Source organism: Zingiber officinale, chromosome 1B (assembly GCF_018446385.1).
Source record: "Zingiber officinale cultivar Zhangliang chromosome 1B, Zo_v1.1, whole genome shotgun sequence".
Lineage (NCBI taxonomy): Eukaryota > Viridiplantae > Streptophyta > Magnoliopsida > Zingiberales > Zingiberaceae > Zingiber > Zingiber officinale.
The window spans coordinates 26982919-27055007 of NC_055986.1; the positions used below are offsets into that span (position 1 = coordinate 26982919).

At 38.9% G+C, this 72089-nt stretch overlaps 1 protein-coding gene across 1 annotated transcript; it reads right to left on the reverse strand.

The window, feature by feature from the left end:
* Window positions 1–47576: 47576 nt before the first annotated feature.
* LOC122034954 (histone-lysine N-methyltransferase 2D-like) lies at window positions 47577–49715 on the reverse strand. The gene has a single exon (XM_042594345.1). It carries the CDS (start codon window positions 49713–49715, stop codon window positions 47577–47579), a length of 2139 nt encoding a protein of 712 aa, XP_042450279.1.
* Window positions 49716–72089: the final 22374 nt, after the last annotated feature.

The following is a 72089-nucleotide window of genomic DNA, read 5'->3' on the forward strand; positions in this document are numbered from 1 at the left end:
TTATTCCATGCGAAAAAAGTAAATAAATAATTTAATGTCATTTTGAGGACGTCTAATTTCAGTAAGATGTAGTTTGTTGCATAGAGATGCTGAAGGTTTTAATAATTTTAAATTTATTTATATTGATTTTAGTTAGTTATTCAAGTTAGCTCGATTAATTCTGGTGCTCGTTCAATTTCATAAAAAATTTTTATCGATCATCTGAATAAATAAAAAATTATACTTAATTTTAAATTTATTTTTTTTATAAGAGGGATATTATTTTATTAATTATTGTCGGTGTCAATCAAATTAAAGAATATCTTTATTTTTTTAAAAATAATAAAAATTTAATAGTAAAATAATCTTTGCTCAAAATATAATTGCAAGATTTTGATAGATTTAAATTTATATATAGTTTATTTTAACTAATTATTTTTATGATGACCTTTCAATTAAATTAAATATCTTTTAGATTCACTTAAAAATAAATCAAAAAATATTTTTATTAACTATAAGATATGCATAAAAAGATGTTTTATTTTAGAAATAATTATATTTATCGCAAAATGTAATTATGTGTGATTGAATGCTTTCGTAGTTTTAAATTTATCTATTCTCCTTTTTATATATAGATTATTTTAATTAATTATTTTAGTGATGCCCATCTTGTTAAATTAAATAAAATACATTTTAAAATTTAGTTAATTCACTTTAAATAATAAAACATTAAATCTAATAAGTAAAACAGATATTTTATTTTATTTTGTTAACAGTAAAGACGCATAAAAAAGATATTTATTTTATTTTAAAAATAATTATATTTTACTCAAAAATTTACTTATTCTTCATTTATATAAAAATTATTTAATTAAGTATTTTCAATGATGTTCTTTTAAATTAAATAAATAAAATTTGATAAGTTCACCTAAAATAAATAAATTTAATAAGTAAAAAGTATATTTTATTTATTTTTGTTAATTATAAGATATCAACAAAAATATTTTATTTTAAAACTAATTATATCAAATCAAAAATATTTGAACAAGATTTAATTTGATATATTATGCTTCCCGTGATTTAATCTGTCATAAGTTATGATCTTTTAAATATCAATAGTAAAATTAGCAAGATAATGTATTGTGTTGCTGATTTTCAAAAGATCATAACTTTTGATATATTAAATCAAAGCCTGTTCATAAATCATTTGATATATTATATGTTTCGTGGTTCAATCCGAATCAAAAGTTATGATCTTTCAAAGTTTAAGTCAGCAACAATGTTGTTGTTGGCCTTTTGAAGATCATGAACATGTTGTAACAACTACAAAAGCGTATTTGCTACAACTATAATTTATAACTTTTGATTCGGATTTAATTACAGGATGCATAATATATTAAATGAAAACTTATTCAAAGATATCTAATTATTGCTATAACTTTTTTTGAATACCAAATTATTTTATATTATTAGTTGTTGGTTTGTTTAGATTAATGTGCTCTTCTAGTGTATTATTATTGTAAAACTCAATAAAACTATTAGTGTAATTTTATAGTATGACTGTAAAACACCATTTCAAATTATTTAGAGATCTTCGATTTGATATATTATGTCTCTAATGGTTAAGTCAACAATAATGTGTTGCTGATCTTTAGAAAACTAAATTCTTCGTGTTGTTGATCTTTAGAAGACCAACAACACATTATAGCACCTATGAAATCATAACTACTATAATTACAAGTTATAATTTTGAGAGGTTATTGTTGGATCGCTGGGGTCGGTTAGAAGGGGAGTTGAATAACACGCACAATTAAAAAGACAACCCTTCTTGACTTTTCAATAGAATAACACTTGCATAAAATAATTGAACAAATAAAACAGAAAAGAAAGAGGCGCACAGAGATTTACTTGGTTAAAACTGGGGAGGTTGTTAATCCAAGGAAAGTGTCACACTAACTATGTCCTTCAGACGGAGAAGCCTCTTACAGCAATGAAGCGCACAAAGAAAGAAGCTAAACTCTTAATGAAAGCTTACAAGTGTTGGAAATGAATTGCTTGAGTTGTTGAAAAGCTTCTGGGCCAAGGCTGTATTTATAGCCTTGGTCGGGGCGCTCCGAAGGGGTTCCGGGCACCCTGGGAGGATAAAACATTATCCCCTACGCAACGGATCGCGCTTGACGCGATCTGGTCAAAAATCAACCTCCGGGTGCCTGGAATGGATCCGGGCGCCCGGACCACTAAGTCAACCAAGTTGACTTTCTGGTCCGGGCCTTCTGCTCCGGTGCTACTCGCCTTGGTCCGGGTCTTCTGCTCCGACCCTGCTTGCTTGGGTGATCTCTGCCATCCGGAATAGGGCTCACTCAAACCCAACTTTCGGTCTTCTCGAGTAGGCCTCCGCTTTGACTTCTCATCCCTCGGAATCGTCGCGTGCTTCCTTCTCGTTCGCCAGTGTACTCATCCGCAGTCTTTGTCTCTCGGTCGCACCCCATGCCGACCTTCTCACTAGCTATATCTGTCGAGCAAAGAATTGCACGGTAGAACGAAAGGAGGAAGATACAAGGGGATTAAAGGAGCAGAGATCTCTCTTTCCTTTGCTCTCTTTACAAAAATATAGAAGTAAGCTTGTGAAGCTTTCTTCATATAGAAGAGAAAAAAGCAAGAGAGAGCAAAGGAAAGAGATATCTCTTATCCTTAATCCTCTCCTTTTGTTCTGTCGTGCAATTCTTCGCATCACCCGTTGTTTTGTTGTTTTATCCTGGGAAACAGACGTCCAAGCATGACATCTTAGCAGTACTATCGGAGGGGACGAATATGTTTTAAGAAGGTTGTCTCACTGCAAGCCTCGGTGTCTTTGATTTTACGAACGAGGCTCCTCACGCAACCCACTCTGACTCATAGACTCTGGTATGTTCAGCATCAGTCACGAGCCTTCGGCATCAGCTTCATCAACTCGGCGCTCGGTAAACTCCCTCCCACTCAGACTTGGGCATCTGTAGGGGAGGTTGCTGATCAGCTAGACTGATGACTTAAAATGATTAGTTCAAGCCATGTTGACAGATAAGTAAGTACTATGCCTCATTGTGGATAGAGATCCAAAATTGGCCCATAAGCTTGCAAGATAAAGAAGGATGAACATGAAGAGGATTGATACGGTGCATGTTCGTGGGGTCTGTAAGATGATGTGGTCAGAAGTCAAGTCTCCATGGCTGGTTAGAAGTCAAGCTGACGTGGAGGTCAGAAGTCAGGTTCACGTGGAGGTCAGAAGTCCAGTCTCCGTGGTTGGTCAGAAGTCAAACTTACGCGGCCTGGGTCAAAGTCTCAGCGGACGGGGCGGTCAAAGGATAGGATTATAAGTCGGACAAGTGCCAGCCCTGATAGCGGTCAATGGCAGGGCCCATGGGTCAGGTATAGGTCAAGGACAGAGCCCACGGGCCAGATACCACTGAGGACTGAGCCCACAAGCCACGTAAAGGTAAAGGGAAGAAGACCCTTGGCGCAGAACAAATTGGGTGTACAGGTTGGGACGTACAAGCGATGGATAACAGTAAACAGAAGTAGGTCGGGATACAGACCTGACGTACAGGTCGGGACGTACAAGTCATGGATAACGGTAGGCAGAAGTAGGTCGGGACACAGACCTAGCGTACAGGTCGGGACGTACAAGCCATGGATAACAGTAAACAGAAGTAGGTCGGGACACAGACCTAGCGTACAGGTTGAGACATACAAGCCATGGATAACAGTAAACAGAAGCAGGTCGGGATACAGAATTGGCGTATAGGTCAGGATGTACAAGCCATGGATAACGGTAGGCGGAAGCAGGTCGTGACACAGACCTAGCGTACAGGTCGGGACGTACAAGTCATGGATAACAGTAAACAGAAGCAGGTCGGGACACAGACCTTGCGTACAGGTTAGGACGTACAAGCTATGGATAACAGTAAACAGAAGCAGGTCGGGACACAGACCTAGCGTATATGTCAGGATGTACAAGCCATGGATAACAGTAAACAGAAGCAGGTCGGGACACAGACCTAGCGTATAAGTTAGGATGTACAAGCCATGGATAACAGTAAACAGAAGCAGGTCGGGGCACAACTCTAGTGTACAGGTCGAGACGTACAAGCCATGGATAACAGCTGACAAAAGCAGGTCGGGATATAAGCCTAACGCACAGATCGGGACATACGAGTCGCGGATAATAGCATATAGAAGCAGGTTGGGGTATAGATCTCGGAATACAGACTCAGCGTCCGGGCACTACAGGACAAACAAGCCAAGGAATCATAACCACTTGTCAGAGAGTGTCAGAGAACAATCAATATGTCAGGGAATATGCTAATAGTCGGGGCTCGCTACGCCTTTGGTTTTGCCGCCAGCCTATTAAGAAGAGTCACGTGTCAATCACCGCTAGACAAAACCTGACAACCGACATTCCCTGACACTAGCCAGGTTCCATAAACATCCGTTGCAGTATAAAAAGGGATGCTTTGTCCCTTACGCAGGTACGCTCACTCCTCATTTTCACCAGTCTTTACTTTTCGTCTTTTCTCTGTGTTTTTTGGGAAAAAAGTACCTGACTTGAGCGTCGGAGGGCTTAACCCGGGGACTTTTTCCCTGGTTTCTGGTCTCTAATGACTCGTGGGCTCGTCTGAGTGTGCGCAGGGCAGCAGTGTCATCGTTCGGGTCATCTTCCTTCGTCAACCGCCCGTGCGAACCTTTCAGGGGGGTGTCAGGTAGATCCGACGCTTCGACGACTTTCCGTCAACTTTCAGTCCATCAAGGCCCGCCTCCATCCGACTCAGCTTCCGGACGGGATCAAATTTGGCGCCGGAGAATACGAACTCTTCAAGGAGGCCAAGAGGCGAGCAGCCTCCAAGAAGCAAGAGACTATCTCTCGACCACGCCAAGCTCCTGCTGAAGCTTCTAAGGAGCCCCTCCCTGTCTCGGATCGGGGCTCTAAGAGAAAATAGCCTGAGGCATTTCCTCAGGTTCCTTATCGTGAGCCCGGCGTGGGGTATTATCAGCCAGAACCCCAGGGCCATAGTCTTAAGAAAGAACAACCGCAAGTCTCCATGGATGAAAGTTCCTTACCTCGAGACTCGAAGAAAGGGAAGGCTTTCATAATACCAGAAGTATTCCCGGAAGATCCGGACGAGAAAGTACCTTTCTCGGCCAGGATTTTAAATGAAAGATTGCCCAAGGGTTATAGGGCCTCGTCGATCGGAGAGTATGACGGGAGCAAAGACCCGGAAGAGCATTTACGAAAGTTTAAAAATGCAGCCATGCTGCAACAATACAGTGATGCTGTCAAATGTCGAGTTTTCTTGAACACTTTAGCTGGCTCGGCGTTAAAGTGGTTTGATGGGCTACCCCAAGTGTCTATCACCTATTTCTTGGACTTCAAGACGGCCTTCCTGCGCCGCTTTGCTAGCAGTAAGAAGTATCAGAAGACGGATCACTGTCTTTTTGTTGGTTAATCCTAGGAAAACGTACCGGTTCCACTGTACAAAATTTTTTTGTACAAGTGTCGAACCTTTCCTTAAATAACCTATTGTGTTCTTTAGAAGTTAAATTAGGAATCGCAGACGGAACTTAACATATTGATTCCAAATTTAACTTATCTGTTCTTAATGATTTAGATTTGAATCGCAAGCGGAACTTAACACTATTGATTCAAATTCACCTATGTTATTAATTCCATTAAATATTAATTTCCAAAATTGGCTTCCAGGACTGCATGGCGAGGCACATGACCTTCTTGGATATGGAAGCAACCACCACCGCCTAGACAAAGCCTTTTAAGGAAAGATAATATTTAATTTCCTTAAATAACTCTAGGTTAACTAAAAAGAACAATCGAATCATAAATTCAAAAAAGAAGAAAACACAAACTCGAAAATAAATTTGATAAACTAGATCTAATTGCCTCTTATATTTAGAATTCTTACAAAGAAAATAACTAGTATGATGTGGAAGAAAATTACTAGTTATACCTTCTCTTTGTAAGCTAATGACCTCGAGATCTTCTACTGTATTCGTGCGGGCGACGATCCTCCAAGATGAATACCACCCAAAAGCTTCTTCCTCTTCTTCTAAAATCCGGCCACCACCACTACCAAGGAGAAGAGAGCAAAAGGGAAAAGAGAAGGGAGAGGGCCGGCCACACCAAGAGAGTCTCCAAGCAAGAGAATAAGAGTTGTGTCTCATGAAACCTCCCCACTCCTTCTTTTATATTAGTTGCCCAAGGCAAATAAGGGAAGAATTTTTACAAAAATTAAAATCTTCCTCTAGCTTTTCCTTTTCCCTTTTAATTTTCCTTTTCTTTCCTCTTGATTGAATCAATCACCAAAATTAATTGATGATGATTTTATTTTTTAAACATGGCCGGCCACCTTTGTTGGGCACCAAGCAAGGGTGGCCGGCCCCCATAAGAGGAAAAGAATTTTTATTTTTTTAATAAAATTTTATAAGAAAAATTTTTATAAAATTTTACAAGCTCTCTTTCCTAAAGAAGAAGTTAAAAAAGGAAAGTTCTAAAAATTAAAACCATGTTTTAAAATTTAAAACTTCTCTTATAAAATTTTCTTTTTTAACACGGTGATAGAAAATTTTAATTTTAAAACCTATCTTCCTTTTTTTCTTAAACCATGAGGATGGTTAAAAAAAAGGAAAGTTTTAAAACTTTTAAAACTCTCTATTAAAACATGTGACCTAATTCAAATAAGGAAAGTTTTAAAAATTAAAATCTCTCTTTTAAAACTTATAGTTTTCTACAAAGAGAAGATTTTAAAAATTCAAAACAACCCTCTTATTTGAATTAATCTTGGCCGGCCCCCTACAAGCTTGGTCACCAAGCAATAGGGTCGGCCCCTATAAAGAGGATGTGGCCGGCCCTTGCTTGGTCACCAAGCATTGGGCTGACCCCCTTCTTGGACACCAAGATGTGCCTTTCTTTGGATGGACTTGAGGCTTTAATGAGGCTACGATAGGGACCTAGAGGAGAAATTGGTTTTGACCTTCCGATGAACTTGAGTATCCCGTGCTCACCTCGAACACACAACTCAAGTTCATCGATAATAACTCATTCCACTAGAGAGTTATTATCGTACTACCGCACCAATCCCAAATTACATTATGGGCTCCTTCTTATCATGAGTGTGTTAGTCTCCCTGTGTTTAAGATAACAAATGCCCACTAATTAAATAAGTTACTAACAACTCACTTAATTAATATCTAGCTCCAAGAGTAGTACCACTCAACTTCATTGTCATGTCGGACTAAGTCCACCTGCAGGGTTTAACATGACAATCCTTATGAGATTCTCTTGGGGACATTTTCAACCTAGATAACTAGGACACATATTCCTTCTATAATCAACAACACACACTATAAGTAATATCATTTTCCAACTTATCCGGCATATTAATTTATCGAGCTAAACCTCATCCTTTGATAAGTCAAAGAAATAAATATTAAATATATATGCTTGTTATTATATTAGGATTAAGAGCACACACTTTCATAATAACTAAGGTTTAGTTCTTTTATTAAGTCAGTAAAAAAGAACTTACCTAAATGGTTCTACTCAATACACTTTAGAGTGTATCAGTGTAATTTATTAATCAAGACAAACTAATACTTAATTACACTACGACTATTCCGATGGCTTGTTCCTTTCCATCTTAGTCGTGAGCAACTGTTTATAATTTATAAAGAACTGTCAACATGATCTTCTGTGTGTGACACCACACACCATGCTGTCTACTATATAAATTAATTGAACAATTACATTTAACAAATAAATATAGATATTGACCAATGTGATTCTTTTATTTCAAAAATAAATGTTTACAAAAGCTAAGCTTTTAGTATACACTCCAACACTTTTCGCTCTTAAGCAAGGGCCGACCGAGCCCTTAAGAAGTTATATCAACCGTTTCAATCAAGTGGTCCAAGATGTCCCCACCGCCACTTCGGAGATTCTGATGAGCGCCTTCTCTCATGGGTTAGGAGAAGGAGAATTCTTCAGATATCTCATCAAAAATTCCGCTCGAAATTTTGATGAGATGGTGGAAGAAGCTGCCTGCTACATCAAAGTAGAAGAAGCACAGGCTGCTCGGAGAAAAACCGAAAGACCACCTCCCTCTACCAATAAGCCGGAAAGAAGGGTACCTCAACCACCTCCTCAACCTCTGCCTCGCGCCCGGGAAGCCAGACCTGCTTTCCATCCCGGGCCGAAGATTAGACCCGCTCCCCGAGTCGCAGCTGTGCATGCTCCCTGACCTGGACAATGGAACACTCGGTATTGCACTTATCATCGGTCTCGTACAAATGATACTAATCATTGTTTCCAGTTCGCTCGGGATTCCAAACGAGCTGCCGACTTAGGCTTACCACCGCTCGAGCTAGCCCCTCAAGTGCTTAAGATGATGGAAGAGCAACGAACCGCGGCTGGACAGGTCGGGCAATCCCGCCCCGACCTAGCAGGACCCAGTGCTCATCAACCTGCTCGGGGGAAAGAGCCAGAGGGATCGCGGGAAGTCGAGAACAGAGGCAATGCTGTCGTAAGGGAGATTGTCATGATCTCTGGTGGGCCAACTGATGGAGATTCGGGAAGAGCGCGCAAGTCCCATGTGCATCGCCTGGAAGTTCACACTGTAGGATGCAGCCAGGAGAAGGCTTCTGGCCATGTTATTAGCTTCGGGCCTGCAGACCTGGAAGGTCTGGAGCTACCTCATGATGATGCCCTTATCATCAAAGCCATCATTGCCAATAGCCGAGTGGCTCAGGTTTTTGTTGACACTGGGAGCTCAGTCAATATTCTGTTCAGGACTGCATTCGAGGAGATGCAGATTGATGCTACTGAACTCCAGCCTGTGGCCACGTCTCTATATGGATTTACAGGCAATGAAGTGAAGCCAATGGGTCAGATTAAGATGGCCATATCTTTGGGCACCGAGCCGTTGGTGCGCACAAGGAGGAGCACTTTTATAGTGGTGGACTCCCCTTCCTCTTATAACGTCATTTTGGGAAGGCCCGCTCTGCATGAATTTAGGACCGCTGTTTCAACCTTTCATCAGAAAATCAAATTTCCTGTTGGCGAGCAGGTCGGGGAAGTTAAAGGAGAACAGAGGGTTTCTTGCCGATGCTATATTGATATGGTCCAGGTGGAGGCTCGGAAAAATCAAAGGATGCAAGATGGGGGTGTCCACGCTGTTCAAGAAGAGCCTTTGCCTATGGCTGAAGAACCCATCCCCTGGGAGGAGGTGCAACTATACGTTGATCGTCCTGAGAGTCTAACTCACTTGGCAAGCGACCTTCCTTCTCCCCTCAAGGAAGAGTTAGTTCAATGCTTGATTCGTAATTGGGACGTCTTCGCCTGGTCTACAGAAGAGTTACCCGGGGTCAAGCCAGAAGTAGCTGAGCATAAGTTACATTTATTACCAAACTCCCGACCTGTCAAGTAAAAGAAAAGAAACTTTTCAGCCGATCAGAACAAAATAATTAGAGCTGAGGTGGATCAGCTCAGGATGGCAGGCCACGTTCGAGAAATGCAGTTTCCGTCCTGGCTCTCTAATGTGATTTTAATAAAGAAGCCGAACAATAAGTGGAAGGTGTGTATAGACTTCAGATACCTCAACCGAGCTAGTCCCAATGACTGCTATCCTCTGCCCCGAATCGATCAGATGGTGGATTCCACGGCCGGCTGCGAGAGGATTTGCATGCTGGATGCATACCAGGGGTATCATCAGATACCTTTGGCAGTGGAGGGCCAAGAAAAGGTTAGCTTCATTACGGCTGATGGTACCTTCTGTTACATTGTCATGCCCTTTGGTCTTAGGAACGCTGGAGCCACATACCAAAGAATGATGGACAAAATCTTCCGGAAGTAGATCGGGCGCAATGTGGAGGTTTATGTGGATGATATACTCATCAAGTCCCCATTAGCCGTGAACCTGATCAAGGATGTAGAAGAAACATGCAGGACTCTCCGGCAATATGGGCTGAAGCTGAACCCCTTGAAATGTCTGTTTGGGGCTAAAGGAGGAAAATTCTTGGGCTACTTGGTGACCGAGCGGGGAATAGAAGCTAATCCAGAAAAAGTTCGGACGCTACGTGATATGCAGCCTCCCCAAAATTTGAAGGAAACTCAGAAGCTGGTCAGCAGAATAACAGTCCTGTCCAGATTCATTTCCAGATCTGCAGACCGAGCTGCTCCTTTCTTTAAAGTGCTCAGGAAGGCCTCCAAATTCCAATGGGATGAAGACTGTACCCGAGCTTTTGAGGAGCTGAAGAAGTATTTGGAGGCTTTGCCATCTTTATTCAAGCCAGTTGTTGGGGAGCCCCTATGGGTCTACTTATCCTCCACCCCCGAAGCCGTAGGGGCTGTGCTTGTTAAGGAACATGACAATGTACAATGGCCAGTGTATTTCTTCAGTCATCTATTAAAAGGGGCTGAGGCTCGATACACAACCCTCGAAAAGTTGATTTATGGATTGGTCCTTATGGCTCGGCGATTAAGACCTTACTTCTTAGCACATCCTATCACAGTTTTGACCAATAACACCATGGGGAGAGCTTTGACTAATGTAGAAGTGGCAGGTCGGTTTATCAAGTGGGCAACGGAGTTGGGGGAATACGATATACAATATCAGCCCCGCACAACCATTAAGGCGCAGACCTTAGCAGATTTCTTAACAGAAATTCATCAGACCAACTCTGAAGAAACTTGGCAGGTCTATGTGGATGGATCGACGAATCACCAAGGAAGCGGGGTCGGGATCTTATTGATATCTCCCCAAGGGGATATACTCCAATTGGCGGTTCGATTGAATTTCTGAGCCACCAACAATGAGGCAGAATACAAGGCTTTGCTAGCTGGACTACAAGCAGCCCGGCACGTAGGGGCAGTCCGGGTAATCATTTATTCAAATTCCCAGCTGGTAACTCAACAAGTGACTGACAACTTTATGATAAATTATGATAAATTATAAGTATACCGGGAAGCTTATGAGAAGATGAAAGAGGAATTTGCAGAGATCACAGTGACTAAGATCCCCAGGTCGGAGAATGAGAAGGCAGATGAGCTAGCAAAGATGGCCAATTCCTTAACCACTTGGGTGTTGGACCGGTCAATGACACAAACTTTTCTTATAGCTCAGATAGATCTACAAAATAATAGGGAAGCAATTATTGATTGGCGGGCGCCCATGATCAACTACCTTAGGTAGGGTATTTTACCGACCGACCCAGAAGAATCACGGCTGGTCAGGAAGCAAGCCCATGCTTATGTCATGATCGGGGATCAGCTCTACAAGAGGTCCTTCTCTAGACCCTTACTCAAATGCTTGGATATGGAGGAGGCCGACCAGGCCTTGCGAGAAATATATCTGGGGTGTTGTGGCAGTCATGTAGGTGGTCGGACATTGTCTCGCAAGGTACTCCTGGCCGGGTATTTCTGGCCTACTTTACAGAGGGATGCTCACAAGTCGGTAAATACCTGCCTGTCCTGCTGAAGACATCAAAATTTAACACATCGACCAACAGCTCTACTGAGAACTGTTGGAACGGCAAGGTTGTTTTGGTGTGATCAACAAGTTAAGTTAGGTCATGTGTGTTTTAACCTTGTGTCTAAGTGTGCAGGAGCTTAGGAGCACAGGTACTCGAGCGGAAGACGCAGCTAGCGAGAAGGACGACAGTCCGAGGGACGAGGTGCTGCGGAAGAGTACATCGGCGGATGAGAAGGAAGCGTGCGGTGGTTCCGAGGGACGAAAGCCAGAGCGGAAGATTGCTCGGGAGCAAGAGACGCAGCTAGCGAGAAGGACGACACGCGGTGCGTCAGAGGGACGAAGATTGCGGATGAGTACGCCGGCGGACGAGAAGGAAACACGTGGCAATTCCGAGGGACGAGAAGCCGGAGGGAAGCCCGCTTGAGAAGACCGGAACTTGGGTTCGGGTGAGCCCTTTTCCGGATGGCAGAGATCACCCAAGCGAGCGGATCCGGAGGAGAAGAACCGGACCGAGGCGGGACTGAACTAGAGAAGAGGTCCCGGATGAAAAAGTCAACATCTGTTGACTTTGGGCTCCGGGGCTCCCGGAGCAGTCCGGGGCGCCCGGAACCCCTCCGGGTGCCCGGACCGTGAAGTTTGACCAGATTGAGTCAATCTCGATCTGGACATTGGAGGATAAAGTTTTATCCCCCCAGGGCGCCCGGAACCCTTCCAGGCGCCCCGACCAAGGCTATAAATATAGCCTTGGTCCAGAAGCTTTTTTAAAACGAACTCTGAATTGTAATTCCAACGCTTGTAAGCTTTAGTCTAGAGTTGAGCTTCTGTTTTCTGCACTTCAACGCTGTACGAGGCTTCTCCGCCAGAAGGAGTTTTTAAGTGAGCTTAATCTTCCTTGGATTAACAACCACATCGGTTGTAACCAAGTAAACCTTTTGTCTCTCGTCTTTTTAATGCTTTATTTATTTGCTCTGCTTTATTTATCCAAGTGTTAGCTTAAAGAGTTCGAGAAGGGTTATTTTTTTTTTACAGGACTATCCAACAACCCCTTCTAGCTGGCCGCAACGGTCCTACAAGTGGTATCAGAGCCGAGACGCCTCAGAAGGACTGACCGTCGTCTGAAGCAACAAAACGATGGCCGGAGCTAGCGACTACCCACCAGCATTCGAGGGGGAGTTTTCTTCCTAGAAACAAAGAATGGAGGTATACCTAAACTCAGATATTGGTATTTTTCTAATAATGAAAATAGGTTATGAAGCACCAAAGAACACGAACGGAGAAAAAATCGACATACGCCTCTGGAACGAGAAGCAACGTGACGAGTCCATGGCAAATGCTCGGGCAGAGTTTCACATTCTAAGCGCAATACCAACTAAAGATTTCGACAGAGTCGGAGAGTACAAAAGCGCGAAAGAACCTTGGGAAAAGTTCTTAAAGCTCTACGAAGAACCGGTTGAAGCCGTCTCCTCAATAGACATCGAGCCGTCATCAGAAGAATCCGAGATGGAAGAAATTACCGAGACAACCCCAACAAACTCAATGGTCGAATTCCATCCCGAAGCCACAGAAAGCCCATCCCGGATGAGCAACGATGAAGGGGGAGAGACTTCGGAAGAAAGTAACTCGACAGGGGGAGAATCAACTATCGAAAAGGTAAGTCAGGTATGGACTCGAACTTCTGATCAATTGGTTCAATCAATTGAAAAATTGCCTGAAGACTTTTTAGAATCAGAAATTGAATCTTCAAAAAAGTTTTTAGATTAAGAAATCTATTATTAATAGACTCCTGCAAATTAGAATTTTTGTTAAAAAATTCCTGCACACTACAAAATATTTTTTCGAACGAATCTTGCACATTGCCGAAAGAATTTTTTATATCGTCGGAAAAATTTTTCGGATTAAAAAATCTTTTGTCAAACGAATCTTGTAAAATAGAAAAATTGCCGAAAGATTTTTTACCTATTATTTTGCTGAAAGAATGTTGCCAAATAAAAGTATTGTTAAAAGAATCTTGCAAACTTGAAACATGTTTGAAAGACCTTTTACCAAATATTTCGTCAAAAGAATTTTCTACATGTTTAATATTTGTTGCTTTAAATCTGAATAAGTGTGACTTAAGAAATTATGATAAATTAAAATGGAAATTTAAAACTCTTTGATAAAAGCATTAGAATAAAATATATAAATAAATAAATGCATAGAAAATTTCTTAATGTTATCAACTTTTCTTAAATTTTCTTGCATAAAGTTTTGGACTTAGAAAGTTTTTCTTGATGGCGAAAACTTGGAAATATTTTTTTTTAAAATCATTGAAATAGATTTTTATAATTTTTCTAAGTGTCAACTCTCAGATTTCTCTTTCAACCCCATTTTTTTATGTGATCAAAGGGGGAGAAGAAGAAGTATAAGTCTAGGGGGAGGTAAAAATTGAGTAAAAATTAAAAATTGAAAAATTTAATTTTTTCTATCTTTTTGAACTGAACTACAAATCAGTTAGTTTATTTTTTTTATCTATGTTAACCCTAGCTTAACTTGGGTTGATCACACCAAAAAGGGAGAGATTGTTGGAACCCCAAGGTTATTTTGGTGTGATCAACAAGTTAAGTTAGGTCCTGTGTGTTTTAACCTTGTGTCTAAGTGTGCAGGAGCTTAGGAGCATAGGTACTCGAGCGGAAGACGCAGCTAGCGAGAAGGACGGTAGTCCGAGGGATGAGGTGCTGCGGAAGAGTACACCGACGGACGAGAAGGAAGCGTGCGGTGGTTCCGAGGGACGAAAGTCGGAGCAGAAGATTGCTCGGGGAGCAAGAGACACAGCTAGCGAGAAGGACGACACGCGGTGCGTCCGAGGGACGAGCCAAGGACATCTGACGGACAAGAAGGAAACACCGATTCCGAGGCGAAAGCGGAGGAAGCCCGCTCGAGAAGACCGAAACTTGGGTTCGTGAGCCCTTTTCCGGATGGCGGAGATCACCCAAGCGAGCGGATCGGAGGAGAAGAACCGGACCGAGGCTGAACTGAAGCGAAGAAGAGGTCAACTATTGACTTTGGGTCCGGGCGCTGAGCGATCGGCGCCAAACCCCCCTGGTGCCCGACTGAAGTTTGACCAGATTGAGTCAATCTCGATCGACGTTGGGGATAAAGTTTTATCCCCCGAGGTCCAGCGCCCCGACCAAGGCTATAAATATAGCCTTGGTCCAGAAGCTTTTTTAAAACGAACTCTGAATTGTAATTCCAACGCTTGTAAGCTTTAGTCTAGAGTTGAGCTTCTGTTTTCTGCACTTCAACGCTGTACGAGGCTTCTCCGCCAGAATGAGTTTTTAAGTGAGCTTAATCTTCCTTGGATTAACAACCACATCGGTTGTAACCAAGTAAACCTTTTGTCTCTCGTCTTTTTAATACTTTATTTATTTACTCTGCTTTATTTATGCAAGTGTTAGCTTAAAGAGTTCAAGAAGGGTTGTTTTGTTTTTTTTACAGGACTATCCAACAACCCCTTCTAGCCGACCGCAATGGTCCTACAAGAACATCTATAGTCTCATGTCCTTTTGATCAATGGGGCATGGATATTGTGGTACCATTTCTGATGGCTCCGGGTCAGAGATGTTTCTTGTTGGTAGCGGTAGATTATTTTTCTAAATGGGTGGAAGCAGAGGCCTTGGCCAGGATCACAGAAGATGTCGTCATCCAATTTCTATTGAAGAACATTCTTTGCAGATTTGGTATTCCTCACAAATTGGTGTCAGACAATGGGAGGCAATTTCAAGGGCAAAAAATTCAGGCCTGGTGCAAGGGATTTGGTATAACGCAAGCCTTCACTTCAGTGGCATACCCGCAAAGCAATGGTCAGACCGAGGTGGTTAATCAAGAAATAGTACGAGGTCTGAAGGTTAAGCTGGATCATGTGGGAGGTAACTGGGTGGAGGAGTTGTCAAGCATCCTATGGGCTTATCGTACAACACCTCGAGAAAGTACAGGTCTGACACCATTCCATCTGGTTTATGGTAATGAAGCGGTCGTACCCATAGAAATCGGAGTGTCATCAGTCAGGAGGACATTATACGATGAAGGAAACGCAGAGCGACGGTTGGCTGAACTGGACCTCATTAGTGAAACCCGTGATAGGACAGCAACTCGGCTAGAGGCCTATCAACAGAGAATGAGACAAAATTATAACAGAAGAGTGATTCCTCGATTCTTTGGGGAAGGAGATCTGGTCTGGAAGCAAATTAAGCCTGTAGGAGATGTAGCCAAGTTATCATCGCAGTGGGATGAACCTTACAAAGTTATTAAGAAATTATCGTCCGGAGCTTATTACTTACAAGATGACCGGGGCAAGAAGTTAGATCGACCATGGAGCGCTAACTACCTGTGACCTTACAGAGTCTAAAGGAGCATATAAAGAAGAATAAGCCGGGCTATGAGCCGAGTTGTCACCTAATTGACAGACCGGGGAAAAGAAGATCAGATAGAGCAGTGAGGGGATATGCGAGCGAAAATTGTATGTCCTAATACTTCTTTTGGCAAAACTAAGCAATTTTAGCAAAAGTAAACCTTAGAATGCAAACGGAAAAATAGTGAAGTAATTCACAAGGAATTGTTAAGTCATTATACACAAGTAGTCAAGAAGAATCATTTGAAAGGAGCAAAAATCTCATCCAGGATCTCCTTAAGGATCTGGTTGTGATCTAAAAATTCAGGAGGAGGAGCTGATTTCAAATAGTCTTGTTCATAAAGTTGTCGTAGAGCCCCGACCACACCATATATAACAGAGGTGGAGAAATGCTGCCCCTGCTTGTGTACAGAATTCTGGAGAACGCAGGTACAAAGCGTGGCTCTGTTGACAGCGGTCATTCTCTCCTTCTTTATAAATGGCCAGGGCTGTTGATATTCCTTCTGCAGTAGCCCGAGCCTGAGCCAGTTCAGTTCGGGCAACCAACAGTTCTACTGCTTGAAATGTTAATTGGGCCACTTGGGATTTTAGTTTCTTGTCTTGCTCCTGTGCTAAAGTTTTGGCAACACGCAGCTTCTGGGTCAATTGGTCAATAGATCGCTGATGCTCCAAAGTTTGTTGATCCATGCGTTGCTGGTGCACAACATCAACCTAGTTTTTTTCTTCTTGAAGAACCTTAAGCCTGTGGTTAGTATGAGCCAAGGATACTTCCGGATGGTTCTTCCTTTTGGTCAGATCCTATATCTCGGCCCTCAGGGCATGGCTAGCTTGTGCAGGGTCATTCAATTGTAGCTCCAGTTCGGCAACCCTGTCCCGTAGCACCTTATTTTGATGGTGAACAGAATGAAAGGATTGGTTTACTATCAGGGACTCTGCACAAGCCTGAGACATAAAGGAAACCTCTGATAAGAATGGGGAGGATAATAGTGTGGTAATTAATCATGGAAGCTTACCTTGATATACAACTAAGAGAATCTCTCCATCTGGGCAAGGGGTGGCAAAAGTTCCATCTGATGCATGCTTTCTCCCCATAAGGTGGTCAAACGACCTTTCATTATTAAGAAGCTGGTGGGAACATCGTGCCGTGACTGTAGCCCAACCTCAGAAGGAGCAGTGATACGATAAAAGTGAGGAACAGGTGGTGGAGGCTGTGAGGGCCCTGCAGTTGACCTAGAAGGCCCGGTAGCTGACCCAAAAGGAGCTGAAGGGGGCATATGAGAAGGCTCTGGCCGCGGGGTAGCTGGGGAAGGGTGATGCGAAGGGCCGGCCTCCGTGCTCTGATGCTATTGTGAAGTGAAAGGTTGAGCTAGTGGAGGCTCGACATGAACCTCAGGCGGAGTAGGGGGGACATCTGCCTAGCTCGGGACAGGAGTCGGGGTCGCAATAGGAGGTGAAGGAGGAGAGGCGGTTGCAACAGGAGGTGAAGGAGAAGGGATAGCGGAAGGGTCCGAGTCTGGCACAGGTTGAGGGGCTCGGCGGCGAAGTCTCTGAGCCAACGGCTGGTCATCCGAACCAGAATCATCGGAAGGTGGCCGAACCCTACGTTTCGACCGAGGCCACGACCAGGGATATAAGTAGCTCAGGGAGGATTAATCGATTGAAGAGGAGTCGGGGTGAGGGGCTGGGCTGTACGTGCAGCCCGGGGACGAACAGGGGCGGCAGGCCGGGATGGACATGCAGTCTGGGGATGAGTGGGGCGAGCAAAGGAGGCAGGTCGGACACTAGAAGAACCTCTGCGAGGGGGACGGAGTCGAGGATTTACAGGGGAAGCCACGTCGACAGAGGTCGAAGACGAGTAGGGGAGTGATCTTCTTTGTAAAATAACTCGACTACGCCTCATTATTTCCATGTCACTTAGAGGAAGAGGCTGAACCTCTGAGGCATGGGTTAAAACTTCAGCTGCGCAAGATAAAGTAGGAGGTAAGCTACAATAGGAGAAACAAAATACTTATGAAGTGGTAACAGAACTGAAAAGGAAGCTTACGCAGGGAATGAGGCGTATCAGGAGTAAGATGGCTCAGGCGGAAGTAAGATAGCAACTCCTCAGATAATAGGCGGGTTAAGTTTAGTTGCCATCTCGCTAAGCGAGAGGAAGCCTCTATATAGGATGTATCAAGATGAAAATCCTCCAGCGGCGGGCTCAGGGGAAGTGAAGATTGCCATCGCAAGGGCCACTCTACCTCATGGGGAAATCGGATGAAGAAGAATTTGCTCCTCCAGCTTGGTTCAGAAGGTTGTAAGGGCGAGAAAAAAGCAGTGCGAAGACGAGGCTGGAAGCGGAACGTGCCTTCTTCCTGTTGCCGGAGGGTGAAAAAGCAGTGGAATAAAGGGGCGGACCAGGACAGCTCGCATACGTCGCAGAGTATCACGAAGCCACAGAGGATCCTTATAGAATTCAGCATCAGTTGTCCTAGGGGAATCTTGAAATGGCGGCACACTTCAGAAAAGAAGGGGTGTAGAGGAAGACGAAGGCCAGCCACAAATTGTTCTTTAAAGAAGGTGCAATATCCCTTGGGAGGAGCAAAAAATTGGTGTATTCCGGTGGGGATGATCACATGCGCGTTATCCCCGACTCCATAGGTATATCGCAGGTCATCCCGATCCAGTTCGTCAAAAGTGGATGAGCTAGGATAATACACCGCCGCTAAAGAAGACAAAAAAGAGGGGGATGCCGTGAGAAAAGAAACAGAAGGAGGAGAGATCTGTTGGTTGCTACTCGGAAAACCTAGAGGCTCCACTGTACAAAAATTTTGTACTAAGGTCTGAACCTTTTCCTAGCTACCATGTGTTCTTTTAAATTAAATTTTGGATTGCCTGCGGAACTTAACACGTTTGATCCAAAACTTAATTTATTTGTTCTTTTAGGTTTTGACTTGGATCTCCTGCGGAACTTAACACGTTCGACCCAAGTCACCTTAAGTTATTAATTCCATTAAATATTAATTTCCATAATTGGTTCCCAGTACTGACGTGGCGAGGCACATGACCTTCTTGGATATGGGAGCAACCACCACCGACTAGACAAAACCTTTTATGGAAAGCTAATATTTAATTTCCTAAAATAACTTTAGGTTAACCGAAAAGAACAATCAAATCACAAAGAAAAGAAAAACAAAAGAACACTATATCGAAAACAAATTCGAAACTCTAGAATCATATGCCTCTTGTATTTGATATTATTTCCATAAATAACTAGCATGATGCGGAAAGGAAAAATTACTAGTTATACCTTCTAGAAAGACCTCTTGATCTTCTACCGTATTCCTCTTCTAACCTCGGACGTTGTGTGGGCAACGATCTTCCGAGATGAGAAACCACCAATCACCTTCTTCTTCCTTGCAAGTTTCGGCCATCAAAACTTCTTCTAGGATGAAGAGGTTCGGCCACCACCACCATGCTCCAAGGGATGCTAGAAACGAGGCTTGCTTTCTCTCCTTCTTCTCCTTCCTTGATCCGGCCACTAACAAAAGCTCCACCAAGAGATAAGTTTCGGCCAACAAGAGGAGAGGAGAGAAGTAGGGCCGGCCACACCACCAAGGAAAAGAGGAAGAAAAATAGAATATAGTCGTTAGCCTTGAAGCCTCCTCTACCCCCTCTTTTATAATCCTTGATCCTGGCAAATAAGGAAAATTTAATAAAAATTTCCTTAATTATTTTTCCATTGAAAAGGAAAAATTATTTAATTAAAATAATTTTCTTTCTCAATTTTATTTGGCCGGCCACATAAAAGCTACAAACAAGGAGAATTTTAATTAATTAAAACTTCCTAATTTGTCTCCAGAAATTTATAAAATTTCTCCAATAATTTAATCCCTTCATGATTGGTTTATAAAAAGGGAATTTAATAAATTAAAATCTTTCTTTTAAACATGTGGATAAAAAGAAAGTTATCTCTAAAAATTAAAATCTCTTTTAATCTACAAATAAGGAAAGATATCAAATCTTTTCTCAATCTTTTGTAGAAACTAATAAAAGAGAATTATTAATTTTTAAACTTTTCTTTTAAATCATGAACATGGTTAAAAAGGAAAGTTTTCTTAAAATTTAAAATCCACCTTTAATCAACAAATAAGGAAAGATTTCAAATTTTAAACTCTCTTTTAAACATGTAGATGATTTACAAATAAGGAAAGTTTTTACCAAAAAGTAAAACCATCCTTTTATACTACAAATAAGGAAAGAGATTAATCTCTTCTCTTAATCTTTTGTAGAAAATTATAAAAGGAAATTTTAATTTTAAACTCTCTTTAAAATCATGATATCCACATAAGAAATAATTTTAATAAAATCCTTTTTAATATTCTAGTTGTCGGCCACCTAAGCTTGGGACCCAAGCTTTGGCCACCTACATGGCTCATCCACTTGGTCTGGCCGGCCTAGCTTGGGTTCCAAGCTAGCTTGGCCATTGGATGGGTAAGAAGGTGGTATGTGGGTATAAATCTCTATATACTAGAGGCTACGATAGGGACCGAGAGGAGGAATTGATTTTGGTCTCCCGATGAAATTAAGCATCCCGTGTTCGCCCCGAACACACAACTTAATTTCATCAATAATAATTCATTCCACTAAAGAACTATTATTGAACTACTGCACCAATCCCAAATTACATTTTGGGCTCCTTCTTATTATGAGTGTGTTAGTCTCCCTGTGTTTAAGATAACAAATGTCCACTAATTAAGTAAGTTACTGACAACTCACTTAATTAATATCTAGCTCCAAGAGTAGTACCACTCAACTTCATCATCATGTCGGACTAAGTCCACCTGCAGGGTTTAACATGACAATCCTTATGAGCTCCTCTTGGGGACATTCTCAACCTAGATTATTAGGACACAGTTTCCTTCTAAAATCAACAACACACACTATAAGTGATATCATTTCCCAACTTATCGGGCTTATTGATTCATCGAACTAAATCTCACCCATTGATAAATTAAAGAAATAAATATCAAATATATGTGCTTGCTATTATATTAGGATTAAGAGCACACACTTCCATAATAACTGAGGTCTTTGTTCCTTCATAAAGTCAGTATAAAAGGAACGACCTCAAATGGTCCTACTCAATACACTCTAAGTGTACTAGTGTAATTATATAGTTAAGATAAACTAATACCTAATTACACTACGACCTTCCAATGGTTTGTTCCTTTCCATCTTGGTTGTGAGCTACTGTTTATAATTTATAAGGAACCAATAACATGATCTTCTGTGTGTGACACCACACACCATGTTATCTACAATATAAATTAATTGAGCAACTACATTTATCATAAATGTAGACATTTGACCAATGTGATTCTTATTTCTAGATAAATATTTATACCAAAAGCTAGGCTTTTAGTATACACTCTAACAAGATCAAGCCGGGGGATATCGACGCAAAAGCAAAGATTCAGGAGTGATAGTGGATTCACTCGGAAGGAAGCGGAAGACGTGCAAAGTCGGAAAGCAAAAGCTAAAGGAGAGTATTTATAGACGCGGGGTAGAGGGGTAATTTTGTCAGACATCATCCACCGGTGCCCAATAACTGGCGGGAACAAAGAGGGCCGACGGATCTTCTTTGAAAATAACGCCCAAGGGTATATCTGGAAAAGTGTTGGCGTGGAATACGAGGAGGTGAGTTTCAGGAAAAGGCGCAACTGTCTTAAAGCGTTCTTTGATTCCTGGTCCGGTATTAACTCTTGATTTCTCGCTCTGGAAATTATCCTGACCTGGATTACGGAGGAAAGAGCAGACCGAGGGGCATGGCTGAGCCATGATGGTCAACGGAAAAAGACAAGTTAAATAGGTCGGGATATAAACGCAAACCAGGGTGATTTGCTAAGCTAAGATGAGCGATCAGCAGAAAAAGGGCAAGGAAAATAGGTCGGAGTAAAAAATGGAATCCCGACCGGGGTCAAATAGAACTTAAATCAGAAGGCCAAAGCACACGCTCATATGGCCATGACTCATATCGGTCGGGAAACATACGAGGCAACTGATAAGAAGCTAATGATCTAAGGAAAAATCGAGAACCAGCAGTCATGTCATATCATAAGAGGGTTAGCATATTATAAGAAGGTTCAACAGTTCACAGTTCAAGGTAACGACAAATCCTAAATTATAAAGCGATTAGGTTGAGCAAATGTTTGGAAGCTTCATTTTTACAATAAAGTCTAGCATACAGTACTGCTTCAAGGCTCCGCATCAGCAGGAGGATCAGGGAGAAGAAATAAGTCGTCATCATCTTTGAAAGAGGGAAGTGACCTAGGCGGAATCTCGTTTATCAGGCGAGAGGTATCCAGGAAGTCTTCAGAAGGGGCAAAGCTAAGCAGGTTCTGCTCGAACATTTGACGAGCCCCGCCGACCGCGCCGCAACATAGCATGAGATTTATCAGACCCCCAATCTTCCTCAAGAAGAAGGGAGAGGCGACGTAGGCTCGCCTGCATGCTCTTAGACGACCAACTTCTCCCGCCTGATAATATGTCAACTCTGCCCGGGCCTTCTCCGCATCAGCTCGGGCCAAAGTCAAATCTTGTTGAGCTTGGGAAGCACTCTCCTCAGTTTTCAAAAGGTCGGCCTGCACTAATTGAAGGGTTGCTTGGCTAGCTTCCCAGCTACTTTGGAGGATCTTCACCCGGTCGGTACTGGAGGCCAGTTGACCCTGAACATCTGTTAAATTCTTCTGAAGAGTCTCCCGGGTTTCTTGCAGACTCTTCAGATCGGAGGACAGGGTAGTCAACCGACCATTTGGACTCGCTTGTCTGTAGAGCCGCTTCCAAGGTCTTTATTTTGTCAAAAGCCGCATGGGAAATATTGCGGGCGGACTCTGCAGACTCCCCAATCAATCGGAGATAACTCGCTAAATCCCCAGGGGTCGGGTTGAGGGGATCACGGGGAGTTAGCGGCAACTCCAACTCCTGAAGACGAGTCTTTAACGCTTCATTCTCCCTCTATAAGTGAGAGGCATATTGAATGGCACTCAGGGTGGCGGAACAGGCTTGTGTTAGATACAGGAAGAAGGATTATAAGAAATTCCAGCAGAAGAGCCTTGATAAAAGAAAACTTACGGAAATTATCTGGCGAGAAGCTTGATCCAGCCCTTCCATCGGTGGATTATTCCAAAATTTTCGATTGCCTGATCGCCAGGACGCGGCTAAATCGCCCTGCAGCTAAACCAGGGCAACCGGGGGACGAGCCTCTTCAGCAGTTTCTTCGGCGGCGTCGGACTCGGTGGAGGAAGGCAGGCGCCAAGAGTCGGTAAAGACATACTTCTTGTGAATTTTCCCCCAAGATCAAGAAGTAGAGGCCGGAGCGGTCACTAGAAGGGAGGCGGATAGAGTTGCAGAACTCCCGGGCTGATCCATTATGGGAAGCGGTAGCTGCCCGGAGAGGAGACCTGAGCGGGAAGAATAGCCTGTGCGGGAGATAAATCCCGACCGGGTGTTGGGGCTGATGCTCATGGCGACAGAATGGGAACTTCTGGCCCCAAGGCCGTCTCCCGATTGGGAGTAACAGTCTTGGCCTCCGAAGATTGAGAGGCGGCGGATGAGCGACGACCAGAAGGAAGCGGTGGAGGTGACGCCTGAGTCGCTGGAGTAACCTTCTTCCTCTTGCGCTGGAGCCGTAGACGTTTGGCTGGAGGGGGAGATGCGGCTCGTTCTTCCTCGACCTGCTCAACAGTGGCCAGGTCTTCTACAGGAGCCACATCTAGGGGAAGAGCTTCCTGTGCCGGTGGAGCAAATTGTGAGGCGGATGGGACAGACTACGAGGCAGAAGGGGCAGACTGGGAGGAAGCCACTAATCCCTGCTTAAGTTCCGCACTTATAGCTTGTAAAACGGCGAAAGATTGGCGTTTTGTATCTGAGGAGTAAGCCCGGAGCATGGCAGCCTCTGCAAAGTGAAAGAGAGATACCTCAGTTAGCGAAGAATAGCAAAGAGGAAAACGGGAGCTTACCTAATGGAGCCCCTATCTCCGCCTGAACTGGGCTGAGCCCGAAAGAATACAAAAAGCCTTCCAACAATAATATAGATAAGAGAACACTCACTCCTTGAAGATTTTCGGAAGCGGTGTCGCAAGAAGGCTGATGATGATGTACAGGGAGGTTGGAAGGGATATCAGAGCACCATTGGTTCGGCTCGACCAGGGGTTCAGGTGATCTAACAAAAAAGAAGCGAGATTTCCATCCCTTGTTGGAAGAGGGCATGTCAGAAAAGAACTTGTAACCAGGCCTAGCTTGTACCATGAATACTCCCGGTTCTGAGCATTCGAAAGAATAAAAATAATGGAAGAGCTGAATGGTCAGGGGAATTTGGTATATGCGACATAGAATGACAGTGCCGCAAACCGCTCTGAAAAAATTGGGAGCAAATTGAGAAGGGCAGATACCAAAGTAGCGGCTCAGGGAAGAGATAAAGGGAGGTATAGGAAACCGAAGGCCTCCGAAAAGCTAGTCTCTAAAAACGGTCATGAAGCCTTCAGGAGGGTTCGCGGGGTGTTCACGGGGTGTAGGAACTCTAAGTTCATAAGCATCACTAAGTCGCAAGTCAGATCGAATCACAGCCAGGTCATGATCAACTATGTCAGAAATGAAGCACAAATACCAAAGGGTGGCCTTACTGTCAGCCATTATCAAGGTGAGGGAGGTTGGAGAAGAGGTCATTCGAGAAGAGGAAGAGTACCAGGCATGAAGAGTCTAGAAGGGGAAGGGCAGATACACCAGAGACAGCGAAGCGACAAGGAGACGGGGGTAGTCGAAACGCCCAAGGCAGCGACGGCGAACTGCCTTCAGGGCTTATAAAGGAAGTTTTCCTAGAGAATATCGAAAAGATGAGTCGAGTATATTTTTGGGTAAAACGTCCAAGGCCGTCCGATCACAGAGTGACATGCTCTTATGGGAAGTCGTGTATAAAAAGGAGTGAAGTCGGCGGCGTCATACGGCGTAAGCAATAAAGGCGTGGGACAGATGTCAATCCCCTAGGAATCGTATTAATGATGGACGTGATAAGGAAATCATGAGATAAAGTGGGTGTACGGAAATGCTTACCACGCGATCTTCTCGGGAAGCGACAAAGAAAATTGTCGGGAAGTACATTCAAATGTTACAAGGCCATAAGACATCCTTTGCTTGAGGACTGAGTAAGATTTTAATATCTTTGCCCTCACAATACATCTGATATGGTATATTTCTTGATTGCAGACGAAGTCGAAGCAATCTCTTCAAGTGATCCCTGGTCGAGAATACACCCCCAGGTCGGCACCATCTATCCAGGTCGGGAAATTACCCCCAGGTCGGCAACATCTATCCTGGTCGGGAAATCACCCCCAGGTCGGCAGCATCTATCTCTGAACGGGTTTTCATAAGAATTCCCGGTCGGCTATCCCAGACTCTCACCCCAGTGCGAGTTATAAGTGAGCAAGGCTCTCACGCCCAACGACCTTCCCGGTGGACTATCCCAGACTCTCGTCCCAGTACGAGTTATAAGTGAGCAAGGCTCTCACGCCCAACGACCGTCCAGGTCGGGTCCCAGACTCTCGCCCCAGTGCGAGTTATAAGTGAGCAAGGCTCTCACGCCCAACGACCTTCCCGGTCGGTCCACTGCAAGTTATAAGTGAGCAAGACTCATGCCCAACGACCTTCCCGGTTAGCTGTCCTCTCGCCCCAAGGCGAGTTATAAGTGAGCAAGACTCACGCCCAACGACCATCCAGGTCGGGTCCCCGCCCCAGTGTGAGTTGTAAGTGAGCAAGGCTCACGACCAACCCTGTGTCCCGACTCTCACCCCAGTACGAGTTATAAGTGAGCAAGGCTCACGCCCAACCCGTCGGGTCCCGCACTCTCCCCGGCGAGAGTTACAAGTGAGCAAGGCTCACGCCCAACGACCTCCCGGTCGGCTATCCCAAACTCTCGTGTGAGTTATAAGTGAACAAGGCTCACGCCCAACGACCTTCCCGGCCGGGTCCCTGACTCTCACCCCAGCGAGCGAGTTATAAGTGAGCAAGGCTCTCACGCCCAACCACCCCGCGAGTTATAAGTGAGCAAGGCTCACACGCCCAACGACCTTTTCTCGCCCCAGTGCGAGTTATAAGTGAGCAAGGCTCTCACGCCTAACGACCGTCCAGGTTGGGTCCCAGACTCTCGCCCGAGTGCGAGTTATAAGTGAGAAAGGCTCTCACGCCCAACGACCTTCCCGGTCGGCTATCCCAGACTCTCGCCCCAGTGCGAGTTATAAGTGAGCAAGACTCTCACGCCCAATGACCGTCCAAGTCGTGTCCTAGACTCTCGCCCCAGTGCGAGTTATAAGTGAGCATGCTCTTGCGCCCAACGACCTTCTTGGTCGGTGCAATGAGTTATAAGTCGGTACTCCTTATAGTCGCCGACGCAAAATGCAGCAAGTCAAGTTATTGTGCCGGATTGGTCAGTAAGTCATATTTCAAGGTTTCTTGCCAAATATGAAATTTTGTAGGCACATTCTCAAACGTCTCATTCGCTTCAGCCAAAGGCTCATGTGTTAGGAGGTAAAAGGAAGATGGGGTAAGCAAGTTATCTTTATTATTTTTGCTATTCTTGCTAGAAATATTAGAGAAACGTAGGTGTTCTATAAAAACATAATGATACCCGAGCAATAGGGTGTGGAGCTACACCATGAGTGGAACGCAGAAAACAGGGGTTATTTTGTTAAATCAGAGGTACACTTTTTAAGGGTTTACATGGCTACATGACTACCAGAGCCAGAGGCTTGATCCTTTCTAGCCAGATGAGCTTGAGCTTTAGTTAAATCTTCTTTAATAAGATTGAGGGCGCACTTCAGTTGCCCAATAGTCTCATCTTTGATCCGTCCTTCCTCTCTCAAAAGAGTCACCTCATCCTCATGCTTCATCTTCAGATAAATAATATAGTGCACCTGGCTCTAGAAGTCCGATTGAGCTTTAACCTTGAGGGTGATTTCGGCTCGGGTTCTGGATTTGGCGGCCAGCCACAGGCTTTCCATTTCATGAGTAAGGGACACTTGAAGATCTCTGCTCGCAGTCATTTCCAGCAAGATTTCTTCTTTTTGCGCAAGTAATTCCGTCAGAGCGGCAATTTGCTGAAGCAAGGCTTTCTCTTTTTGAGCCAATAACTCCAGCAGATGGGAAGTTTACCGAAGTAAAGAAGCAAGTTCGCTAGGTTCTGTCGGAGGTTCCATGAAGGCAAGATACTGTGTGGGCAAGCGGATAGCTTGAGGTAGGAGATGCTCAGACCTTTTATAAGGAAGGAGAAGGTGAAGGGATTTCCTCGGAATTTGAGTTGATTCTTGGAGAACCGTGTGACATTTATGAGAAAAGAGTATGCTCAGAAGTTGAGGAGTTAGCAACGCTCGGAAGTTGAGGAGTCAGCATACGCATAGAAGGATCCCGTTCATCTCCCAGGATGGAGGGAAACTTTGCAGAATACAGATGAAAGACAGGTCGGCGGAGGACGCGGAAGCCAGGTCAGGTAATACAAAGACTTGGGTCTAGTCAGTCGGACTAGAGCCTCCTTTGACTAGACTTGAGGGGGAGGCTTGTGATACAGTGCATGTTCGTGGGGTCTGTAAGATGATGTGGTCAGAAGTCAAGCTTCCATGGCTGGTCAGAAATCAAGCTTACGTGGAGGTCAGAAGTCAGGCTCACGTGGAGGTCAGAAGTCTAGCCTCCGTGGCTGGTCAGAAGTCAAACTTACGTGGCCTGGGTCAAAGTCTCAGCTGACGGGGCGGTCAAAGGATAGGATTGTAAGTCGAACAAGTGCCAGCCCTGATAGCGGTGAAGGACAGGGCCCATGGACCAGGTATAGGTCAAGGACAGAGCCCACAAGCCAGATACCACTGAGGACTGAGCCCACAAGCCACGTAAAGGTAAAGGGAAGAAGGCCCTTGGCGCAGAACAAACTGGGTGTACAGGTCGGGACGTACAAGCCATGGATAACAGTAAACAGAAGTAGGTCGGGATATAGACCTGGCGTACAGGTCGGGACGTACAAGCCATGGATAACGGTAGGCGGAAGCAGGTCGGGACACAGACCTAGCGTACAGGTCGGGACGTACAAGCCATGGATAACGGTAGGCAGAAGTAGGTTGGGACACAGACCTAACGTACAGGTCGGGACGTACAAGCCATGGATGACAGTAAACAGAAGCAGGTCGGGACACAGACCTGACGTACAGGTCGAGACGTACAAGCTATGGATAATAGTAAACAGAAGCAGGTCGGGATATAGACCTAGCGTACAGGTCGAGACGTACAAGCCATGGATAACAGTAAACAGAAGTAGGTCGGGATACAAGCCTAACGCACAGATCGGGACATACGAGTCACGGATAATAGCATATAGAAGCAGGTTGGGGTATAGATCTCGGAATACAGACTCAGCGTCCGGGCACTACAGGACAAACAAGCCAAGGAATCGTAACCACTTGTCAGAAAGTGTCAGAGAACAATCAATATGTCAGGGAATATGCTAACAGTCGGGGCTCGCTACGCCTTTGATTTTGCCACCAGCCTATTAAGAAGAGCCACGTGTCAATCACTGCCAGACAAAACCAGACAGCCGACATTTTTTAGTTTTCGTCCTTTCTTTGTGTTTTCTGGGGAAAAAGTACCTGACTTGAGCGTCGGAGGGCCTGACCCGGGGACTTTTTCCCTGGTTTCTAGTCTCTAATGACTTGTGGGCTCGTCTGAGTGTGCGCAGGGCAGCAGTGTCATCGTCCGGTGTTGGTTAGTCCTAGGAAAATCGTATCGGTTCCACTGTACAAAAATTTTGTACAAGTCTCGAACCTTTCCTTAAATAACGTATTGTGTTCTTTAGAAGTTAAATTAGGAATCGCAGACGAAACTTAACATCATTGATTCCAAATTTAACTTATCTGTTCTTAATGGTTTAGATTTGAATCACAAGCGGAACTTAACACTATTGATTCAAATCCACCTATGTTATTAATTCCATTAAATATTAATTTCCAAAATTAGCTTCCAGGACTGCATGGCGAGGCACATGACCTTCTTAGATATGGAAGCAACCACCATTGCCTAGACAAAGCCTTTTAAGGAAAGCTAATATTTAATTTCCTTAAATAACTCTAGCTTAACCAAAAAGAACAATTGAATCACAAATTCGAAAAAGAAGAAAACACAAACTCGAAAAACTAATTCGAAAAACTAGATCAAATGCCTCTTGTGTTTGGAATTCTTACAAAGAAAAATAACTAGCATGATGCGGAAAACAATTGCTAATTATACCTTCTCTTTGTATGCTAATGACCTCGAGATCTTCTGCCATATTCCTCGCCTCACCTTGGACGTCATGTGGGCGACAAACATCCAAGATGATCACCACCCAAAAGCTTCCTTCCTCTTCCTCTAAAAATCGGCCACCACCACCACCAAGGAGAAGAGAGCAAAAGGGAAAAGAGAGGGGAGAGGGAGGGCCGACCACTTGAGGTTCTCCAAGCAAGAGAATAAGAATTGTTGTGTCTCATGAAGCCTTCCCATCCCTTCTTTTATATTAGTTGCCCAAGGCAAATAAGGGAAGATTTTTTACAAAAATTAAAATCTTCCTCTAGCTTTTCCTTTTCTCTTTTATTTTTCCTTTTCTTTCCTCTTGATTGAATCAATCACCAAATCAATTAGATGATGATTTTTTTTTTATAATTGGCCGGCCCCTTGCTTCAGATCCAAGCAAGGTGGCCGACCACCACATCAAGAATAAGGAAATATATTTTTTAAAAATTTTACAAGAAGAAATCCTCTTATAAAATCTACAAGCTCTCTTTCCTAAAGTAGGAGTTAAAAAAGGAAAGTTCTAAAAATTAAAACCATGTTTTAAAATTTAAACTTCTCTTATAAAATTTCTTTTTTTAACATGGTGATAGAAAATTTAAATTTTAAAACTTATCCTCCTTTTTTCTTAAACCACGAGGATGATTAAAAAAGGAAAGTTTTAAAAACTTTTAAACTTTCTTTTAAAAGATGTGACCTAATTCAAATAAGGAAAGTTTTAAAAATTAAAATCTCTCTTTTAAAACTTATAGTTTTCTACAAAAAGAAGATTTTAAAAATTCAAAACAACCCTCCTTGTATGAATTATTGTGGCCGACCCCTACTAGCTTGGTCACCAAGCAATAAGGTCGACCCCTATAGAAGAGGATATGGTCGGCCCTTGCTTGGTCACCAAGCATTGGACCGGCCCACTTCTTGGACACCAAGAAGAGCCTTACATTTGGATGGACTTGAGGCTATAATGAGGCTACGACAGGGACCTAGAGGAGAAATTAGTTTTGGCCTTCCGATGAGCTTGAGTATCCTGTGCTCGCCCCGAACACACAACTCAAGTTCATCGATAATAACTCATTCCACTAGAGAATTATTATCGTACTACCACACCAATCCTAAATTACATTATGGGCTCCTTCTTATCATGAGTGTGTTAGTCTCCCTATGTTTAAGATTACAAATGTCCACTAATTAAGTAAGTTACTGACAACTCACTTAATTAATATCTAACTCCAAGCGTAGTACCACTCAACTTCTTTGTCATGTCGGACTAAGTCCACCTGCAGGGTTTAACATGACAATCTTTATGAGCTCCTCTTGAGGACATTCTCAACCTAGATAACTAGGACACAAATTCCTTCTATTATCAACAACACACACTATAAGTAATATCATTTCTCAACTTATCGGGCATATTGATTTATCGAGCTAAACCTCACCCTTTGATAAGTCAAAGAAATAAATATTAAATATATGTGCTTGTTATTATATTAGGATTAAGAGCACACACTTCCATAATAACTAAGGTCTAGTTCTTTTATTAAGTCAGTACAAAAAGAACTTACCTAAATGGTCCTACTCAATACACTTAGAGTGTACCAGTGTAATTTATTAATCAAGATAAACTAATACTTAATTACACTATGACTATTCTGATGGTTTGTTCCTTTCCATCTTAGTCGTGAGCAACTGTTTATAATTTATAAAGAACCGATAACATGATCTTCTGAGTGTGACACCACACTCCATGTTATCTACTATATAAATTAATTGAACAATTATATTTAACAAATAAATGTAGATATTGACCAAATATGATTCTTTTATTTCAAAATAAATGTTTACAAAAGCTAAGATTTTAGTATACATTACAACAATCTCCCACTTATACAAAAAGACTAAGCTGCCATATCTGTTGCCATACATCTGATTCCCATCCTCTCCACATGCCGATCAAACCATCCTCTCCACATGCCGATCAAAAGCTTTCGCCGGAAGGATCTTAGTGAAAGGATTTGCCAGGTTATCTGCTGATATAATCTTGGTGACGGCAACTTCTCCTCGCTTGATATTGTCTCGTATCAGGTGGTACTTGCGCTCTATATGTTTACTTGCTTTATGGGCTCGTGGTTCCTTCGAGTTTACAAATGTACCACTATTATCATAATAAATTGTGATGATCTTGGACAAACCTGCAGGAATCACATCTAAGTCCATTAGAAAATTCCTGAGCCATACAGCTTCTTTGGCTGCCTCAGAGGCTGCCACATACTCAGCTTTCATGGTTGAGTCCGAGACGCATTTCTACTTAACACTCCTCCATGCAATGGCTCCACCTCCTAGAGTAAACACATAGCCTAACGTAGACTTACTATTGTCCCTATCTGATTGGAAATCCGAATCCGTGTAACCCACAGGGAGCAAATCGTCTGCTTGGTAGACTAGCATATAATCTCTAGTCCTTCTTAGGTACTTTAATATATGCTTCACAGCAGTCCAATGTCCTTGTCCAGGGTTACTCTGATATCTGCTAACCATGCCTACGACAAAATAGATATCAGGTCTCGTACACAGCATTTCATATATAAGACTTTCTACAGCCGAAACATAAGGAACTGCCTTCATATCCTCTATCTCCTTTGATGTCTTCGGAGACATCTCTTTAGATAAGGTTACTCCATGCCTAAAAGGTAAGAAACCTTTCTTGGAGTTTTGCATGCTAAAACGAGCAAGGATTGTATCTACATATAAAACTTGGGATATGCACAACATTCTTTTCTTACGATCCATTATAACTTTGATCCCAAGAATGTGTGCACATTCTCCTAAGTCCTTCATATCAAATTGTTTGGACAATCATACCCTTACGTCTGATAATACCTTGACATTGTTGCCAATTAACAAAATATCATCTACGTATAGTACAAAAAATACCACCACGTTTTCGTTACACTTCTTGTATACACAAGACTCATTCGGACACTGAATAAATCCATATGATTGGATTACTTCATTAAACCGGATGTTCCAAGATCTTGAAACTTGCTTCAGTCCATAAATGGACCGATTGAGCTTGCACACTAGATGCTCTTTGCCTTTTTCAATGAATCCCTCTGGTTGCTTCATATGGATGTTTTCTTCAAAACTTTCGTTAAGGAATGCTGTCTTGACATACATTTGCCAAATCTCATAATCCATATGAGCGGCAATAGATAAGAGTATCCGGATAGACTTAAGCATGGCTACCGGCGAAAAAGTCTCCTCATAATCGATTCCCTCTTTCTGAGTATACCCTTTTGCAACAAGCCTTGCTTTGAAGATTTCTACCTTTCCGTCTGCCCCTCTTTTCCTTTTATAGATCCACTTGCATCCAACGACTTTTACACCATCAGGTGGCTCTACAAGCTCCCAGACCTTATTAGAACACATAGACTCTATTTCAGAATTTATTGTCTTTTGCCAAGATACTGCATCTATATCTTGGAGTATTTCGTCATATGTCCGGGGATCAGGTTCATGTTTACCCGGGATCAAGTCCGAAGACTCTCCCAAAAACATGAATCTCTCAGGTTGCCTCACAACCCTCCCACTACGACGAGGCACTGTCTTTGGTTGTGTATCATGTGTGACACGTGTTGTAGTTTATTGTGGTACTTCATCTTCTACTATTGGTATTAAAGTAGGCGTGTTCTCTCTTATTTTTTCTAGAACTATTTCACTCATGGGCTTATGGTTCATTACATAATCTTCTTCTAAAAATCGAGTATTGGTGCTAACAATGATCTTCTGATTTTTAGGATTATAAAATAAACCACCTTTCGTTCCCTTAGGATATCCTACAACCAGACAAACTTCTGTATGTGATTCCAACTTATCAGTATCTCCCTTCAGCACATGTGTTGGACTACCCCATATCCGGATATGATTCAGACTAGGCTTACACCCATTCCATAATTCCATGGGAGTAGAAGGAACTATTTTAGAAGGTGACATATTCAGAATGTATACTGTTGTTTCTAAAGCATATCCCCAAAATGAATTTGGTAATTCTGAATAACTCATCATCTATCTAACTATTTCCATAAGAGTCCTATTCCTTCGTTCTGCTACACCATTCTGTTGGGGTGTACCAGGTGCAGACAATTGGGATTGAATCCCGACTTATGATAAGTAATTCCTAAACTCTCCAAAGAGATATTCGCCACTACGGTCAAACTGTAGTGTCTTGATACTTTTACCAAGACGTTTCTCCACATCAGCCCTATATTCTTTGAACTTGTCAAAGCATTCAGACTTGCGGCGCATCAGGTAAATGTATCTGTATCTTGAATAATCATCTATAAAAGAGATGAAGTATTCATAACCACCTCTTGTCTGGATAGACATAGGACCACACAAATCAGAATGAACAAGTTCTAATGCATCTTTGGCTCATACCCCTTGGCCTTAAAAGGTCTCTTGGTCATTTTACCTTCCAAGCAGGATTCACATGTTGGAAAGTTTTCCAACTCTAATGAACCCAAGAGTCCATCGACTACAAGCCTTTGAATCCTACTTAAGTTAATATGACCAAGCCTTAGATGCCAAATATACATTTGGTTCATTTCCGAAGGTTCTTTTCTCTTATTAGAGTTAGAAGATGTGTTATTAATTTCCATATTTTGCTTTGTGGGAGAAATTAGATTTAAAGTATATAAATTGCCAACCAATGCACCAGAATAGATAATCACCTTATTTCTCTTTATAACCACATTGTTACTAAAGGAAACTGAATATTCATCCAAATACAGTTTAGAAACTGAAATTAAATTCTTTCTAAAACTGGATACATAAAGACAATTTCTTAAAACCAAATTTCTATTCCTATCAAAAGATAAGTAGATGTCTCCCATTGCAACAGCCGCCACCTTAGTAGCATTGCCCATGTAGACGGTTATCTCTCCATCAAATAGTCGTCGGGTTTCTTGGAACCCCTGCAAAGAATTGCAGACATGATTAGTGGCTCCCGTATCTACACACTAGGTGCTGGTAGATAACACCACTAAACATGTTTCAACTACTAGAGCATGAGATATACCTTTATTGTTCTTATTCCTACAAGGACAGTCCGCCTTCCAATGTCCTGACTGCTTGCAGATGAAGCACTTGCCCTTCGGCTTCTTCATTCCAGCTCTTTGTCCCTGAGGTTTATTCACTCTCTTTGCTGAAAAGACCTGTTTCTTCTTCTTCTTGCCTTTCGGTTTAGAAGTAGAACCATTTTCAGCATAGTGAATCTGAGAACTTTGACAAAATATACCTTCTGCTGCCTGTAGTTTTGTTCATGTTATAGTTCAGGCGGAACTGCTCAAAACTTCTGGGTAGCGTTTGGAGAATTATATCGACCTGGGTTTCCCCATCGATTTCTCCTCCAAAAACTTGTATTTCGTTTAGATAGACCATCATTTTGAGGATATGATCCATTACGGGTGTTCCCTCAAACATGGTGGTCGTCATTAACTTTCTCATTGCCTCTTGCCTAGCAGTCCGACTCTGGTGCCCAAAGAGTTCTTTGAGATTGTTCATTATATCATAAGCTGTTGGTAAATCTTAAGGCTGATGTTGCAATACATTTGATATTGATGCCAAAATGTAACACCGCGCCATCTCATCAGCTTTTACCCATTTCTTATGATACTCAATCTCCTCTGGGGTAGAGTCACCGTCAGGTGCATCAGGGCAAGCCTCAGTCAGTACAAACTTATAGCTTTCAGCAGTAAGAACAATGTCCAGGTTTCTTTTCCAATCAATATAGTTGGGACCAGTAAGTTTGTTCTCTTTCAGTATAATGGCCAGTGGGTTGAAAGTCATCCTAAGAATCACAAAAATAAACCTTGGTCAAGACTCTAAATTTAGAATAATATTAATTCCTCAAATAATACTATTTTAAATTAACCAACACCTCAAATCACCGTGAATATTGCATGCCACATTAGTGTGGACGTATATAAATTCAACATTTGTAAGAGGAGGGTGTGACCCATTAATTTTATTATCTTATCATCCTAACTTTATGACAAATAAAATTAATAGTTGGTTTCACTTTGGTCACACAAAACAATAGCAGTGACTCCGTTGGGGAGGATACTATTGAATGCGTCTAAGTGTATACCATTACTTGATACTTAGTCCATTAAATAGGATTGTGCCCCTTCAGTAGGAGAAGATCACACGCTCCTAAATAATTTCCTATAACCATCCATAAAGGAAGTTTGATCTAGTGATCCGCAACAAACCCATCCGTTGTGGAGGGAGGCACTCAGAGCCAACACGCAAGCTTGTTGCATCACTTACAAACCAGTAATGGAGACCATGAGATTTATTAAAATCCCTCTCCCACTTAGTTATTTAAAAATGAGGATTTTAACTTATGCTAGCATACATCACATGCACATAAACATCACAGTAAATAAAAACAATAAATTTGGAAATTAATTTTCCAACTATTATGACCTTTTCCATCGTTGTCTTCAGTATGCTCCAACCCTAGCTGCTGTCATCTTTAGCCACCGCCATCGAGTTGAGTTGTCGCATCTATCTTGCCTCTTATTCCGCTGCGCCTCTGGTCCTCCAATAGCACCACGCCTTGCAAAGATACGATCCGCGAAAAATATAGAATTTTACATATATCGATCCTATATTTCATAAAGGAATGTACATGTATTCTAGATCGAAAAAATAAAATTCCAAAAATAATACAGCTCCTGCTGTATTTGATGCATACAATCATGCACACAAAATAATGCCCTTGACATGTCCAAGGGTGCAATCACACACAATATCTAAATGTCATAATAGTTGGAGCCTGCAACCACAAAGTTAGCACATCCTACTATTATCCTGCCTAAATTATATATGACATGTGCATAATTAATTTGAAAACCAAAACACACAGAGGCAAACCCTAGCTCTGATACTAATTGTTGGTTAGTCCTAGGAAAATCGTACCGGTTCCATTGTACAAAAATTTTATACAAGTGTCGAACATTTCCTTAAATAATCTATTGTGTTCTTTAAAAGTTAAATTAGGAATCGCAGACGGAACTTAATATCATTGATTCCAAATTTAACTTATCTGTTTTTAATGGTTTAGATTTGAATCGCAAGCGGAACTTAACACTATTGATTCAAATTCACCTATGCTATTAATTCCATTAAATATTAATTTCCAAAATTGGGTTTCAGGACTGCATGGCGAGGCACATGACCTTCTTGGATATCAGAGCAACCACCACCGCCTAGACAAAGCCTTTTAAGGAAAGCTATTATTTAATTTCCTTAAATAACTCTAGGTTAACCAAAAAGAACAATCGAATCACAAATTCGTAAAAGAAGAAAACACAAATTCGAAAAATTAATTCGAAAAACTAGATATAATGTCTCTTGTGTTTGGAATTCTTACTAAGAAAAATAACTAGCATGATGTGGAAAACAATTGCTAATTATACCTTCTCTTTGTATGCTAATGACCTCTAGATCTTTTGTTGTATTCCTCGCCTCGCCTTGGACATCTTGTGGGAGACGAACCTCCAAGATGATCACCACCCAAAAGCTTCCTTCTTCTTCCTCTAAAAATCGGCCACCACCACCACCAAGGAGAAGAGAGCAAAAGGGAAAAGAGAGGGGAGAGGGAGGGTCGACCACTTGAGGTTCTCCAAGCAAGAGAATAAGAATTGTTGTGTCTCATGAAGCCTCCCCACCCCTTCTTTTATATTAGTTGCCCAAGGCAAATAAGGGAAGAATTTTTACAAAAATTAAAATCTTCCTCTAGTTTTTCTTTTTCCCTTTTATTTTTCCTTTTCTTTCCTCTGGATTGAATCAATCACCAAATCAATTAGATGATGATTTTTTTTTATAATTGGCCGGCCCCTTGCTTGGGCTCCAAGCAAGGTGGCCAGCCACCACATCAAGAATAAGGAAATATATTTTTTAAAAATTTTACAAGAAGAAATCCTCTTATAAAATTTACAAGCTCTCTTTCCTAAAGTAGGAGTTAAAAAAGGAAAGTTCTAAAAATTAAAACCATGTTTTAAAATTTAAAACTTCTCTTATAAAATTTTCTTTTTTAACATGGTAATAGAAAATTTAAATTTTAAAACTTATCCTTCTTTTTTCTTAAACCATGAGGATGGCTAAAAAGGGAAAGTTTTAAAAACTTTTAAACTTTCTTTTAAAAGATGTGACCTAATTCAAATAAGGAAAGTTTTAAAAATTAAAATCTCTCTTTTAAAACTTATAGTTTTCTACAAAGAGAAGATTTTAAAAATTCAAAACAACCCTCCTTGTATGAATTATTGTGGCCGGCCCCTACTAGTTTGGTCACCAAGCAATAGGGCCGGCCCCTATAGAAGAGGATGTGGCCGACCCTTACTTGGTCATCAAGCATTGGACCGACCCACTTCTTGGACACCAAGAAGAGCCTTACATTTGGATGGACTTGAGGCTATAATGAGGCTACGACAGAGACCTAGAGGAGAAATTGGTTTTGGCCTTCCGATGAGCTTGAGTATTCCGTGCTCGCCTCGAACACACAACTCAAGTTCATCGATAATAACTCATTCCACTAGAGAGTTATTATCGTACTACCGCACCAATCCCAAATTACATTATGGGCTCTTTCTTATCATGAGTGTGTTAGTCTCCCTGTGTTTAAGATTACGAATGCCCACTAATTAAGTAAGTTACTGACAACTCAATTAATATCTAACTCCAAGAGTAGTACCACTCAACTTCATTGTCATGTCGGACTAAGTCCACCTGCAGGGTTTAACATGACAATCTTTATGAGCTCCTCTTGAGGACATTCTCAACCTAGATAACTAGGATACAGATTCCTTCTATAATCAACAACACACACTATAAGTAATATCATTTCCCAACTTATCGGACATATTGATTTATCGAGCTAAACCTCACCCTTTGATAAGTCAAAGAAATAAATATTAAATATATGTGCTTGTTATTATATTAGGATTAAGAGCACACACTTCCATAATAACTAAGGTCTAGTTCTTTTATTAAGTCAGTACAAAAAAAACTTACCTAAATGGTCCTACTCAATACATTTAGAGTGTACCAGTGTAATTTATTAATCAAGATAAACTAATACTTAATTACACTACGACTATTTCGATGGTTTGTTCCTTTCCATCTTAGTCGTGAGCAACTGTTTATAATTTATAAAGAACCGATAACATGATCTTCTGAGTGTGTCACCACACTTCATGTTATCTACTATATAAATTAATTGAACAATTATATTTAACAAATAAATGTAGATATTGACCAAATATGATTCTTTTATTTCAAAATAAATGTTTACAAAAGGTAGGCTTTTAGTATGCATTCCAACATCCGGATCATCTTCCTTCGTCAGCCGCCCGTGCGAACCTTTCAAGGGAGTGTCAGGTAGATCCGACCCTTCGACGACTTTTCGTCAACTTCCAGTCGATCAAGGCTCACCTCCATCCGACTCAGCTTCCGGACGGGATCAAGGATAATGGGAAACAAACTAAGAAGTTATAGTTGCATTATACTAAAGGAGAATAAATGTAACAAACTGGGGCAATGTTGAGAAATTATTCTTTAAGGAAACATTTGGAAAGAGTTGGATTAGACTCTTACGGTCAAAATGTTGGGGGCACTAATAATGCAGTTCCTATGATGTTGCATAAAATGAAGAGATGCGCTTGTCTCACATTGTGGCCAATTAATCAGAGAACACATCTCACATTTCCACGACCAATTGACCACAGAACACAATCTTTTACTATCATAATTTTATGGTGAGTTCCTGATGTTTATCATAGTTCAACTTTTCTTGATTGTTCTCCTCTAACTTTCATTTGCTGAGCATATTTTCTGCATTTGAAACTGCTGCTAATGCAGCTCGTCTTTCTTTAATTATTTGGTTATAGACTAGTCTAATGCTTCGAAATTTAACATGAATGAAAAATTACATGAGAACATTTTTAAAATCATATATATTCTATTCGGTCAGCTGGCCTCAGACCTTTGACTCAATAAGTGATACAAATTATACTTGATCAATCGAGCACTTAATTAGCAAATGAGATTCATTAGCTGAGCACTTCATTGATAAGTTGTGTTGGATTGATGATGAGATGGTTCAATCAATACAATGGACCGTTATGTAATTTAGTTCCCTTGTGAACATCAATTCAAAATGCTTTGCTTTGGCCTTTCAACTGCGCACAAATATTCTCACCTTCTGATTATCTAAGATGACCTGAGATTTGGTTGTTCTATCCATTTATTCTGGATTAAGTGCATATTTTTGTACAAGCAAAGGCTGGTTAGGCGTTGGATTCCTTCCTTGGCCAAAGTACTAAGCAAAAGCTGCATTTGAATACAGGTTGGTGCTGTGCCGGGGCTGACCATTATGAGCCTTTGATAGCAAGTCCTCTTCCTTTTATTTCTCAAGACAAGGCTGCTCTTGTACTGTGAGATGTATTGATCTCCCAATTTTGTTGATTCAGAAAACTGGGAGTTTATTTTTTCCTTTAAACTTAGGATTTTCTAGTTCTAGGGAAATTTTTATTTTGGCTCATTTTTCCCATCAAGATCCTGTTCGCAGGATCACAACTTAACCGAACCTCAACTTAGTATGCCCCCTACCCTACCCCTGGTCTATGTTCATTCTAGCGAGATTGCTAGCTTCAAGTGATGAGTTTCTTTAGGGCCTTTTACCCCTTTGTTTTCCAAATCATTGTTTCTGTTGTAACTCATTTGAAGATTTGTATTGCCTTCATCTTAGTCATTAAAGTTGTTTTGCGGCAAATCCATGAAGATATTGTTTAGAGAAGAGAGTCATTATGACTAATCAATGATTTTATTGTCCAACTAATTGGATCAGGTTTACATCAACTAATGGAATTTTATGGCGTAATATTGTTTGTCTGCAATGTAGATTATCAAAGATAAGATTGGTGGAAGCATCCATGATTGCCCTTATTGATGGCTACAATTAGTGGAAGCAGGGTGACACAACAAACAAAGATAAGATTCTCATAAGAATAAATTTCCACAGAATATTAATATTTAATAGTAAATACGATAATATTAATAATGATTGTAATTTAATTTTTTATTATTAAATTTTAAAATAAAATGATTAATTAAATAGCGGATAGATTAAAATTTTAATTTATTTTAGCTATTTTGATCTTAAATATTTTTTTAGTTTATTTTTTTTATTGCGGAAGTGGTAATTTAAAAAAAAATCTTTAATCTTTTATAAATCAATTCAGCGATAAAATAAAAATAAAAATATAATATTTTTAATAGCAATTATAAATTCTCATGCAAATGAATTATCTTCAATTTATTTTTTCAATCGTTACTAATTTATTTTCTTGCTTGCGTGGGGATTTCTTTATATTGGATCAGGTGGAATTTGATGCAAGATTTAATTAATATTATTGATAACTGAAGATGGTGGATCTAGGGATTCTTCTATATTTGAATCGGATGTAACTAAATTTAAAATTCAATCTCATTGATGGCTGAAAGAGCTGGAAGCGGAGATTCCTTTGGATCTGGTTCAGAGAGAACTTGATGTAGATTGACTGTGGAACTTGTTGAAGGTGGGGATTGTAGGGTCCGATCAATCTTATCGACAGCTGAAATTGGTGAATCAGGCCATTCCTCCGGATTTGGATCAGTTGGAACTTGATGTAGGATCTGATCAACCTCATTGACGTATGAAATTGGAGAATCCTCTTGACGTAGGATCTGACCAATCTCATTGATGGTTGAAATTAATGGCTCATTTGGATTTGGACCAAATGGAACTTGAGGTAGAATCCGATTAATCTCATTGGCGTTTGAAATTGGAGAATCCGGTGACTCCTCCGGATTTGGACCAGTTGGAACTTGACGTAGGATTCGACCAATCTCATGGATGGTTGAAATAGGTTGATCCGACGGCTCATCTGGATTTGGATCAAATGGAACGTCATGTAAGATCTGACCAATTTCACTAGCCACCGAAATTGGTGGATTTGGCGACTCTTCTGGATTTGGTCCATATGGAACTCGACGTAGGATCCAACCAATCTCATTACTAGAAATCCTGGATTTGGACGATTGGAACTTGACGAGGATTCGACCAATCTCATCAGATGGCGCTAAAATAGGTTGATCCAGCGGCTCTATGATTTCAAGTTAAATGGAACATGTATGAATTTGACCAATCTCACTAGCGATCGAAATTAGTGGTTGGCGACTCTTACGGATTTGGTCCATGGAACTTGGCGTGAGATCGACCAATCTCATTGGCGATAAAGAGGTGGAGAGTCGGGTGACTCCTCAAGTTTGGACGATTGGAACTTGGCCATTGATTCGATCCAATGTCATGGATGGTTGAAAAGTTGATCGGTGACTCATACGGATTTGGACCAAATGGAGCGTCATGTAGATCGACCAATCTCACTAGTAGCACGAGGTGGTTAGCTGTTCTTCTGGTTGAATCCCATATGGAACTTCAGCGTAGGATCGAAGACCAATCTCATTGGCGTACTAGTGGAGTCTGGTGACTCCTCGGGATTTGGACAGTTGGAGCGTGGATTGACCAATCTGGATGGTTGAAATAGGTTGATCCGGCTCATCTGGTTTGGATCAATGGGCGTCATGTAAGAATCTGACCAATCTCATTAGCGGCGGGGTGGTGAATTTGGCGACTCTTTTGGTTGGTCATATGGAACTGACGTAGGATCGTGTCTCATGGCGTGCGAGAATTGGAGAATCGGTGACTCCTCGGTTGGACCGATTAGAACAGCGTGAGATTCGGCAATCTACATGGATGGTTGAAATAGGTTGATTCGGTATTTCGTATGGATTTGGACCAAATGGGCGTGTATAAGATGTTAATCTCACTAGCGGTAGAATTGTGATTGGATTTGGCGACTCTTAGTTGGTCCATATGGAAGTTGACGTGAGTTGACCAATCTATTTAGCGTAAATTGAGAGAATACGGGTGACTCACCGGTTGGACGGTTGGAACTTGGTTGATTCGACCAATCTCATGGATGGTTGAAATTGGTGGATTTGACAACTCTTTTGTGGATTTGGTCCATATGGAACGTGGGATCCAACCCACAATCTCATTGGCATACGAAGTGGAAATCCGGGGTGTTTGGACCAGTTGGAACTTAACGTAGGATTCGACCAATCTCATGGATGGTTGAAATAGGTTGATCCTGTGGCTCATCTGGATTTGGACCAAATGGAACGTCATGTAAGATCTGACCAATCTCACTAGCAGCCGAAATTGGTGGATTTGGCGACTCTTCTGGATTTGGTCCATATGGAACTTGACGTAGGATCCGACCAATCTCACTGGCAGCTGAAATTGGTGGATCCGATGGCTCATCCGGATTTACTTCATATAACATCCGATCAAGCTCACTAGCAGCTGAAATAGGTGGATCCGATGGCTCATCCGGATTTTGACCAAATGGAACTTCATGTAAGATCCGACCAACCTCACTAGCGGCTGAAATTGTTGGATTTGGCGGCTCCGAATTTGGACTAGTTGGAACTTGACGTAAAATTTGATGCAACTCATTCAAATTCATGACACTAGCTGGTAGACCCTCGCCCTTGAGAAGTCGAGCATTGATACGAGTAGGATGGCCAGTAGATGCAATAAACGCAATGGTCATCACAACCCAAAACCTAACTTGCCTCTCCATCTCTTCAAGCCTACGGATGAGATCAAAACAAAGAAAACCTCCTCCTTTTATTTATGGGATTTATCAGTGTAAGTATGATTTTAAAATTCTAATCCTATCTTTCACTATTTATTCCATGCGAAAACAATAAACAAATAATTTAATGCCATTTTGAGATGTCAAGTTTGGTAAGATGTAGTTTGCTATAGATATGCTGAAGTTTTAATAATTTTAAATTTATTTATATTATTTTTAGTTAGTATTAGATATTCAAATATTTGACTATTATTTTTATGATGACCATTCAATTAAATTAAATTAAATATCTTTTAGATTCACTTAAAAATTAATTAAAAAACATTTTTATTAACTATAAGATATGCATAAAAAGATGTTTTATTTTAGAAATAATTATATTTATATTAATTTAATGCCATTTTGAGGATGTCAAGTTTAGTAAGATGTAGTTTGTTGCATAGATATGATGAAGGTTTTAATAATTTAAATTTTTTAATATTATTTTTAGTTAGTACCAGGTATTCAAGTATTTGGCTCGACTAATCTTGGTGGCTGATTCGATTTCATAAAAATTTTTCACTGATCATATGAATAAATAAAAAAAATACACCTAATTTTAAATTTATTCTTTTTATAGGAGAGATATTATTTTATTAATTATTGTGCCAACCAAATTAAAGAATATCTTTTAATTTTTTTAAAAAATAAAACTTTTATAGTAAAATAATCATTGCTCAAAATATAATTGCAAGATTTTGGTAGATTTAAATTTATATATAGTTTATTTTAACTAATTATTTTTATGATGACCATTCAATTAAATTAAATATCTTTTAGATTCACTTAAAAATAAATTAAAAAATATTTTTTATTAACTATAAGATATGCATAAAAAGATGTTTTATTTTAGAAATAATTATATTTATCTCAAAATGTAATTATGTGTGATTGAATGTTTTCGTAGTTTTAAATTTATCTATTCTCCTTTTTTATATATAGATTATTTTAATTAATTATTTTAATGCCAATCAAATTAAATAAATAATTTAATGTCATTTTAAGGATGCCAAAATGTAATTATGATTTCAAAATTCTAATCCTATCTTTCACTATTTATTCCATGCGAAAAACGTAAATAAATAATTTAATGCCATTTTGAGGATGTCTAATTTTAGTAAGATGTAGTTTGTTGCATAGAGATGCTGAAGGTTTTAATTATTAAAAATTTATTTATATTGTTTTTACTTAGTATTAGGTATTCAAGTTAGCTTGATTAATCCTGGTGGCTCGTTCAATTTCATAAAAATTTTCTATCGACGATTGAATAAATAACAAAATACACTTAATATTAAATTTATTTTTTATAAGAGAGATATTATTTTATTAATTATTGGCGGGGTCAATCAAATTAAAGAATATCTTTATTTTTTTAAAAAAATAAAAATTTAATAGTAAAATAATCATTGCTCAAAATATAATTGTAAGATTCTGATAGATTTAAATTTATATATAGTTTATTTTAACTAATTATTTTTATGATGACTTTTCAATTAAATTAAATTAAATATCTTTTAGATTCGCTTAATAATAAATTAAAAAAATAATTTTATTAACTATAAGATATGCATAAAAAGATGTTTTATTTTAGAAATAATTATATTTATCTCAAAATGTAATTATGTGTGATTGAATGTTTTCGTAGTTTTAAATTTATCTATTCTCCTTTTTATATATAGATTATTTTAATTAATTATTTTAATGATGCCCATCTTGTTAAATTAAATAAAATATATTTTAAAATTTAGTTAATTCACTTTAAATAATAAAACATTAAATCTAATAAGTAAAACAGATATTTTATTTTATTTTATTTTGTTAACAGTAGAGACACATAAAAAAGATATTTATTTTATTTTAAAAATAATTATATTTTACTCAAAATTTACTTATTCTTCATTTATATAAAAATTAATTAATTAAGTATTTTCAATGATGTTCATTTAAATTAAATAAATAAAATTTGATAAGTTCACCTAAAATAAATAAATTTAATAAGTAAAAAGTATATTTTATTTATTTTTGTTAATTATAAGATATCAACAAAAATATTTTATTTAAAACTAATTATATCAAATCAAAAATATTTGAACAAGATTTAATTTGATATATTATGCATCCCGTGATTTAATCTCAGTCAAAGTTATAATTTTTAAATATCAATAGTGAAATTAGCAAGATAATGTATTGTGTTGCTGATTTTCAAAAGATCATAACTTTTGATATATTAAATCAAAGCCTGTTCATAAATCATTTGATATATTGTATGTTTCGTGGTTCAATCCGAATCAAAAGTTATGATCTTTCAAAGTTTAAGTCAATAACAATGTTGTTGTTAGTCTTTTGAAGATCATCAACATGTTGTAACAACTACAAAAACGTATTTGCTACAATTATAATTTATAACTTTGAGATGCTATAATTTTTTATTCGGATTTAATTACAAAATACATAATATATTAAATGAAAACTTATTCAAAGATATCTAATTATTGCTATAACTTTTTTTTGAATACCAAATTATTTTATACTATTAGTTGTTGGTTTGTCTAGATTAATGTGCTCTTCTAGTGTATTATTGTTGTAAAACTCAATAAAACTATTAGTGTAATTTTATAGTATGACTGTAAAACACCATTTCAAATTATTTAGAGATAGTGTATTATTGTTGTAAAACACAATAAAACTATTAGTGTAATTTTATAGTATGACTGTAAAACACCATTTCAAATTATTTAGAGATCTTCGATTTGATATATTATGCATCTAATGGTTAAGTCAACAATAATGTGTTGCTGATCTTTAGAAAACTAAACTCTTCGTGTTGTTGATCTTTAGAAGACCAACAACACGTTATATTAGCTACGAAATCATAACTGCTATAATTACAAGTAATAATTTTGAGAGGTTATTGTTGGACCGCTGGGGTCGGTTAGAAGGGGGGTTGAATAACATGCAAAATTAAATAGACAACCCTTCTCGACTTTTCAACAGAATAACACTTGCATAAAATAATTGAACAAATAAAACTGAAAAGAAAGAGGCACACAGGGATTTACTTGGTTACAACCGGGGAGGTTGTTAATCCAAGGAAAGTGTCACACTAACTATCTCCTTCCGGCGGAGAAGCCTCTTATAGCAATGAAACGCACAAAGAAAGAACCTAAACTCTAAATGAAAGTTTACAAGTGTTGGAAATGAATTACTTGAGTTCTTGAAAAGCTTTTGGACCAAGGTTGTATTTATAACCTTGGTCGGGGCGCTCCGAAGGGGTTCCGGGCGCCCTGGGGGGATAAAACTTTATCCCCTACGCAACGGATCGCGCTTGACGCGATCCGGTCAAAAATCAACCTCCGGGTGCCTGGAATGGATCCGAGTGCCTGGACCACTAAGTCAACCAAGTTGACTTTCTGGTCCGGGCCTTCTGCTCCGGTGCTACTCGCCTCGGTCCGGGTCTTCTGCTTCGACCCTGCTTGCTTGGGTGATCTCTGTCATCCAGAATAGGGCTCACACGAACTCAACTTCCGGTCTTCTCGAGTAGGCTTCCGCTCTGGCTTCTCGTCCCTCGAAATCGTCGCGTGCTTCATTCTCGTCCGCCAGCATACTCATCCGCAGTCTTTGTCCCTCGGTCGCACCCCATACCGATCTTCTCGCTAGCTGTGTCTGTCGAGCGAAGAATTGCACGGTAAAACGAAAGGAGGAAGAAACAAGGGGATTAAAGGAGCAGAGATCTCTCTTTCCTTTGCTCTCTTTACGAAAATACAGAAGTAAACTTGTGAAGCTTTCTTCATACAGAAGAGAAAAAAACAAGAGAGAGCAAAGGAAAGAGATATCTCTTCTCCTTTAATCCTCTCCTTTCATTCTGTCGTGCAATTCTTCGCATCACCCGTTGTTTTGTTGTTTTATCCTGGGAAACAGATGTCCAAGCATGACATCTTAGCAATACTATCGGAGAGGACGAATATGTTTTAAGAAGGTTGTCTCACTGCAAGCCTCAGTGTCTTTGATTTTACGAATGATGCTCCTCACGCAACCCACTCAGACTCATAGACTCTGGTATGTTCAACGTCAGTCACATGCCTTCGGCATCAACTTCATCAACTCGATTAATTAAATTATTAAATTAATATTAATAATGATTGTAATTAAATTTTTTATTATTAAATTTTAAAATAAAATGATTAATTAAATAGCGGATAGATTAAAATTTTAATTTATTTTAGCTATTTTGATCTTAAATATTTTTTTAGTTTAATTTTTTTTTATTGTGGAAGTGGTAATTTAAAAAAAAATCTTTAATCTTTTATAAATCAATTCAGCGATAAAATAAAAATAAAAATATAATATTTTTAATAGCAATTATAAACTCTCATGCAAATGAATTATCTTCAATTTATTTTTTTAATCGTTACTAATTTATTTTCTTGCTTGCGTGGGGATTTCTTTATATTGGATCAGGTGGAATTTGATGCAAGATTTAATTAATATTATTGATAACTGAAGATGGTGGATCTAGGGGTTCTTCTATATTTGAACCGGATGGAACTAAATTTAAAATTCAATCTAATTGATGGCTGAAAGAGCTGGAAGCGGAGATTCCTTTGGATCTGATTCAGAGAGAACTTGATGTAGATTGACTGTGGAACTTGTTGAAGGTGGGGATTGTAGGGTCCGATCAATCTTATTGACAGCTGAAATTGATGAATCAGGCCATTCCTCCGGATCTAGACCAGTTGGAACTTGACGTAGGATCTGATCAATCTCATTCGCATATGAAATTAGGGAATCCTCTTGACGTAGGATCTGACCAATCTCATTGATGGCTGAAATTAATGGCTCATTTGAATTTGGACCAAATGGAACTTGAGGTAGAATCCGATTAATCTCATTGGCGTCTGAAATTGGAGAATCCGGTGACTCCTCCAGATTTGGACCAGTTGGAACTTGACGTAGGATTCGACCAATCTCATGGATGGTTGAAATAGGTGGATCCGACGGCTCATCTGGATTTGGACCAAATGGAACGTCATGTAAGATCTGATCAATCTCACTAGCAGCCGAAATTGGTGGCTTTGGCGACTCTTCTCGATTTGGTCCATATGGAACTTGACGTAGGATCTGACCAATCTCATTGGCGTATGAAATTGGAGAATTTGGACCAGTTGGAACTTGATGTAGGATTCGACCAATCTCATGGATGGTTGAAATAGGTTGATCCGGCGGCTCATCTGGATTTGGACCAAATGGAACGTCATGTAAGATTTGACCAATCTCACTAGCAGCCGAAATTGGTGGATTTGGCGACTCTTCTGGATTTGGCGACTCTTCTGGATTTGGTCCATATGGAACTTGACGTAGGATCCGACCAATCTCATTGGCGTATGAAATTGGAGAATCCGGTGACTCCTCCGGATTTGGACCAGTTGGAACTTGACGTAGGATTCGACCAATCTCATGGATGGTTAAAATAGGTTGATCCGGCGGCTCATCTGGATTTGGACCAAATGGAACGTCATGTAAGATCTGACCAATCTCACTAGCAGCCGAAATTGGTGGATTTGGCGACTCTTCTGGATTTGGTCCATATGGAACTTGACGTAGGATCCGACCAATCTCATTTGCGTCTGAAATTGGAGAATCCGATGACTCCTCCGGATTTGGACCAGTTGGAACTTGACGTAGGATTCGACTAATCTCATGGATGGTTGAAATAGGTTGATCCGGCGGCTCATTTGGATTTGGACCAAATGGAACGTCATGTAAGATCTGACCAATTTCACTAGCAGCCGAAATTGGTGGATTTGGCGATTCTTCTGGATTTGGTCCATATGGAACTTGATGTAGGATCCGACCAATCTCATTGGCATAGGAAATTGGAGAATCCGGTGACTCCTCCGGATTTGGACCAGTTGGAACTTGACGTAGGATTCGACCAATCTCATGGATGGTTGAAATAGGTTGATCCGACGGCTCATCTGGATTTGGATCAAATGGAACGTCATGTAAGATCTGACCAATCTCACTAGCAGCCGAAATTGGTGGATTTGGCGACTCTTCTGGATTTGGTCCATATGGAACTTGACGTAGGATCCGACCAATCTCATTGGCATATGAAATTGGAGAATCCGGTGACTCCTCCGGATTTGGGCCAGTTGGAACTTGACGTAGGATTCGACCAATCTCATGAATGGTTGAAATAGGTTGATCCGGCGGCTCATCTGGATTTGGACAAAATGGAACGTCATGTAAGATCTGACCAATCTCACTAGCAACCAAAATTGGTGGATTTGGCGACTCTTCTGGATTTGGTCCATATGGAACTTGACGTAGGATCCGACCAATCTCACTGGCAGCTGAAATTGGTGGATCCGATGGCTCATCCGGATTTACTTCATGTAACATCCGATCAAGCTCACTAGCAGCTGAAATAGGTGGATCCGACGGCTCATCCGGATTTTGACCAAATGGAATTTTATGTAAGATCCGACCAACCTCACTAGCGGTTGAAATTGTTGGATTTGGCGGCTCCAAATTTGGACTAGTTTGAAATTGACGTAGAATTTGATCCAACTCATTCAAAGTCATGACACTAGCTGGTAGACCCTCGCCCTTGAGAAGTCGAGCATTGATACGAGTAGGATGACCAGTAGATGCAATAAACGCAATGGTCATCACAACCCAAAACCTAACTTGCCTCTCCATCTCTTCAAGCCTACGGATGAGATCAAAACAAAGAAAACCTCCTCCTTTTATTTATAGGATTTATCAGTGTAAGTATGATTTTAAAATTCTAATCCTATCTTTCACTATTTATTCCATGCGAAAACAATAAACAAATAATTTAATGCCATTTTGAGATGTCAAGTTTGGTAAGATGTAGTTTGCTATAGATATGCTGAAGTTTTAATAATTTTAAATTTATTTATATTATTTTTAGTTAGTATTAGATATTCAAATATTTGACTATTATTTTTATGATGACCATTCAATTAAATTAAATTAAATATCTTTTAGATTCACTTAAAAATTAATTAAAAAACATTTTTATTAACTATAAGATATGCATAAAAAGATGTTTTATTTTAGAAATAATTATATTTATATTAATTTAATGCCATTTTGAGGATGTCAAGTTTAGTAAGATGTAGTTTGTTGCATAGATATGATGAAGGTTTTAATAATTTAAATTTTTTAATATTATTTTTAGTTAGTAATAGGTATTCAAGTATTTGGCTCGACTAATCTTGGTGGCTGATTCGATTTCATAAAATTTTTTCACTGATCATATGAATAAATAAAAAAAATACACCTAATTTTAAATTTATTCTTTTTATAGGAGAGATATTATTTTATTAATTATTGTGCCAACCAAATTAAAGAATATCTTTTAATTTTTTAAAAAAATAAAAATTTTATAGTAAAATAATCATTGCTCAAAATATAATTGCAAGATTTTGGTAGATTTAAATTTATATATAGTTTATTTTAACTAATTATTTTTATGATGACCATTCAATTAAATTAAATATCTTTTAGATTCACTTAAAAATAAATTAAAAAATATTTTTTATTAACTATAAGATATGCATAAAAAGATGTTTTATTTTAGAAATAATTATATTTATCTCAAAATGTAATTATGTGTGATTGAATGTTTTCGTAGTTTTAAATTTATCTATTCTCCTTTTTTATATATAGATTATTTTAATTAATTATTTTAATGCCAATCAAATTAAATAAATAATTTAATGTCATTTTAAGGATGCCAAAATGTAATTATGATTTCAAAATCCTAATCCTATCTTTCACTATTTATTCCATGCGAAAAACGTAAATAAATAATTTAATGCCATTTTGAGGATGTCTAATTTTAGTAAGATGTAGTTTGTTGCATAGAGATGCTGAAGGTTTTAATAATTAAAAATTTATTTATATTGTTTTTACTTAGTATTAGGTATTCAAGTTAGCTTGATTAATCCTGGTGGCTCGTTCAATTTCATAAAAATTTTCTATCGACGATTGAATAAATAACAAAATACACTTAATATTAAATTTATTTTTTATAAGAGAGATATTATTTTATTAATTATTGGCGGGGTCAATCAAATTAAAGAATATCTTTATTTTTTTAAAAAAATAAAAATTTAATAGTAAAATAATCATTGCTCAAAATATAATTGTAAGATTCTGATAGATTTAAATTTATATATAGTTTATTTTAACTAATTATTTTTATGATGACTTTTCAATTAAATTAAATTAAATATCTTTTAGATTCGCTTAATAATAAATTAAAAAAATAATTTTATTAACTATAAGATATGCATAAAAAGATGTTTTATTTTAGAAATAATTATATTTATCTCAAAATGTAATTATGTGTGATTGAATGTTTTCGTAGTTTTAAATTTATCTATTCTCCTTTTTATATATAGATTATTTTAATTAATTATTTTAATGATGCCCATCTTGTTAAATTAAATAAAATATATTTTAAAATTTAGTTAATTCACTTTAAATAATAAAACATTAAATCTAATAAGTAAAACAGATATTTTATTTTATTTTATTTTGTTAACAGTAGAGACACATAAAAAAGATATTTATTTTATTTTAAAAATAATTATATTTTACTCAAAATTTACTTATTCTTCATTTATATAAAAATTAATTAATTAAGTATTTTCAATGATGTTCATTTAAATTAAATAAATAAAATTTGATAAGTTCACCTAAAATAAATAAATTTAATAAGTAAAAAGTATATTTTATTTATTTTTGTTAATTATAAGATATCAACAAAAATATTTTATTTTAAAACTAATTATATCAAATCAAAAATATTTGAACAAGATTTAATTTGATATATTATGCATCCCGTGATTTAATCTCAGTCAAAGTTATAATTTTTAAATATCAATAGTGAAATTAGCAAGATAATGTATTGTGTTGCTGATTTTCAAAAGATCATAACTTTTGATATATTAAATCAAAGCCTGTTCATAAATCATTTGATATATTGTATGTTTCGTGGTTCAATCCGAATCAAAAGTTATGATCTTTCAAAGTTTAAGTCAATAACAATGTTGTTGTTAGTCTTTTGAAGATCATCAACATGTTGTAACAACTACAAAAATGTATTTGCTACAATTATAATTTATAACTTTGAGATGCTATAATTTTTTATTCGGATTTAATTACAAAATACATAATATATTAAATGAAAACTTATTCAAAGATATCTAATTATTGCTATAACTTTTTTTTGAATACCAAATTATTTTATACTATTAGTTGTTGGTTTGTCTAGATTAATGTGCTCTTCTAGTGTATTATTGTTGTAAAACTCAATAAAACTATTAGTGTAATTTTATAGTATGACTGTAAAACACCATTTCAAATTATTTAGAGATAGTGTATTATTGTTGTAAAACACAATAAAACTATTAGTGTAATTTTATAGTATGACTGTAAAACACCATTTCAAATTATTTAGAGATCTTCGATTTGATATATTATGCATCTAATGGTTAAGTCAACAATAATGTGTTGCTGATCTTTAGAAAACTAAACTCTTCGTGTTGTTGATCTTTAGAAGACCAACAGCACGTTATATTAGCTACGAAATCATAACTGCTATAATTACAAGTAATAATTTTGAGAGGTTATTGTTGGACCGCTGGGGTCGGTTAGAAGGGGGGTTGAATAACATGCAAAATTAAATAGACAACCCTTCTCGACTTTTCAACAGAATAACACTTGCATAAAATAATTGAACAAATAAAACTGAAAAGAAAGAGGCACGCAGGGATTTACTTGGTTACAACCGGGGAGATTGTTAATCCAAGGAAAGTGTCACACTAACTATCTCCTTCCGGCGGAGAAGCCTCTTACAGCAATGAAGCGCACAAAGAAAGAACCTAAACTCTAAATGAAAGTTTACAAGTGTTGGAAATGAATTACTTGAGTTCTTGAAAAGCTTTTGGACCAAGGCTGTATTTATAGCCTTGGTCGGGACGCTCCGAAGGGGTTCCGGGCGCCCTGGGGGGATAAAACTTTTTCCCCTACGCAACGGATCGCGCTTGACGCGATCCGGTCAAAAATCAACCTCCGGGTGCCTGGAATGGATCCGAGTGCCTGGACCACTAAGTCAACCAAGTTGACTTTCTGGTCCGGGCCTTCTGCTCCGGTGCTACTCGCCTCGGTCCGGGTCTTCTGCTTCGACCCTGCTTGCTTGGGTGATCTCTGTCATCCAGAATAGGGCTCACACGAACTCAACTTCCAGTCTTCTCGAGTAGGCTTCCGCTCTGGCTTCTCGTCCCTCGAAATCGTCGCGTGCTTCCTTCTCGTCCGCCAGCATACTCATCCGCAGTCTTTGTCCCTCGGTCGCACCCCATACCGATCTTCTCGCTAGCTGTGTCTGTCGAGCGAAGAATTGCACGGTAAAACGAAAGGAGGAAGAAACAAGGGGATTAAAGGAGCAGAGATCTCTCTTTCCTTTTCTCTCTTTACGAAAACACAGAAGTAAGCTTGTGAAGCTTTCTTCATACAGAAGAGAAAAAAACAAGAGAGAGCAAAGGAAAGAGATATCTCTTCTCCTTTAATCCTCTCCTTTCATTCTGTCGTGCAATTCTTCGCATCACCCGTTGTTTTGTTGTTTTATCCTGGGAAACAGATGTCCAAGCATGACATCTTAGCAATACTATCGGAGAGGACGAATATGTTTTAAGAAGGTTGTCTCACTGCAAGCCTCAGTGTCTTTGATTTTACGAACGATGCTCCTCACGCAACCCACTCAGACTCATAGACTCTGGTATGTTCAACGTCAGTCACATGCCTTCGGCATCAACTTCATCAACTCGATTAATTAAATTATTAAATTAATATTAATAATGATTGTAATTAAATTTTTTATTATTAAATTTTAAAATAAAATGATTAATTAAATAGCGGATAGATTAAAATTTTAATTTATTTTAGCTATTTTGATCTTAAATATTTTTTTAGTTTAATTTTTTTTTATTGTGGAAGTGGTAATTTAAAAAAAAATCTTTAATCTTTTATAAATCAATTCAGCGATAAAATAAAAATAAAAATATAATATTTTTAATAGCAATTATAAACTCTCATGCAAATGAATTATCTTCAATTTATTTTTTTAATCGTTACTAATTTATTTTCTTGCTTGCGTGGGGATTTCTTTATATTGGATCAGGTGGAATTTGATGCAAGATTTAATTAATATTATTGATAACTGAAGATGGTGGATCTAGGGGTTCTTCTATATTTGAACCGGATGGAACTAAATTTAAAATTCAATCTAATTGATGGCTGAAAGAGCTGGAAGCGGAGATTCCTTTGGATCTGATTCAGAGAGAACTTGATGTAGATTGACTGTGGAACTTGTTGAAGGTGGGGATTGTAGGGTCCGATCAATCTTATTGACAGCTGAAATTGATGAATCAGGCCATTCCTCCGGATCTAGACCAGTTGGAACTTGACGTAGGATCTGATCAATCTCATTCGCGTATGAAATTAGGGAATCCTCTTGATGTAGGATCTGACCAATCTCATTGATGGCTGAAATTAATGGCTCATTTGGATTTGGACCAAATGGAACTTGAGGTAGAATCCGATTAATCTCATTGGCGTCTGAAATTGGAGAATCCGGTGACTCCTCCAGATTTGGACCAGTTGGAACTTGACGTAGGATTCGACCAATCTCATGGATGGTTGAAATAGGTGGATCCGACGGCTCATCTGGATTTGGACCAAATGGAACGTCATGTAAGATCTGATCAATCTCACTAGCAGCCGAAATTGGTGGCTTTGGCGACTCTTCTCGATTTGGTCCATATGGAACTTGACGTAGGATCCGACCAATCTCATTGGCATATGAAATTGGAGAATCCGGTGACTCCTCCGGATTTGGACCAGTTGGAACTTGATGTAGGATTCGACCAATCTCATGGATGGTTGAAATAGGTTGATCCGGCGGCTCATCTGGATTTGGACCAAATGAAATGTCATGTAAGATCTGACCAATCTCACTAGCAGCCGAAATTGGTGGATTTGGCGACTCTTCTGGATTTGGTCCATATGGAACTTGACGTAGGATCCGACCAATCTCATTGGCATATGAAATTGGAGAATCCGGTGACTCCTCCAGATTTGGACCAGTTGGAACTTGACGTAGGATTCGACCAATCTCATGTATGGTTGAAATAGGTTGATCCGGTGGCTCATCTAGATTTGGACCAAATGGAACGTCATGTAAGATCTGACCAATCTTACTAGCAGTCGAAATTGGTGGATTTGGTGACTCTTCTGGATTTGGTCCATATGGAACTTGACGTAGGATCCGACCAATCTCATTGGCGTATGAAATTGGAGAATCCGGTGACTCCTCCGGATTTGGACCAGTTGGAACTTGACGTAGGATTCGACCAATCTCATGGATGGTTGAAATAGGTTGATCCGGCGGCTCATCTGGATTTGGACCAAATGGAACGTCATGTAAGATTTGACCAATCTCACTAGCAGCCGAAATTGGTGGATTTGGCGACTCTTCTGGATTTGGTCCATATGGAACTTGACGTAGGATCCGACCAATCTCATTGGCGTATGAAATTGGAGAATCCGGTGACTCCTCCGGATTTGGACCAGTTGGAACTTGACGTAGGATTCTACCAATCTCATGGATGGTTAAAATAGGTTGATCCGGCGGCTCATCTGGATTTGGACCAAATGGAACGTCATGTAAGATCTGACCAATCTCACTAGCAGCCGAAATTGGTGGATTTGGCGACTCTTCTGGATTTGGTCCATATGGAACTTGACGTAGGATCCGACCAATCTCATTTGCGTCTGAAATTGGAGAATCCGGTGACTCCTCCGGATTTGGACCAGTTGGAACTTGACGTAGGATTCGACTAATCTCATGGATGGTTGAAATAGGTTGATCCGGCGGCTCATTTGGATTTGGACCAAATGGAACGTCATGTAAGATCTGACCAATTTCACTAGCAGCCGAAATTGGTGGATTTGGCGATTCTTCTGGATTTGGTCCATATGGAACTTGACATAGGATCCGACCAATCTCATTGGCATAGGAAATTGGAGAATCCGGTGACTCCTCCGGATTTGGACCAGTTGGAACTTGACGTAGGATTCGACCAATCTCATGGATGGTTGAAATAGATTGATTCGACGGCTCATCTGGATTTGGATCAAATGGAACGTCATGTAAGATCTGACCAATCTCACTAGCAGCCGAAATTGGTGGATTTGGCGACTCTTCTGGATTTGGTCCATATGGAACTTGACGTAGGATCCGACCAATCTCATTGGCATGTGAAATTGGAGAATCCGGTGACTCCTCCGGATTTGGGCCAGTTGGAACTTGTCGTAGGATTCGACAAATCTCATGAATGGTTGAAATAGGTTGATCCGGCGGCTCATGTGGATTTGGACCAAATGGAACGTCATGTAAGATCTGACCAATCTCACTAGCAACCAAAATTGGTGGATTTGGCGACTCTTCTGGATTTGGTCCATATGGAACTTGACGTAGGATCCGACCAATCTCACTGGCAGCTGAGATTGGTGGATCCGATGGCTTATCCGGATTTACTTCATGTAACATCCGATCAAGCTCACTAGCAGCTGAAATAGGTGGATCCGACGGCTCATCCGGATTTTGACCAAATGGAATTTCATGTAAGATCCGACCAACCTCACTAGCGGTTGAAATTGTTGGATTTGGCGGCTCCAAATTTGGACTAGTTGGAAATTGACGTAAAATTTGATCCAACTCATTCAAAGTCATGACACTAGCTGGTAGACCCTCGCCCTTGAGAAGTCGAGCATTGATACGAGTAGGATGACCAGTAGATGCAATAAACGCAATGGTCATCACAACCCAAAACCTAACTTGCCTCTCCATCTCTTCAAGCCTACGGATGAGATCAAAACAAAGAAAACCTCCTTTTATTTATAGGATTTATCAGTGTAAGTATGATTTTAAAATTCTAATCCCATCTTTCACTATTTATTCCATGCGAAAACAGTAAACAAATAATTTAATGCCATTTTGAGATGTCAAGTTTGGTAAGATGTAGTTTGCTATAGATATGCTGAAGTTTTAATAATTTTAAATTTATTTATATTATTTTTAGTTAGTATCAGATATTCAAATATTTGACTATTATTTTTATGATGACCATTCAATTAAATTAAATTAAATATCTTTTAGATTCACTTAAAAATTAATTAAAAAACATTTTTATTAACTATAAGATATGCATAAAAAGATGTTTTATTTTAGAAATAATTATATTTATATTAATTTAATGGCATTTTGAGGATGTCAAGTTTAGTAAGATGTAGTTTGTTGCATAGATATGCTGAAGGTTTTAATAATTTAAATTTTTTAATATTATTTTTAGTTAGTACCAGGTATTCAAGTATTTGGCTCAACTAATCTTGGTGGCTTCATAAAAAAATTTCACTGATCACATGAATAAATAAAAAAAATACACCTAATTTAAAATTTATTCTTTTTATAAGAGAGATATTATTTTATTAATTATTGTGCCAACCAAATTAAAGAATATCTTTTAATTTTTTTAAAAAATAAAAATTTTATAGTAAAATAATCATTGCTAAAAATATAATTGCAAGATTTTGGTAGATTTAAATTTATATATAGTTTATTTTAACTAATTATTTTTATGATGACCATTCAATTAAATTAAATATCTTTTAGATTCACTTAAAAATAAATTAAAAAATATTTTTTATTAACTATAAGATATGCATAAAAAGATGTTTTATTTTAGAAATAATTATATTTATCTCAAAATGTAATTATGTGTGATTGAATGTTTTCGTAGTTTTATATTTATCTATTCTCCTTTTTTATATATAGATTATTTTAATGCCAATCAAATTAAATAAATAATTTAATGTCATTTTAAGGATGTCAAAATGTAATTATGATTTCAAAATTCTAATCCTATCTTTCACTATTTATTCCATGCGAAAAACGTAAATAAATAATTTAATGCCATTTTGAGGATGTCTAATTTTAGTAAGATGTAGTTTGTTGCATAGAGATGTTGAAGGTTTTATTAATTTTAAATTTATTTATATTGTTTTTACTTAGTATTAGGTATTCAAGTTAGCTCGATTAATCCTGGTGGCTCGTTCAATTTCATAAAAATTTTCTACCGATCATCTGAATATATAAAAATATACGCTTAATTTTAAATTTATTCGTTTTATAAGAGAGATATTATTTTATTAATTATTGTCGGTGCCAATCAAATTAAAGAATATCTTTTATTTTTTTAAAAAAATAAAAATTTAATAGTAAAATAATCATTGCTCAGAATATAATTGCAAGATTTTGATAGATTTAAATTTATATATAGTTTATTTTAACTAATTATTTTTTGATGATCTTTCAATTAAATTAAATTAAATATCTTTTAGATTCACTTAAAAATAAATTAAAAAATATTTTTATTAACTATAAGATATGCATAAAAAGATGTTTTATTTTAGAAATAATTATATTTATCTCAAAATGTAATTATGTGTGATTGAATGTTTTCGTAGTTTTAAATTTATCTATTCTCCTTTTTATATATAGATTATTTTAATTAATTATTTTAATGATGCCCATCTTGTTAAATTAAATAAAATACATTTTAAAATTTAGTTAATTCACTTTAAATAATAAAACATTAAATCTAATAAGTAAAATAGGTATTTTATTTTATTTTATTTTGTTAACAGTAGAGACGCATAAAAAAGATATTTATTTTATTTTAAAAATAATTATATTTTACTCAAAAATTTACTTGTTCTTCATTTATATAAAAATTATTTAATTCAGTATTTTCAATGATGTTAAATTAAATAAATAAAATTTGATAAGTTCACTTAAAATAAATAAATTCAATAAGTAAAAGGTATATTTTATTTATTTATGTTAATTATAAGATATCAACAAAAATATATTATTTTAAAACTAATTATATCAAATCAAAAATATTTGAACAAGATTTAATTTGATATATTATGCATCCCGTGATTTAATCTCAGTCAAAAGTTATGATAAGATATTGTATTGTGTTGCTGATTTTCAAAAGATCATAACTTTTGATATATTAAATCAAAGCTTGTTCATAAATCATTTGATATATTGTATGTTTCGTGGTTCAATCCGAATCAAAAGTTATGATTTTTCAAAGTTTAAGTCAGCAACAATGTTGTTGTTGGTCTTTTGAAGATCAGCAACACGTTGTAACAACTATAAAATCGTATTTGCTACAACTATAATTTATAACTTTGAGATGCTATAACTTTTGATTCGGATTTAATTACAGGATGCATAATATATTAAATGAAAACTTATTCAAAGATATCTAATTATTGCTATAACTTTTTTTGAATACCAAATTATTTTATACTATTAATTGTTGGTTTGTCTAGATTAATGTGCTCTTCTAGTGTATTATTGTTGTAAAACTCAATAAAACTATTAGTGTAATTTTATAGTATGACTGTAAAACACCACTTCAAATTATTTAGAGATCTTCGATTTGATATATTATGCCTCTAATGGTTAAGTCAACAATAATGTGTTGCTGATCTTTAGAAAACTAAACTCTTCGTGTTATTGATCTTTAGAAGACCAACAACAAGTTATAGAAGCTACGAAATCATAACTGCTATAATTACAAGTTATAATTTTGAGAGGTTATTGTTGGACCGCTGGGGTCGGTTAGAAGGGGGGTTGAATAACCTGCAAAATTAAAAAGACAACCCTTTTTGACTTTTCAACAGAATAACACTTGCATAAAATAATTGAACAAATAAAACAGAAAAGAAAGAGGCACACAGGGATTTACTTGGTTACAACCGGGGATGTTGTTAATCTAAATAAAGTGTCACACTAACTATCTCCTTCAGGTGGAGAAACCTCTTACAGCAATGAAACGCACAAAGAAAGAAGTTAAACTCTAAATGAAAGCTTACAAGTGTTGGAAATGAATTGCTTGAGTTGTTGAAAAGCTTCTGGGCCAAGGATGTATTTATAACCTTGGTCGGGGCGCTCCGAAGGGGTTCCGGGCGCCCTGGGGGGATAAAACTTTATCCCCTACGCAATGGATCGCGCTTGACGCGATCCAGTCAAAAATCAACCTCCGGGTGCTCGGAATGGATCCGAGCGCTCGGACCACTAAGTCAACCAAGTTGACTTTATGGTCCGGGCCTTCAACTCTGGTGTTGCTCATCTCGTTCCGGGTCTTTTACTCCGACTCCGCTTGCTTGGGTGATCTCTGCCATCCGGAATAGGGCTCACCCGAACCCAACTTCCGATCTTCTTGAGTAGGCTTCCGCTCCAGCTTCTCGTCCCTCAGAATCGTCGCGTGCTTCCTTCTCATCCGCCAGCGTACTCATCCGCAGTCTTCGTCCCTCGGTTACACCTCGTGCCGACCTTCTCGCTAGCTGCTTCTCTTGCTCCCCGAGCAGTCTTCCCCTCCGGCTTCTCGTCCCTCGGAACCACCGCACGCTTCCTTCTCGTCCGCCGGTGTACTCTTCCACAGCGCCTCGTCCCTCGGACGCACCGCATGCCATCCTTCTCGTTAGTTACGTCTTCCGCTCGACTACCTGTGCTCTTAAGCTCTTGCACACTTAGACACAAGGTTAAAAACACACAGGACCTAACTTAACTTGTTGATCACACCAAAACAACTTTGGGGTTCCAACAATCTCCCCCTTTTTGATGTGAGCAACCCAAGTTAAGATAGGGTAAATAGACATAAAAATAAACTAACTAATTTTGCAATAAAATGCAAAAGGATAGAAAATTTTTTTGTCTAGCTCCCCCTAGACTTATACTTTTCCTTCTCCCCCTTTGATCACTTAAAAAATTGGGGTTCAACGAAAAAAAAAAATCTAAGGGAAAAAATTTGTAACTTTGAAAAAAAATTTACAATAATTTTCAACGGAAAAATAATTAGAATGTTCTAAGTTAAAAGATTTCTAAATAAAACTTTAAATAAGAAAATTCTAAAAAATTCTAACTTAGGAAATTTTTGAATTTTTTTTTTCTAAGTAAAAATTTAAGCAGAAATTTCAGAAGAACTTTTTAACTTATTTTTTCTAAGTAAAAATTTAAGTATAAATTTTTTAATTTCGGAAGAACTTTTTGTTGGTGCAACATCCCTCAGGTCAAGGTTGACCTGGTTGACCAAGCTGAGTCTTGATTTGAGTTTAGATGTTTGACAATAAGATATTGATTGAAGAAGAGTCAAGTAGGTCAAGGATGACCGGATACTTGACTGGGAAGTCCTAACTGGGATGTTAGGCAGGAGGAAAATCCTGGTGAGTGAAGCCAGGTGAAAGACCTAGTGAGTGAAGCTAGGCAATTGGGAAGTCCTAGTGAGTGAAGCTAGGCAGGAGAAAAATCCTGGTGAGTGAAGCCAGGTGAAAGACCTAGTGAGTGAATCTAGGCAATTGGGAAAGTCCTGGTGAGTGAAGCCAGGCAAGAGAAATCCAGATGGGTCGAGGTTGACCAGACATCGGGTGAGAGTCCAGGTAGGTTAAAGGGATTGACCGGATACTTGCACGAGGAAGAAAAGTCCAAGTAGGTCTTAGGGAGTGACCGGATACTTGGCAAGAAGAGAAAAGTCCAAGTGGGTCAAAGGGATTGACCAGACACTTGGTGAGAGAGTCCTAGCTGGCCAAGGGTGACCGGATGCTAGGTCTTATGTACCAACAAGTCATGGTTGACTAGATGTTGGTTTAGGGGGCTTTGGGCTTGGTTTTGGGCAAAAACCAAGGTTTGGATTGATCCGTGGATTGATCCAGGGTTTGGATTGATCCGTGGATTGATCCGAAGGGTTGGATCGATCGGTGGATCGATCCGAGATCCGATCGATCCACCGATCGATCGGGAGTCCACAGAGAACCTCTGGATCGATCCGTGGATCGATCGAAGTCCCAATCGATCGGTGGATCGATTGGGCGCCCTCAATAAGCTTGGATCGATCCGTGGATCGATCCGAGGCCTTAGCACAGAGGCACTGGATCGATCCGTGGATCGATCCAGCCTCCAATCGATTGGGAGCAATCCAATCGATTGGGATTCGACCGTTACGTCGTATTTAGGTTGCGTGCGATTTCTTCAGAGAACTTCACCGATTCATTCCAGTTCAACACAGCAGCACTCTCTAAGCTCCTCACCGCCATTCTTGAAGGTTCTTGGAGGTTCATCCAAGTCAAGAGGCGAGTTAACGAGAAGAAGAAGAAGCTAGGGTTTTCTTGCATTTCTTGTAAGCTTTTGCTTATTCTTTACTACCCTTTCTTCTTCTTGTCTTGAGAGTCTTGTAGGGCTTCTCCGCCTCGGTAGTTAAAAAGGAGTGTTTTCATAGTGGAGGGTGCGTGCGTGGTGTGGATCCTTGGATTAGTCATCTCCGTTGGAGGTGGATACCAAGTAAACTCCTAGTGTTAGCGTGGTTGTGTTTGTTTATGTATTTTCCGCTGCGCATTCTTGAAGAAACAAGCAACACCGAGCAACGAGCACGCGACGAGCTATTCACCCCCCCTCTAGCTACTTTTGGTCCTAACAAGTGGTATCAGAGCAAGGCCGCTCTTCACCGGAATCATCGCCGGAAGGGTCAAGCATATCAAGAAAAGCTAGAGGGTGAAGAAGTTGGAGCAAATTCTTCAAGTTCAAGACTTTATCAAGCTCAACTTCAAGATGCAATTCCAAGATGGGCTTGGATTTGACACAAGGGTGGCTCCACCATACTTATCTGAGTTTCGATTCTTGGAAATCAAGAATCGAAAATTTCTTTATGATGGAGATAGAGCAATGGTTTGCTCTAATGGAAGGCTCAGGCTCCAAGAAATTCAAAAGGCAAAGTTCTAAAGAAAAGCAAATGGAGCCTGAGCAAGTCCAAAGGTGCGAGGCAAATGACAAAGTGACCAAGCTTTTGGTCAATTTATTGCCAAGCACCATCCTTTAAAATTGGAGAGTTCAAGATGCAAAGGAGCTATGGAGCAAATTGGCAAAGCTTCATGAAGAGATCCCCTCCACTGTACAAGATCATGAAGAATCCAGAGAGGGTGACTCTTTGGAGCAAGACCAAGAGGAGGACTCCGAGGTTGAGAGATGCTCAACCTCCGAAGAAGAAATCCAAGAAGAAGCTTCATCCTCAAGGGAATGCAACGAAGGGAACAAGGAGGGAGCATACTCCTTGATTCATGTTCAAGATGATGAAGCCTCCACCTCTAGGATTGAGGGGGAGCAATCCTTGGTGACGCCGGATCAAGAAGAAGGAGAAGCTTCTACATCCGGGTCAAGTGAAGAAGAAGAAGATGGTGCCACCTCCGAAATTCAAGAAATAGCAAATGGAGGAGCAAGTGCCATCCCTACACAAGAAGGTATAAATGTTTCAATTAAAAATAAAAATCATATAATATGTTTTGAGTGTAGGGAAAGTGGGCACTACAAGAGCAAGTGTCCCAACTTGGCCAAGAAGAATGGTCAAGTGACGCAAAAGGGCAAGGAGAAGCCCGAGGAGACCATTCCCGGAACAAAGAAGAGCAAGAAGCATATCATATGCTTCTCTTGCAACAAAAAGGGCATTACCGAGTCAATGCCTCAAGGGGAAGATGGTCAAGGCTCAAGGAGGCATTAGTCAAGGGGAGCCTCCAAGGTAAAGAAGAAGGTAACATTTATTGAGCCTACTCCTTTACATTATGGTAAAAAGCATGATAGTTCTAATTTTTATCATTTTAATGCGATTTACCATAAGAATAGGAAGCATGAGGGCTTTAAGGAAAAGCATGTGACCCTACATGCCAAAACTACTACACCTAAGGCTAGGAATGTAGATAAAAGTCTAGGCAAGAACTCTAAGGATTGTAGCTACAAGCCTAGAAACAAAAATGCTCATGGACTTAATGGAAAACCAAAAACTAAGGACTTAGTGATGGAAAATCAAGTCTTGAGGTCAAGACTTGATAAAATGGAAAAGACCCTAAGAAGGATGGAAAATATCTTATTAGGCCAAAATGAACATAGCCTAGGTCTAGGAGCACAAAGGTCATCCAATGGTCATAGAGGTTTGGGATACAAACCCAAAGCTAAAAAGGATGTGCCTAGTTATCATAGGGTTCCATATAGCTATGGAACAAACCCAAAGTCTAGAGGTCAAGTCCAAGATACAAGGGAAGATATCCCTAGAAGTATCTTTGCAACCAAAGTGACTAAGACTTCTAAGAAGTCTAAGAAAGTCACTAACAAGATCACAAGAGAGGCTATCCCTAGAGTTGGCCTAGAAAATGTGACCAAGGCTTCTAAGAAACTCAACAAGGTTACTAGGAAGGTATCTAGGGAAGTTATCCCTAGTAAGTACCTAGAGCATCCAAGGAGCACCAATAGGTGTTGGGTTCCTAGGAGCATCTTCTCTACCCCATAGATGGGTTAGAGAGTGTCAACTCCGATTAGAAGGGTAGTTAACCCAACTTTGAGGAAATTGACACTCAAGGAGCATTTTCAAGGTTTTTGTTAACCTTTGAAAATGAAATGGAATTATTATTTACTCCTTGAAAGAGTAAAATGTGCCTAATGGTGAAAAATTGATTTTATCTTAAAAAGACATAAATTGGGAAAACCTAGAGAAATACCAAGTTGGGATTTTGGTATTCTCTTATAAATTTTAAGGCACTCCGGGCCTTGATTTATGTGATTACTCTTGAGGAAAAATGAAATATGCCAACATTTGAGGATAAGCTTAATTTCAATTGGCATAAATTAATCAAGAGAATTAGAAATGCCCATTTAGGTTTTGGCACTCTCTTGAAGCACTTTGGGCAATCTAGGGTTTAAGTTTTAGGATTAGCTAAGATTAACGATACTTAGATAGGTAATCTAGGTATATTTTATTTATGCTAAACTTTGCCATGATTGTTTGCTCATAATATGCCATGACATCATATTTTATTTTTGCATTCATGACTTATCATGAAAATACAAAAATACCATGTCATGCCATACATACATCATGTAGTTATAGAAATCTTTCTTTTGAAAGCTATTTTATTTTGATGTATGCCATAACATTATCATGCATTATGTTTATTTCCTTAAAAATTAAGGACATATGGCATTAGTTAAACAAGTGGCATTTGTTTACAACAAGTGGAATAAACAAGTGACATTTGTTTAACAAGTAAATCAACAAGTAACATCCTTTGTGGATGTCTACCTCTCAAAATGCCTAGATAGATATGCATGATCCCTAGAATAGGGCAAAACCAAATCTTACATCTCACAAAGACCTATAAGATGACTTGTATGTGTTTCAGTGCACATTAGATACAAGTGAGATGTTAGGATGATGAACAAAACTCAAGATGTTGATTTAGTGCATTCTTTTGAGTTTTAAGTTCATCAAAACACATAGTTATGTGTTTTACCATCATTGGGAAAGCTAATGTACAAGTCATGTGCATTATGCCCAAGGAACATGATGGGATATTGGTTTTGAAAATATTTTTAAATGTTTTTGGAAAACCTTGGTGAAGGCTGTCTTTTGATAGTAATCACCATTGAATAGTTAGACACAAACTTGAAGAAAACACTAAAGTTTTTGCAAGTTTTCAAGTTTGTGTCAATCTTTGAAAATATGATGTATTTTCATAGAAAACTATTTTTCCATGATTAAGTATGCCCTAAATAATGTCTACACGAAATTTCATGATTTTTGGATTTTGTAGAATTTTCTAGGGTTTCGAAGTTAAGCGAAATGGAATTTCAGCAACTATCGAACTCCGATCGATCCATGGATCGATTGGAGTTCTGAATCGATCCGTGGATCGATTCGGAAAATAAATCTCGCGACGAAGCTCGCTGGATCGTCGGTGGATCGATCCACACATCTTGAATCGATCGGTGGATCGATTCGGTTGGTTCAATCGATTGGATCCCAACTCCAATCGATCCAAGTTGTTGATTTTTGGGAAAGCCTGACTTCAGCATCTTTGAACCATGGTTAGTCTATGTAACCATTCCAAACCCTTAAAATACATTTGTATACATAAAAAGGGTGTTTTCGTATTGAAAACAAGGATGGAATGATTAAGGAAGACTTCATTGAAGTTTAGGTTGAGGTTTGTTTCAAATTTTGAACATTTGAACCTCAAAACTTCTAAATCTGGGTTTCCTAAAGGTTTAGGGATTCCAAGTCATTGTTGGTGCAATGACAGAAGTTACCACCATGTCTTTAGGGGGAGGGACTCTTTAAAGGCATGAAAATTATTTTTCATGAACCTTGGAAGGTGGTTAACCTTCTTTAAAGAAAATGCTCATGGACGAGCTCTTGAACTTGAAATGGGGAGTGGATATCCTCATTATTTCAAGTGAGAACTCAAGATGTTAGAAAATGCTCAAGGTTGGGTATTTGTCTACATTGAGGAAGAAGTTAAGGATAAATGAAGGGTATGGGACCTTCATTATCATGTTGGTTCAACGAGTGCAGTTGTAACATGATGAGCCATCTCTGGGGAGAGTTTTCAACAAATGGATTTGTTGAAGTGTGCCCAAAGAGGGCATAGGTTGATGTGTGCGATAGGGGAGAATGAAGGGCGTGTGAAGGGAGTAAGTTAGCTTTCATTATCTAAGAGGAGTTTTCCTCTTGGGGAGAATGAAAAGCAACTTATGCTTTCATTACCTAGTGGCATGAAAAATGAGGCTATGGGATTAGCTTAACACATGTGGCATTGTAAGTGTTATTGTGGTATTGTCGAACATCAAAAGGGGAGATTGTTGGTGCGACATCCCTAGCAAGGTTGACCTGGTTGACCAAGGTGAGTCTTGGTTTGGGTTTAGATGTTTGACAATAAGATATTGATTGAAGAAGAGTCAAGTAGGTCGAGGATGACCGGATACTTGACAGGAAGTCCTAACTGGGATGTTAGGCGGGAGAAAAATCCTGGTGAGTGAAGCTGTGAAAGACCTAGTGAGTGAAGCTAGGCAATTGGGAAGTCCTAGTGGTGAAGCTAGGCGGGAGAAAATCCTGGTGAGTGAAGCGGTGAAAGACCTAGTGAGTGAATCTAGGCAATTGGGAAAGTCCCGTGAGTGAAGCCGGGCAAGAGAAATCCAGATGGGTCAAGGTTGACCGGACATCGGTGAGAGTCAAAGTAGGTCGAAGGTTGGGGATGACTTGCACGAGGAAGAAAAGTCAAGTAGGTCTTAGGGAGTGACCGGATACTTGGCAAGAAGAGAAAAGTCCAAGTGGGTCAAAGGTTGACCAAACACTTGGTGAGAGAGTCCTAGCTGGCAAGGGTGACCGGATGCTAGGTCTTATGTACCAACAAGTCATGGTTGACTAGATGTTGATTTAGGGGCTTTGGGCTTGGTTTTGGGCAAAACCAAGGTTTGGATTGATCCGTGGATCCAGCAGTTTGGATTGATCCGTGGATTGATCCGAAGAGGTTTGGATCGATCGGTGGATCGATCGAAGATCTGAATCGATCCACCGATCGATCCGGTGAGTCCCCACGAAGAGAACCTCTGGATCGATCCGTGGATCGATCGAGTCCAATCGATCGGTGGATCGATTGGGACGCCGTTCTCGCTAAGTGCCGGATCGATCCGTGGATCGATCGAGGCAGAGGCGCTCCGGATCGATCCGTGGATCGATCAAAGCCTCCCAATCGATCGGGAGCAATCAATCGATTGAGATTCGACCGTTAGGCGCTGCTTATAGCTGTTGGCGTGCGATTTCTTCAGAGAACTTCACCGATTCATTCCAGATTCAACACAGCTCCTCCCCAGCCTCTCTCTAGCTCCTCATCGACAGTTCTTGAGGCGTCCAGTCACGAGTTGCGAGAAGAAGAAGAAGCTAGGGTTTAGCGTTCATTGTAAGCTTTGCTTATTCTTTACTACCCTTTCTTCTTCTTGTACTGAGAGTCTTGTAGGGCTTCTCCGCCCTCGGTAGTTACCGAAAAGGAGTGTTTTCATAGTGGAGGGTGCGTGCGTGGTGTGGATCCTTGGATTAGTCATCTCCGTTGGAGGTGGATACCAAGTAAACTCCTAGTGTTAGCGTGGTTGTGTTTGTTTATGTATTTTCCGCTGCGCATTCTTGAAGAAACAAGCAACACCGAGCAACGAGCACGCGACGAGCTATTCACCCCCCCTCTAGCTACTTTTGGTCCTAACACTTTTAACTTATTTTTCTAAGTAAAAGTTTTACGGGAAAAAAATTTTTTAAGAGATTTTTTTTTAAAAGACTTTATAAAGCATTATTATATTTCAACCTTAATGCTTTATCAGAAAGTTAATTAAACATTTTATTTCAATATTTTGGTTTCCAGGTCGTGGCGAGACACTAGGCCTTTTTGATTATTGGAGCAACAATCACTTCCTTAGACAAAGCCTCATAAAGAAACTCACTGTTTAATTTTCTCGCTGAAAGCGCTAAATCCGATTAAAGTTTAGATTAAGCATGACTTAGGAACCCAATAAAGGTTCCAGCTTACTGGATTGACTAAAAATTTCTTAGGGACATATATTTTTAAAATGTTCCTAATTTGTCCCTTATGATATTTAAAATACCAATTTAAATTGTTAAATTTTCTAACATTGGTATTAGATGAGCATGCATGATTTTTAAAGTTATCTACTTGTACTTTCAAACTATCATTTTCTAATTTCAATTTCTCAATTTCTAATTCTAATTTTTTAAAAATCTTCTACCATACAAGATTTATCTAGAATTAATTTCAATTCTTTATTTTATTTTTTCTAGCATGTAATAGTCTTTATTTAATAACTTTATAAATTTGAACATTTGGTCAGGTGGTAGGGAGCGTACCTGACTTACCTTGTCTCCTGCTGATGCTCCCCTTGTTGAGCTGCTTTCTTCCGAAGACTCTCCCCCTTCATCGATGCTCTCGATGTTTATTAAGGATGAGCTTACTTCGTCTTCTAGTAGATACTCATCTATTAAGGCTGTTCCGGCGATTTCCTCGGTTTCAGATTCTTCCGATGATGACTGGGTGCCCATTGAGGAGTTGGATGCGGCTTCTTTTGCTTCTTCATGGAGCTTTAAGAACTTTTTCCAAAGTTCTTTTGCACTCTAATAGTCGTCGATTTTGTCGAGATCTTCAACCGGTAGTATACTTAAAAGGTGAAATTCAGCCTTACCATTTGATGTAAAATCATCGCGCTGCCTTTTGGTCCAGAGGCATTTTTCAATTTCTTCTCCGTTCGCATTCTTCGGTGCTTCATAACTATATTTCATAATAAATAAAATACTAAAATCTGTTTTAATAAATACCTCCATTCGTCATTTCCAAAATGCGAACTCCCCCTCGAATGTTGGTGGGTAGTGTTGGAGTGTATACTAAAATCCTAGCTTTTGTAAACATTTATTTTTAAAATAAAAGAATTACATTGGTCAATATCTATATTTATTTGTTAAATATAATTGTTCAATTAATTTATATAAGTAGATAATATGGTGTGTGGTGTCACACTCAGAAGATCATGTTGTCAGTTCTTTATAAATTATAAACAGTTGCTCACGACTAAGATGGAAAGGAACAAACCATCGGAATAGTCGTAATGTAATTAGGTATTAGTTTATCTTGACTAATAAATTACACTAGTACACTCTAAGTGTATTGAGTAGGACCATTTTAGGTAAGTTCTTTTTATACTGACTTGATAAAAGAACTAGACCTTAGTTATTATGGAAGTGTGCGCTCTTAATCCTAATATAATAACAAGCACATATATTTAATATTTATTTCTTTGACTTATCAAAGGGTGAGGTTTAGCTTGATAAATCAATATGCCCGATAAGTTGGGAAATGATATTACTTATAGTGTGTGTTGTTGATTATAAAAGGAATCTGTGTCCTAGTTATCTAGGTTAAGAATATCCCCAAGAGGAGCTCATAAGGATTGCCATGTTAAACCCTGCAGGTGGACTTAGTCCGACATGACAATGAAGTTGAGTGGTACTACTCTTGGAACTAGATATTAATTAAGTGAGTTGTCAATAACTTACTTAATTAGTGGACATTCGTTATCTTAAACACAAGGAGACTAACACACTCATGATAAGAAGGAGCCCATAATGTAATTTGAGATTGGTGCGGTAGTGCGATAATAACTCTATAGTCGAATGAGTTATTATCGATGAACTTGAGTTGTGTGTTCGGAGCGAACACGGGATACTCAAGCTCATCGGAAGGCCAAAATGAATTTCTCCTCTAGGTCCCTGTCGTAGCCTCATTATAGCCTCAAGTCCATCCAAATATAAGCTCATCTTGGTGTCCAAGAAGGGGGCCGGTCCAATGCTTGGTGACCAAGCAAGGGCCGGCCACATCCTCTTCTATAGGTGCCGACCCTATTGCTTGGTGACCAAGCTAGTAGGGGCCGACCACAATAAATCAAACAAGGAGGGTTGTTTTGAATTTTTAAAATCTTCTCTTTGTAGAAAACTATAAGTTTTAAAAGTGAGATTTTAATTTTTAAAACTTTCCTTATTTGAATTAGGCCACATGTTTTAATAGAGAGTTTTAAAAGTTTTAAAACTTTCCTTTTTTTAACCATCCTCATGGTTTAAGAAAAAAAGGAAGATAAGTTTTAAATTTTAAATTTTCTATCACCATGTTAAAAAAGAAAATGTTATAAGAGAAGTTTTAAATTTTAAAACATGATTTTAATTTTTAGAACTTTCCTTTTTTAACTCCTACTTTAGGAAATAGAGCTTGTAAAATTTTATAAGAATTTTTCTTCTTGTAAAATTTTATAAAAAATAAAATTCCTCTTATGGGGGCCGACCACCCTTGCTTGGTGCCTAAGCAAGGTGACCGACCATATTATAAAAAAAAAATAAAATCATCAAATTAATTTTTGATGATTGATTCAATCAAGAGGAAAGAAAAAGAAAATAAAAAAGAAAAAGAAAAAACTAGAGGAAGATTTTAATTTTTGTAAAAATTCTTCTCTTATTTGCCTTGGGCAAGTATTATAAAAGAAGGGGTGGGGGGGCTTCATGAGACACAACTCTTATTCTCTTGCTTGGAGATCTCTTGGTGGCCGACCCTCTCTCTTCTCCCTTTCCTTTTGCTCTCTTCTCCTTGGTGGTGGTGGTGGCCGGATTTTAGAGGAAGAGGAAGAAAGCTTTTGGGTGTGTTCATCTTGGAGGATCGTCGCCCACATGACGTCCAAGGCGAGGCGAGGAATACGGCAGAAGATCTCGAGGTCATTAGTTTACAAAGAGAAGGTATAATTAGCAATTGTTTTCCGCATCATGCTAGTTATTTCTTTTTGTAAGAATTCCAAACACAAGAGGCATTAGATCTAGTTTTTCGAATTAGTTTTTTGAGTTTGTGTTTTCTTCTTTTTCGAATTTGTGATTCGATTGTTCTTTTTGGTTAACCTAGAGTTATTTAAGGAAATTAAATATTAACTTTCCTTAAAATACTTTGTCTAGGCGGTGGTGGTTGCTCCCATATCCAAGAAGGCCATGTGCCTCGCCATGCAGTCCTAGAAGCCAATTTTGGAAATTAATATTTAATGGAATTAATAACATAGGTGGATTTGAATCAATAGTGTTAAGTTCCGCTTGCGATTCAAATTTAAACCATTAAGAACAGATAAGTTAAATTTGGAATCAATGATGTTAAGTTTCGTCTGCGATTCCTAATTTAACTTCTAAAGAACACAATAGGTTATTTAAGGAAAGATTTTGCACTTGTAAAAAAAATGTTTGTACAGTGGAACCGGTACGTTTTCCTAGGACTAACCAACAGGTAGATGTTAGCTCCGACCATCGATTCAGGACTTCGTTTGGCGGTTAGTCCTCTTGAAGCGCCTTGACTCTGATACCACTTGTTGGTCTGCTGGGGCCGACTAGAAGGGGGGTTGAATGACCTGCAAAATTAAAAAGACAACCCTTCTCGACTTTTCAACAGAATAACTCTTGCATAAAATAATTGAACAAATAAAACAGACAAAAAAAAAGGCACACAGGGATT

What these genes read in the sequence shown, in the direction of transcription:
- LOC122034954 (XM_042594345.1), bottom strand. Translation starts at nt 49,715, where the DNA reads ATGGAGAGGCAAGTTAGGTTTTGGGTTGTGATGACCATTGCGTTTATT.